Below are 61,737 nucleotides of genomic sequence, written 5' to 3'. Positions count from 1 at the left end.
AAGTTTATTGAAAAGTTTTAGGCAGGAATGAAAGAAAGTCAAGTACATTTGGAAGAGGGCCAAGTGGGCGACGTGAGAGAGTCAAACACCATGCCCTGTTAGACCTTTGGCCTGGGGTCTTACACAATGACACGCTTCCAGAGGGTTGCGTCCTTCTCCCTGATTCTTCCCTTGGAGTGGGCTGTCCGCATGCACAATGGCCTGCCAGCACTAGCGAGGGACTGCATGCACTGACATTGTGTTTACTAACATTGTGCCCAGCTCATTTGAAGCATTTTTCCCTTACCAGTCGAGGGTTTGAACTCCACCATTTTGCCTCTTAATGTGCATGCTTGAGCCCACCCACCCAACTTCTGAGATCTCACCTGGAAGCAGCTAGTCACTAGTTTCAGGTGTTTCCTATCTATTGGGAGACTGCCTTTCCCTGGCACTGGCTAATAAACGATTATTTAGAGAGAAAGTTATCAACTGCATGACCATCATCTGATGGGCACCTGATGTTCCTGGTTGGGTGGTGGGTAGGGAGGCCTCTCGTGCCCTGCTCATATCTGCCTACCTATAGCAACACTATCGCCCCTATCGTTCGGGAAACTCCAAGGGTTTTGGAAGTTCCGTGTCAGGAACTGGGGACAAAGATCAAATACATATTTCTTATTTATCACAGGTAGAAAAAGAAAAGAAGCCTAGGAATTACTTGCAAAAGGAGGCTGTCTCAGTCTTTCTGTTTTCTAAAGACCTTGTTGCATTTCCCCAAAATTATTTAAGAAGGGGCCTTTAATTGCAAATATGCTAATTATAAACTGAAAGTTAGTATTTATTGTGTAGCATGGTGCATTTGAGCTTTATTAAGTTTTAGATTAAATCTAAATACACAGTGTCTTAATTTAATTTAAATTAAATTAAGATTTAAATTAATTTAAATCTGCTTCCCCAAGAAGCAGATTTTGAAACAAGAATTCAAGTGCGAATTTATTTGGGATGTACAAGGAAACCATCTGGGAAGTGAAGAAATGCGACAAGGAAGTAAAGGCAACTAACAGAGGGTGTGTCCTCAAGCCTAGCTACCACTGGCTTGGTGTGATATAAAACCATGAGTCTCAGAATTATCCCTACAGGAGCTGTGATATTCATCCACCAACTCCCATCACCCATTGGTGGAGGGCTGCTCCTAGGGGTGGTAATTTCTGAGCATTTCCTTTGGTGCCTGCAGGATTCAAAAGACCTTAGGCACAAAAATGCAGATATTGGCAGGTGGAAGTCTTGGAAGCCAAGGGGAAGGGAGTGTACAGTGTCAAAGATAACAGAAAATCAAAATCAGAAAGAACAATTGTCTTTAGTTTTCTCAAATAGAATGTAGTTTTTCTGTTGCCTTTCATGCAAAACCTCCTCAAAATTTTTCCATCTTCTCTGTCTCTGATCCTTCTCCTCTCATTGTGTCTTCAACACACTCTAATCAAGCTCTGTACCCACCACTCCACCAGAATTGTTCTTGTCAAGGTCACCAGTGATCCACAAGATGCTAAATTCAATGGTCAATTCTTAGTCCTCATCTTACTGGTCCTATTACTAGCATTGATTGATTGATTGATTGAAACAGAGTCTCACTCTGTTGCCAAAGCTGGACTGCAGTGGCACACTCATGGCTCACTGCAGCTTCAACCCATCCTCCCACCTCATCCTCCCAGGTAGCTGGTACCACAGGCATAGAGATGGGGTCTCCCTATGTTGCTCAGGGACAATAAATTGGTCTCAAACTCCTAGACTCAAATGATCCTCTTGCCTTAGCCTCCCAAAGTACTGGGATTACAGGGATGGGCCACCACACCTGGCTCTATTTAACTCCGTTGTTTGCTTCCTCCTCCTCTGAGCACTTTCCTTAATTGGCTTTCATGACATCATAGATTCTGGTTTTTTTGTTTCCCTTCTGTCTCACGGGCTGCTGCTTTTTCAGACTCTCTCCTAATTTTGGGGGCTTCTTAAAATTGGAGTACCCAGGACTCAGAACCTATATACACTTCTCTATCTCAGCCATTCCCTTTATGATGTCATCTAGTCACATGACTTTTAACTGTGATCTATATGTTTACTTGCAAATGTTTATCTCCAACCCTGACCTCTCTACTGATCTCCTGACATATATTTAACTGTATACTAGACATTTTCACTTAAATGTCCAAAAGACCTTTCAAACTTAGTTTGCCCCAAAACAACTTTCTGATCTTTCCTCTAAAACTTGGTCCTCATGCAATCTTGCTCATCTCAGTTGATGACAACTCTACCTTTTTGGTGGCTTAGGCCAAAAACCTTAGATTTATCCTTGACTCCCCTCTTCATTCTATACCACATCTAATTTATAGCAATCCTCTGTTACCTCTATCTTCAAAATATATTCGGAACTGGAACAGTTCTCCAGCAAGTGCCATATCCAAGCCGCCATCATCTCTGAATAATTGCAAGAATCTCCTAGCTGGCTTCCCTCGGAGGAGCCAGAGGGATCTCTTTAGAATGCTAAATAAGGTCATATCACTTCTTGGCTCAAAAACTCTTTAATAATACCCCAAATCATTTGGAGTGAAATCATTCAGAATAAAAGCCAAAATCTATTGTTGTTGTGTTTTCTTGAGACAGAGTCTCACTCTGTCACCCAGGCTGAAGTGCAGTGGTGCAATCTCAGCTCACTGCAACCTCTGCCTCCTAGGTTCAAGCGATTCTCTTGCCTTGGCCTCCCAAGTAGTTGGCATTACAGGCATGTGTTTTTAGTAGAGACGGGGTTTCACCATGTTGGCCAGGCTGGTCTCAAATTCTTGACCTCAAGAGATCCACCTGCCTCGGCCTCCCAAAGTGCTGGGATTACAGGCGTGAGCCACCACACCAGGCCAAAAGCCAAAATCTTTAGAATGGCACGTAAGGCTCTAAGTAACATAGTCCCCCGTTACCTCTCCAATCCCATCTCTTATCACTGTACCCCATATTCCTACTGACTCCAGCGATATTGATCTTTGCAGTTCCTTGGACATTCCAGACACTTCCATACGAGGGTTCTTACCCTTGCTGTTCCCTCTGCCAAGGGCTCACTAACTCACCTTCTTTGCTCAGACGTCATCTTCACAGTGAGACCTTCCTTGACCACTCTCCTTTTTTTTCCCAGTCCTGTGTGTTTCAGACGACCAGCCTTTCAAGATCTAACCCCACACTCCCTTCCAGCACTCTCCATCTCTCTTCCTTGATTGGTTTTTCTCCATAGCACTTATTATTTTCTAACATGCTGGAAATTTTACTTATTATTTTGTTCATTGTCTCGTCACTAGATTACAAATTCCACTCAGCGAGAGTTTCTGCCAATTTTGTCACTGCTCAAAGCCTAGAACAGTACCTGGCACATAGTGGTTACCCCGCAAATATTTTACCTTGTTAACTAAATGGTTTAATTAATTAAACTTATTGACCTCATCAACTAGTTAACTAACAGCAAATGATGAAGTAGTTTGAGAAGTGACTAGAAGGTGAGGAATATGAGGCTGATCATATTCCTTTTTTCTTTTTTTCTGAGACAGGATCTTACTGTCACTGCATTCGGGCAGGAGTGCAGTGGCACAATCATAGCTTGCTGCAGTCTCAACCTCCCAGGCTTAAGTGATCCTCCCACCTCAATCTCCCAAACGGCTGGGACTACAGGCATGCACCACCACAGCTAACTAATTTTAACATTTTATTTGTAGAGATGAGTCTCATTATGTTGCCCAGGCTGGTCTCAAACTCCTAGGCTCAAGGAATCCTCTCACCTTGGCCTCTGTTAAGTGCTGGGATTACAGGTGTGAACCACCACATCCAGCCAAAAACAACACTTTTAAGAAGCTTGGGGGTCGGTGTGGTGGCTTACACCTGTAATTCTAGCACTTTGGGAGGCAAGGCAGAAGGATCTCCTAAGGTCAGGAGTTCAAGAGCAGCCTGGCCAAAATGATGAAACCCTGTCTCTACTAAAAATACAAAAATTGGGCGGGTATGGTTGCACACACATGTAATCCCAGCTATTTGGGAGGCTGAGGCAGGAGAATTGCTTGAACCCAGGAGGTGGAGGTTGCAGTGAGCCAAGATCATGCTACTGCTCTCCAGCTTGGGCAATAGGGTAAGAAAACGTCTTTAAAAAAAAAAAAAAAGAAAGAAAGAAAAGAAAGAAGAGTCTGTTATGGTCGCTGCTGCCCTGAGGAGGATGAGGAAGCCCGCACAAGCAAAACTGCTGCCCGGGTCGGCCATCCAAGCCCTTGCGGGGCTGGTGCAGCCGCTGGTCCTGGCGCTCCTGCTCCTGTCTGCCACTCTATCCAGTGTTGTATCATGGACTGATTCACTGAGCCAAACTGTACTCAACTCAGTTATTTCTACCCCAAATGTGAATGCTTTAACACATGAAAAACAAACCAAACCTTCTATTTCCCAAGTCAGTACCACCCTCCCTCCCACAACGAGTACTGAGAAAAGTGGAGGAGCATCTGTGGCTCCTCGTCCCTCGCCTACACCTCTGTCTCAAGAGGAAGCTGATAACAATGAAGATCCTAGCATAGAGAAGGGGGATCTTCTCATGCTGAACAGTTCTCCATCCACAGCCAAAGACACTCTGGACAGTGGCGATTACGGAGAACCAGACTATGGCTGGACCACGGACCCCAGGGACAACGACGAGTCTGATGACACCTTGGAAGTAAACAGGGATTACATGGAAATTGAACAGTCAGTGAAATCTTTTAAGATGCCATCCTCAAATATAAAAGAGGAAGACAGCCATTTCTTTTTTCATCTTATTAATTTTGCTTTTTGCATTGCTATTGTCTACATTACATATCACAACAAAAGGAAGATTTTTCTTCTGGTTCAAAGCAGGAAATGGCGTGATGGCCTTTGTTTCAAAACAGTGGAATACCATTGCCTAGATCACAATGTTAATGAGGCAATGTCTTCTTTGAAGATTACCAATAATTATATTTTTTAAAGTCCTGTGATTTGAGTTTGCTTATTATGTAATTTTATTTGCTTGACTTTTTATATGATATTGTGCAGACGTTTGACATAGGCAATTGGTACTTAAATGAGAGGTGGGTCTCTGTTTTGCCTTGGTGCTTTGGAAATTAAATGTCACAAACAAGAAGTATATAATGTTTTATCTGTACTTTTAGAGCTGAGTTTAATCAGGTGTCCAAAATGCGAGTTAAGCATTACCTTATATTTACACTGTTAGTTTTTATTGTTTTAGATTTATTGTGCTTCTTCTGGAAGTATTAGTGATGCTACTTTTAAAAGTTCCCAAACTTGTAACTAAATTGTAACATATCTATTACTGACTCATATTCATTCTCTGCCATTCAAATACTATTTTTTAACCACACATTTTTTTTGTGGTCCCAAACTGTAATGTACAAGGATATGTGTGATAATGCTTTGCATTTGAGTAATATTTTTTTTTCCTTCCAAGAAAACTGCTTTGGATATTTTTAGATAATTTAAACATAATTTAGGATAACGATATTGCTCAGTCTGACCACAATTTTAGGTAAAACATTAAATGTGTCAAGAAATCTTGCAACATAGATTCTGCAGTTTGCAGTGGACATAGATAAAATGTTACAGAGATACTTTTTTTTTGGTTTGAATTACTATATTAAATTTAGAGGTGGAAACTGTGGTAAAATATTACATACATGTACAGTTGTCTTTAGTTAGCAATTGATTGTAGCATGGGTACCTCTAAGGTTTCAAGCATTGAGCAGAGTTTAAAATTATATCACATTTGTTTACTTCATTTATTATTTTATAGTAAATTTGAATAAATCTTAGGGGCCATTATCACTTAAATAATACTATATCTAGGTATTGCAAATTAAAATTATACCTGAATGAAGTTGTTTGTGTACATAAAGTATATTTGTGTACAATGACCTTTTTTCCTCCACACTTGTTTTCCTTTGTTTTTGTTTTTTATGGCAATTGGAAATTATTTACTATATTTCATTTGTGTCTATCTATCATAAAGAACTGATCAATATGTAAATATGTGATGTGAACCATGGTTGACTTACAAGTGTCACTACAACTCTTTAGAAAACATAATATATGTTAAGCAGGGCCCAGGTGAGCCAGTGGGCTTGTGCTTTGTGTAGAGCTGGAAGAACGCCGTCCATCCTGTCTCTCAGGTGGACAGTGTACTTTCCTAATAAGGAAGGGAAGTGCAATGGAAATATCTCCGAATTGTTTTATTGCAGTAATTTTTTTATATCTGAAACTGTATTATTTTAGTATTTTGAATAAGATTTTTAAAAATAAATGGCAAAGATATGTATATATACAAAAAGAAGTTTGGATGAGAAGAGAAAATAAAAGAGCAGGGTCATGAGAGTGTTGAAGAACCAAGAGAATGTTTTGTTTTGTTTTAAGTCTGATATCTTTGAGCACACTGGAAGATTGAGGGAAAGCAGCATGAGCCACCATGCCTGGCTGCTAAGGCAATACTTAACCAAATGAGTATAATTGTCTTCCTATAACATTTTTCTCTTACAAAAAAAATGTGGCAGGCCCACAGAGGATAGTCTGCTAATTCCAACTCTTAAGATTACAAGGGACTAGGTACGAATGAGCATAAATGTAAATGAGTTTGTGAATTGGATGGTCAGGTGGTAGAAATGGTATACTTGCCTAATTCTATTTTCTCTATGAATTAGCATCGAAATCATTTTCTAAGAAGGAGTAGGACAAGGTAGGGGATTTGTGGAGCACAGTGAGTATTTGAAATATCTACAGAAAAAAAGGGGGGAACAAAAATATCACCTAACTGAGATTAGAAACGGGTCCACACAGTTGTGGTCTGGGGAACAAATAATGTCAACTACCTGAAAGAGAATACCCAAAGCTAGGTCTTGTGTTGGCTGCCTCCCTAGGATGCATGCTCCTATTCTTTCTCCAATAGCACCCTAAATTTTCCTTTGAAACATTCACTCCTCAACCACATGGTTGTGGTCATATTAACCTCACTCATCCACCTCAGCTCTAGTGGTGGGCCCTGGATGGCTTGGCCAATCAGCATTGTCCACCCCTGACACTGGTCACAATGACTGAGGTGGGAATGAAGAAGGGACACAGTTCGACCCAAAGAGAGAGAGAATGAATCCCAAACTCTGTGCCAGGGATCAACTTCAAAATCACTGTTCTTTTCTGATGGATGGTGTGGGGAGCAAAGGTAACATCTAGAATTGTAGCTGCCATTTTGCCACCAAGTCGAATCCAAGGATAAATCTAGCCCATGAAAGGTGGAGCGGAGAGAGGGATAGAAATAGGATTTGGTTACATCCCTGGGTCAACCGATACATGATGGAAGAACTACACCTGCAATTTTTTATTTTGTGAACCACAAGATTCTCCTTTTCTATGGGCCCATTTGAGTTTTATTGTCTATAACTAGCTACCTAAGAGTCCTAAGGGACACACTTTATTGTGTTAAACATGTGACCTGAGGATTATTTGCATAATTACGTCTGAGGGAGAATACAGTATTCCTCATTTGTTAACATACAATCCAGATAAATCTTTTGCATGTCGCCTTTAAAAATTTGCTAACATATAAGTATTCCAGGGGGCTTTGGAGGCTGGAAATTCAAATTTTAATTAATTCATTAATTGAACAAATATATACCGAGCACCTTCTTTGTACCATGCCCTGTTCTTGATGCTGTAAATATAGCGGTAAATAAAACATATACAAAAAAATTTCTGCCTTAAGCAGTTTGTATTTCAGGTCAGGGAGAGAGAAAGAGGGAGGGAAGAATGGTAAACAAAGAATATACCAGATAGTGATAAGGACTGTGAGAAAAATAAAACTGGGTTCAAGGATACAGGGCAAGGCGGTGCCATTTTACACAGGGTAGTCAGGGGAATCTTTCTGCTAAAGTATTATTTCGGCAAAGACCTGCAGGAAACAAAGGAATGGGCTGTGCAGATATATGGGGAAACATTTTTCCAGGTATAGGAAACATCAGGTGCTAGTGATGTGAGCGTTCTTAGGGGAGTCAAGGAAGATCAGGGTAGATGGAGGCTTTGGTAAGTCTTTAGATTTTAATGGTGTCTAGGCCTATAGAACAAAATCCACATTCCTTATCAGAAATTTGAGGCCCTTGGCCATCTGTACCTCACCACCTTGCAAGCCTGTCTTTGACCATGTTCAGTGTGATGCCAGTCCTCTTCCACACACTGTAGCTCTTCCCTGGACATATCATGCCCTTTACAAGTTAACACTTCCCAGGCCATAGCTTTGAGAATGTCTAGAATGCCTAGAATGCGCTTTCCACGATCTCTACCTGCTAAAATTCTCTTAGTCAAGAACCAGCTCACACGCTACTTTTGTCACACGTAATCACTTCCTCTTCTGTGTTCCCACAGAGTTTTAGCTGTACCTCTCTTGGGGAGTGCTCATGATACTAATGTCTGCAATACAGCATCTCAGCCCACAAGTGCCATCCCCACTAGACTATGCAACGCTTATTCTTCTTTAAACTTCCCCAATATACAGTGCCTTGGATGTATTAAATCATTGCCAGATTTGTTACATAAAAATGCGAGGCATACCTGGGGTACAATGAGTAATCCAGTGTGACTGGAGAAAAGTATGAAAGAAAAGAAGTTTGGGATTTTCAAACCAGAAAAACAGGCCAGGCGCAGTCACTCACACCTGTAATCCCAGCACTTTGGGAAGCCGAGGCGGGTGGATCACTTGAGTTTAGGAGTTTGAGACCAGCCTGGGCAACATGGTAAAACACTATTTCTATCAAAAATACAAAAATTAGCCAGGCGTCGTGGCCTGGCTATAGTCCCAGCTACTTGAGGAGCTGACATGGGAGGATCACTTGAGCCCGGAAGGCCGAGGTTCCAGTGAGCCAAGACCACCTCACTCCACTCCAGCCTGGGTGACACAGTGAGACCTTGTCTCAAAAAACAACCACACACACACACACACACACACACACACACACACACACACAAATAATGCAGAGTTTATACCATTGTGCTGAGGCATTTGGAGTGTTACAACGCAAACCTGTGCCTCCAGATTCCCTGATCTTCCATTTGTGGCAAATAAAACTAATAATCTTTTTACTTTTTTTTTTTCTTTTTGAGACAAGGTCAAGAACTTGATAACTGCTGACCTGCATTTAAATTCCAGTTAAGCTACTTTCTTATCAGCTGTGTGACTCAATCCAACCTGTATTATTTTAATGTAAACTTCACTTTTCCCCTCCATATATTGGGTATAAATAAAAGAGCTGGCTGGGCATGGCGGCTCATGCCAGTAATCCCAGCACTTTGGGCAGCAGTGGCAGGCAGATCACCTGAGGTCAGGAGTTCAAGACCAGCCTGGCCAACATGGCGAAACCTCATCTCTACTAAAAATACAAAAATTAGCTCAGCACGGTGGCACATGCCTGCTATCCCAGGTACTTGGGAGGTTGAGGCAGGAGAATCACTTGAACCTGGAAAGTGGAGGTTTCAGTGAGCCAAGATTGCACCACTGCACTCCAGGCTGGGCAACAGAGTGAGACCCTATTTCTAAATAAATAAATAAATAAGATATTACAAAGATGAATGGAGAGATTACAATTTAAGGCAGCCAGTACTGAGCTTAGCACATTGCAATCAGTAAGAGGTAGCTGCTACTATCACAACATTATCATTCAGATTGGACTATAAGTACTTCTAGTGTGAAGCAGGGTTTGCAGGCCGTAGCATAAAACATTTCTGGAAGCAGGGTGAATAACGGTGGATCCTCTGAAAGCCTTTCTGAAGATTCTAAAACATAAAGCTAAGCTACTGATCTAAACTATTGACCAGCCATGAATTTTTGAGATAGCTAACCTCTCTGTGACCTCTAAAGGACAAGAGAGACAAAACAAACAAATAGAAACCCCACCAGACAACCATCTACCACTCCAGGAATTCAGATAAGTTACTAATGAAAGTGTCTGTGAGACTTATTAAACTGTATGAGAGAAAGATGACATATCAGTTTTGATAACAAGCAGGAAAAAGGATGCTTACTCCCAAAAATATTTTTACCTGTCAACCTCCCTTATTATCAATTAGATGATAATAGAAGAAGGAAGGAAGGAAGGAAGGAAGGAAGGAAGGAAGGAAGGAAGGAAGGAAGGAAGGAAGGAAGGAAGGAAGGAAGGAAGGAAGGAAGGAAGGAAGGAAGGAAGGAAGGAAAAGAAAGTCAACATCCTTAACATTTAACCCACTAGAAACTGTTATTGGCCCTGCATACAAAGGCATTTTCCACTCACGGTCAGCCAAACAGATATGAATTCCAGGTAAGTTACTCTTACTTATTTGTTTTTTTGAAATAGGGTCTCCCTCCGTTGCTCAGGCTGGAGTGCAGTGGTGCAATCATGGGTCACTGCAGCCTCAATTTCCTGGGCTCAAGCAAGTCTCCCACCTCAGTCTGCTGAGTAGCTAGGACTATAGGAACACACTACCATGCATGGCTAATTTGTGTGTGTGTGTGTGTGTGTGTGTGTGTGTAGACAGGGTTTTGCTATGTTGCCCAAGCTGGTCTTGAACTCCTGGGTTCAACCAATCCTCCTGCCTCAGCCTCCCAAAGTGCTAGGATTACAGGTGTGAGCCACTACACCAGCCTATAAGTTACTCTTTCTGAAAACAAAACAGCCAGATCTATGGGCACATACATATGTATTTGTCAGAGCAAGTCATTTCAGAAAATTACTGGGACCAGAACAACACCCACTTCCCACTAACCTGTGATTGGTGAGGCCCATACTTCTTCATAAGGATATCCACCTGGGCTATAAGGACCCCACATATTCTGAGTTACCTTTTCATTCTTCTGGGTGGCACAAGCCTGTTGTACTCAGGTGAGAAGGACAGAAGAATTCCACCCTATCACATGGGCAGACATGGTGTTCAGTTACCCTCTATCAATTAGATTATAGGGTTCAGGAACTAGATCAAATGACAGCTGAGGAGTGTTCAGACATTGTAATGCAAGTAAAGGTATGGATGACAGTGGGCTACTGCTTTGCCTTCAGAAAACCCCAAATTTGGTGAAAAGTGTAATCCAACCTTTTTTTTTTTTTTTTTTTTTTTTAACAGAAACTGCCTGGAAGTTCTTAGAAAAGCAGAAGTGTAAAGTAATGAAAAGTAAAGCCAAAATAATAAAGTGTAAAATAATGAAAGCTGAATACATCAGAGCCTATTAGCTTGCTTCTGCTGTTTGTAGTACTATGGTTTATTCTGCATCAACACAACCGTAGCTGAATTAGATATGACTAACAGTGTTGGTTGATTCTGTTTAATTGAGTCAGATTAATTTGTCAGCTGCACAATCATGTGGGAAAACCATTACTCATATAAACTAGACGTTGATGTTTTAAAATGTGAAATCATTTTTTCCCAAATTTGTGTTGATTTCCGTATCATTATGTCAACCTGTCTTTCCCCTCGGGCTTCCAACAGATGCCTATAACCAATAGAGGATCACTAAAGCAATTTCTAATGAGCTAAGGAACAGCTGAAGGGAGAGCCTAGCGTCCGAGTTAGAGAAGTTAGACAAACGGTGGTGGTAAAGAGTGAGGAGTCAGACTTCCTGGGTTCAACTCCCTGCTCTGGTATTTACCATCAATGAGGTCTTGGGCAAGTTTCTTAATCCCACTACACCTGTTTGCCCATCTCTAAAATAGAGTGAATAATAACATCCACCTTATTCGGTTTTGATGATTAAATTAGGTGATCAATTTAAAGTGTTTACCATAACACTTGGCCTATAGTAAGTGATTTATTAATGCCAACTATTAAAAATAAAATAATAATAATAGATATCAACCTAAAGGCAGTTTTCCTGATAGTTGCTTTCTCAGAAACATTCAGATTAACATATACACCAATATATATGTATATATGCATTAGCCAGAGATTCTCAATCCTAATACTACTGATATTTTGGACTCTATACATCCAAAATATCATAATAAAGAATTATTATTCTTCATTATGGGGGACTCTCCTGTGCATTGTAGGATGTTTAGCAGCATCCCTGACTTCTAACCACTATATAGAACTTTCACAGTTGTGAATCCAAAAATGTCTCCAGATATTGCTGAATATCTCATGGAGCAGCAAAATCCCCAGTTTGAGAACAACTGTGGAGACCCATTAATAGCTGCTGTTAAGGACACACCATCTTCGTCATGTCGCTCTTGCCTAAAGGTCCGGTCAACGGTGTTCACTGTGTGACTAAATGGTAAATAAATCACACCCAAAAATAGCCACCTTAAAATTATTTCTTCCTTTGATATTAATTCAACTTTTGTGAAGAGAGTGTTTGTCATGTTTACCTCTGCATTCTTACTGCCGGGCACACAATGGGCAATGAATGAATGAGGAATGATTGAATGACTGAATACACCTTTAAGTTTTTTTTGTTGTTGTTAAACAACTCTGGGCTGGCACAGTGGCTTAGGCCTGTAATGACAGCACTTTGGGAGGCCAATGTAGAAGAATTGCTTGAGCTCAGGAGTTCGAGACCAGCCTGGGCAGTATCGGGAGCCCCTGTCCCTATAAACTAAATAAATAAATAAATAAATAAGCCAGGTGTGATGGAACAAGCTAGCTGCAGAGGCGAGAGGATTGCTTAAGCCTAGGAGGTCAAGGTTGCAGTGAGCTTCAATCATGCCACCATCCTCTAGCCTGGACAACAGAGTGAGACCCTATCTCAAAATAAATAAATAAACAACTCTGAGTAGCATTTCAGTTTCCTCCCTCTTAGACGCCAGCCAACACACAAAGGAGATAAAGAATGCTCACACTCCCACACACTCACATACTGTGAGGAACCATGGTCAAATAGGCCAAGCTGAGTCAAGCTCTCGGGAGCAAGGGAAGGCAGGAGCACCCCCGTTCCACAAAGCTTCGGGGTGTGGAGCCAAAAGCTGACCACGGATTATCTCCAGGATACAGTGCCAAGGACCTAGCTGGAAAAGTAGGTCCAAATAGGTCAGTAAGAAAGAATGCCTGCAGTTAATCCTGATATGAGAGGGGCAGATCCAGGGGAGTCATAGAGCAGGCAAAGAACAGAGGCTTAGAACAGAAAGTGGCCCAGCAAAATCCCACAGACAGGCTGGATTGTAGCATGTTTCAGATCCTCTGTGATGTGTTCATTTACAGGGTCCAAGATAGAATGAGACCCAGAGTCTGTCATTTATTGTTTGAATTAACCCTGCTAACTTCATGTTTGTTACCGTTTTAACCAATATACATACTCTCTCTTCATCCAAGTTCATAATAAACATTCTGAACAAAACTTTTCCTTAGAAACTACTATTATTTCCTCAGTGGCCCATTAAATGAAGATATTTAGTTATGTAGAGAGCAGAGCAATTTAAAGCCACTATGAAATAATACGTGAATCACAAAGTTCAGCAAACAGAATTACCAAGTGAACATCATTTCAACTATTTTCATATGAACCAAAAAATGATGCAATTTTACTAGGTGATTGCATGATATTTCCAAAGCACACAAACGAGGATTCTTAAATCCCTAGTTATTTGCTACTGAGATATAAATTGCTAAACAAATACACAGCTCTCTTTAGTCTTGTCATTTACACTCACTGTTTCCTATATACTCAGTGCACAAGTTAACCATTAGCTCAATTTTGATTCAACTACACCTTTTTTTTTTTTTTTTGGCTTTGTGCCCTTTATTATGCAAAGATAGGTGGAATTAGTGATGATAATAAAAGCTTATAGCGCCATGTGAGAAGTGTTTCTAGGGTGTTGTGTTAGGAAAAGCTATATACTCCACTAAGGAAATAGAGGGCTTGGGGAGGGGAGGGTTTGGGAGGTATTGGAAGGGAAGTCAAGGCGAGAATAACTAGTAACATATCATGTCTCTCTTTTCACTTTCACTAGGAATCCTAGGCCAAACTTGAAACTCAATTCTAGGGGTTCATTTGCATACTTTTATGCCTGGTCATGATTTCTACTCTAGTTTTTATTTCTCTGGGCCTGATTTTTAATTCCTTATTTGTAGTTTACCATTTTATGGTCCGTGTTTATTTTAAGTCACCATAAATATGTTACAAAATGAAGAATGATATAATAAAAATTAAGTGGAACAATAATCATAACTGCATATTATATAAATGACTTTGTAAAACAAGAGGCAGGATCAGCATTAGTAATTAGTCAAATAGCATAATGTAAAAGACATAAGCATTAGAAAGCTTACAATTAGGCCGGGCATGGTGACTCACGCCTGTAATCCCAGCACTTTGGGAGGCCGAGGCAGGCAGATCACAAGGTTAGGAGATAGAGACCATCCTGGCTAACATGGTGAAACCCCATCTCTACTAAAAAAATACAAAAAATTAGCCGGGTGTGGTGGCGGGCACCTGTAGTCCCAGCTACTCAGGAGGCTGAGGCAGAAGAATGGCGTGAACCTGGGAGGCGGAGCTTGTAGTGGGCCTAGATTGCGACATTGCACTCCAGCCTGGGAGAAAGAGCGAGACTCCCTCTAAAAAAAAAAGAAAGTTCACAATTAGAGTCTTTTTTTTTTTTTTTTTTTTTTTAGTTTTGAGAGCTTTCTGATTTTTAGGATTCCTGATGAAAACACAGAATCCCTAAGGTGGGAGGATCGCTTGAGGGGCCAGGAGTTCAAGGCCAGGAGTTGCAGCCTGGGCAACATAGCTAGACTCCTATCTCTTAAACATATACTCACACTCTCTCTCTCTCTCACACACACACACACACACACACACACACAGAATCCCTTTGGAGGGTTAATAATTTAAGGCTTTATCACTTTGCAGCTAGTTGAGGACTAGCTCACGTGTGTAGGATTATGTACAGCAGAGGATGCTGGTAAGAAAAGACACAAAAAGGGCATGAAGGAGTGTCAAAGATCAACCACACTTTACAATTTTAAAATGGGGCTGCTGCAGCCACTAGGATCAGCCAGGGAGTAGTTTATGGTTTCTTTGTGCTGTTATATCAAACATGTCAATCATGGTCATTGCCCACTTACCGCCCTACTGAAGGGGAAGCCTAGCAGCCATGTTTTACCTCAGTGGGAGTCAGTCCTTGACCAGAGGGCAGTCGACTCTCACTTCCATCCTAGCCTAGGATAAACACAAAAGATTCGTGTGTTAGTTCATTCTTGCATTGAGACTAGTTTATTTATAAAGAAAACAAATTTAGTTGGCTCATAGTTATGCAGGTTATGCAAGAAGCATGGCACCCACATCTGCCTCTGGTAAGGGCCTCAGGAAGCTTCCAGTCACAGCAGAAGGCAAAGGGGGAGCAGGCATGTCAAATGGGGAGAATGGGAGCAAGAGCTGGGGGAGACGCCACACTTGTAAACAACCAGATCTCTCATGAACTGGGCGACAACTCTCTCGTTATTGTGGGGACAGCACCAAGCCCTTCATAAGGGATCTGCCCCCATGACTCAAACACCTCCCACCGGGTCCCTCCTCCAATGTTGTGGATTACATTTCAACATGATATTTAAAGGGGACAAATATCCAAACTATGTCATTCCACCCATGGCCTCTCAAATCCCTTGTCCTTCTCACATTGCAAAATACCATCACCCTTCCTCATAGTCCCCCAGTCTTAATACATTCCAGCATCAACTAAATCAAAAGTCCAAAGTTCAAAGTCTCATCAAGTCAAATTCCTTCTACCTAGAAGCTTGTAGAATCCAAAGCAATTTCTTTACTTCCAAGACACAATGGGGGTACAAGCATTGGGTAGACATTCTCAATCCAAAGGGGAGAAACCAGCTAAAAGGAAGGGGCTGCAGGCCCCACACGTCTGAAATGCAGCAGGACAGACATCAAACCTTAAAGTTCCAACATAATCTCCTTTGACTCCCTGTCCCACATCCAGGGCACACTGGTGCAAGGGATGGGCTCCCAAGGCTTTGGGAAGCTAGCTCCACCCCTGCGACTTTGCAGGGTACAGTCCCCAAGGCTACTCTCAGAGGTTGAAGTTGAGTGCCTGTGGTTTTTCCAGGTTCAGGATGCAAGTCAGTGGCTATACCATTCTGGGGTCTAGAGGGCAGTAGCCCTCTTCCCACAACCCCACTAGTCAGTGCTCCAGTGAACACTCTATGTGGGGACTCTAATTAATTTCCTCTTAGCACTGCCTTAGTAGAGTATCTATGTGTGGGGGCTCACCCCCATGGTAGCCTTCCACCTGGGCACCCGGGTTTTTCTATACACCCTTTGAGATCCAGGTGGAAGCTGCCAAATGTCCTTCACTCCTGCATTCTGTGCACCTGCAGGCTTAACACCGTGTGGAAGCTACCAAGGCTTACAGCTTGTGCCCCCTGGAGCAGTGGCCTGAGCTGTACCTCGTGCCCTTTGAGCTGCAGCTGGAGCTGAAGCAGCTGGGATGTGGGAGCAGTGCTCTGATGCTGAACAGGGCAGCGAGGCCCTGGGTCTGGCCCCTGAAATCAGTCCTTCCTCCTTAGGCCTCTGGGCCTGTGATGGGAGGAGCTGCCTAGAAGATCTCTGAAATGCCTTTAAGCCCTTTTCCCATTGTCTTGGATATCAGCACTTGGCACCCTTTTAGTCACACAAATCTCTCTAGCAAGTGGTCATTCCACAGCATGCTTGGATTCTTTCTCTAGCACAGGTCCAGGTTGCAAATTTTCTAAACTTTTACACCCTGCTTTCCTTTTAAATGTAAGTTCCAGCTTTAAGTAATTCCTTTGCTTCCACATTTGATTACATGCAGTTAGAATCAGCCAGGCCACATCTTGAACACTTTGCTGCTTAAAAATTTCTTCTTCCAGATACCCCAAGTCATCACTCCTAAGTTCAAACTTCCTTAGGACATAAACACAGTACAGCCAAGTTCTTTGCTAGGGTGTAACACAGGTGACCTTTACTCCAATTCTCAATAACTTCTTCATTTCCATCTGAGACCTTATCAACCTGCTTCACTGTCCATATTTCTATCAGCATTTTGGTCACAACGATTTAACCAGTCTCTAAGAAGTTCCAAACTTTCCCTGATCTTCCTGTCTTCCAAGATGTCCAAACTCTCACAACCTCTACCCATTATCCAGTTTTAAAGCTGCTTCTACATTTTCAGGTATCTTTATAGCAATGCCCCACTTCTTGATATCAATTTTCTCTGTTACTCTATTGTTGCATTGCTATAAAGGAATACCTGAGACTGGGTAATCTATAAACAAAAGAAATTTAATTAGCTCATGGTTCTGCAGGTTGTACATGAAACATAGTGCTGGCATCTGCTTCTGGTGAGGCCTCAAGAAGCTTCCAATCATGGCTGAAGGCAAAGGGGGAACAGGCAAATCACATGGCAAGAGTAGCAGCAAGAGAGGGAGGGGGCAGCACACTCTCTTAACCAGATTTCATATGAACTCAGAGCGAGAACTCACTCATTACCATGAGGACAGCACCAAGCCATCATGAGGAATCCACCCCCATCACCCAAACATCTCCCACCAGGCCTCACCTCCAACACTGGGAATTACTTTTTTTTTTTTTCTCAAGACAGAGTCTCACTCTGTCACCCAGGCTTGAGGTCAGTGGCACGATCTCGGCTCACCACAACCTCTGCCTCCTGGATTCAAGCCATTCTCCTGCCTCAGCCTCCTGAGTAGCTAGGATTACAGGTGTGCACCACCATGCCTGGCGAATTTTTGTATTTTTAGTAGAGATAGGGTTTCATCATGTTGGCCAGGCTAGTCTTGAACCCCTGACCTCGTGATCCACCTGCCTTGGTCTCCCAAAGTGCTGAGATTACAGGCATGAGCCACCAGGCCTGGCTGGGAATTATACTTCAACATGATATTCGGAGAGGGCAAACACCCAAATGATATCAAACATGCTATTTAGCCTAATTCAGCATCAGATTCTGAAAACATGAGTGGACTCATTGCTGTAATAATATTGCTACTACAAAACTTTTCTATTATATCAGAACAGGCAAATCTGAGTTACATACAAATCTTATTTTTCTATTTTCTTGTTTTTTTCGTTTCTTGGATAGATAATGCATGAACATAGTTCAGAATTCAAAAGGGACAGTGAAAAGCATGCTTCCCTCTCTCACCTATCTAGACCTTGTATCAGTGATCCACTGAAGGCATCGCTGTTTCTAGTGTCTAGTTAGCTTTCCAGAATTTTTCTATGAATTATAAAAATGTATAGTCTTACAAGCTTGAAAATTAAATAATCTTTTTTTTCTTTTTCTTTAACCTGCTGCATCCAGTTAATTCAAAAGTCCTAAATTCTATTTCAAAAGATGTGTGCATTTTATCAATACTGTGTCAGCATCTTTACATGTCTCCCTGACTCTGTTAAAGAGGAGAGACGCTTTCCATGAAGCTACCAGAGCAATTTTTTTCCATGTTGTGAAATACATTATAAAATATTAATATTATATAAAGACATATGTATAATATAAGATATATATATATACATACACACATACAGCATACATGCTCTCTTAATCTGTTCTGGTTGCTACAACAAAATATCTTCAACCAGTATATTTATAAACAACATGAATTTGTAATTCATAAACAACATAAATTTACTGTTTGCAGTTCTGGAGGCTGGGAAGTTCAAGATAAAGGTGCCAGTAAATTCAGTACCTGATGAAGGTTCCTTTCCACCATAGAAGATGGTGTCTTCTATGTGTCCTCAAATGATGGAAGGAGCAAAACAAGTTCTCTTTTCTCAAGGCTCTTTTATATGGGCACTAGTCCCATTCATAAGAGCAGATCCCCTCATGACCTAATCACTTTCTAAATGTCTCACCTCTTAATACTATCATATTGGGTATTAGGTTCCAACACAGGAATTTGGGGGAATAACACCATTCAAACCATAGCACACACAAAATGGTATATATGATTTACAGGCATATTTTATATAAGACAACGTTTCATATACCTATCGGCTAGCTTACATCATAAAACATTACTAGCACTTGAGAAACCTACTTTATGCCCTTTTTTGGCTCACGTGTTTTGCTGCTCTGTTTTTAGGCACATACACATTAAGGATTATTTCTTCTTAAAGAATTGACTCCTTTATAATTATGTAATGCCACTCTTTATCCCTGATAACTTTCCTTGCTTTGAATTCTCCTCTATCTGAAATTGATATAGTGATTCCTGCTTTCTTCTTATTAGTGTCAGCATGGTATATCTTTCTTATCATTTACTTTTAATACATGTGTCTTTATATTTAAAGTGGGTTTCTTGTGGACAAAATATAATTCAAAATTGTTTCTTATCCTTTCTGACACTCTTTGTCCTTTAATTGGTGCATTTAGACCATTGATATTCAAAATGATTCTTGATATTGTTAAATTAATATCTACCTCTTTTGTTACTGTTTTCTATTTTTTGCCCTTGTTCCTTATTCCTATTGTGTCTTTTACTCTTTTACTTTTTTTGTATTTGTCTTTTACTCTTTTTCTGCCTTTTGTGGTTTTAATTGTGCATATTCTATGAATTTATTTTGCCACACTTCTTCTTGTGCCCTTTTTTGACAGCTTGCTTTTCACTCCTTCTACCCCAGAGTGATTGCTTTTCTAGATATTGAATTCTCCCATAGTCTTAGAATCAATTTATTGTACCCCATTAAAATAAACATATAGTTTTGCATGCTTTTGAAATTTTCATGAAGGGAATTACACTGATTGTGTGTTTTGTGGCTTAACTTCTCAGTTCAAATTTGCTTTGATATTTGCCCATGTAGCAGTAAGACATTGATTATTCCTTTTCACTGCTGTATAATATTCCATTATGTGACAACACCTACCTTTCTTTAGCCATTCTTCTATCAATACACATTTCAATTGCTTGCAATTTTTAGGCTATTTCTAATAATATTCTTGTAAATATTCTTGTAAATATATTCTGATGCATGCATACAAGAATTCATAGTTTATATATGAAGGAAAGGAATTTTAGGTTATGGACATGTACATCTTCAAATTTCCTGAGTAATATCAACCTTTGTTCCAAAGTGATAGACTAGCTTACACTTCCACCAACAGCACACAAGGGTTCCTATTGTTCCACATTCTTGCAAACACTACAGATTTTAAAACACTACAGATTTTAAACTTGGCCAGGCACAATAGCTTAGGTCTGTAATCCCAGCACATTGGGAAGTCAAGGTGGGAGGATCACTTGAGCCCAGGAGTTTAAGACCAGCCTGAGTACCTTGTCTCTTACAAAAAAATTAGCCAGGTGTGGTGGTGTGCATCTGTAATCCCAGCTACTTGGGAGGTGGAGGCAGAGATAGTAGCAGGAGGCAGACAAATTCCTAGGCAGACAGGGGTTGGTCTCTAGTGAAACCCAACCTTCAAACCAAAGACAGCCGGAAGGCTGAAAACTGGGCTGCTAGTTCTGCATAGAGTCCATAACCTGGAGTGAGAACTTCCTCGATGCCTTTTAGCCAATCAAATGGTGTTTTTTCCAGGCCCACTCATGGACAAATCAGGACGTACTCCCCAACTCTGAGCCCATAAAAACCCCAGACTCAGCCACACATTGGGATTACCCTGCCTTCAGATAGGGGCTACCCACTTTTGGTCCTCTCTTCTGTTGAGAGTTGGTCTGTTGCTCAATAAAACTCTTCTCCACCTTGCTTACCCTCTGGTTGTTCATATAACCTCATTCTTCTTGGATGTGGGACAAGAACCTGGGACCCACCAAACACTGGGTGCAAAAGGAGCTCTAACACCGTAGCCCTCAGTGCTCTGCTGGCACTGGGCAGCCACCCCACCTGATAAGAAGCAGTGGCAGGGCCAGGCCAGCCCAGGAGCCTCAGGCCAGAGTAAGGTGGTGGGACCGAATGAGCTGTAACATGAATGAGCTGAAGCATGTTCCTGGCCAGCCCACTGAATGGCAGGCAGTGACATGCTCCCATTTGCCGGACCACAGGGGAAGAGCTGCAATCCTTCTCAGGGCCCAGACCTTGGGACTCCCTGAGCCAGAGTTATGACACACTAACATCCCTTGCAGTCACAAATGAAATTCAGTCAGAGGAGCTGCCAGCCACAGAGTTTTCCAGGTGGCAAAGTGGCACTGAAAGAATCCTATGTCAGCAAGAGGACTACTTGAGCCCAGGAATTCAGAACCATGATGGTCAACATAGAGAGACTCCATCTCTACAAAAAAAATAAAAATAAAAATTAGCAGGGCATGATGCTGTACACCTGTAATCCCAAGCTACCTGGGAAGTTGAGGTGAGAGGATCACCTGAGCCCACTAGTTTGAGGCTGCAGTGAGCCATGATCATATCACTGCACTCCAGTCTGAGCCACAGAGTGAAACCTTGTCTCCTAAAAGAAAAAAACTTTTGCCAGCTTCTAATAAGTGCAATATGGTATCTCATTGGGATTTTCATTTTCATTTCCATGATGATAATGTGATCAAGCCATCTTTTCATGTCTCTCTTAAGTAGTGTTCTGGCTGCCTCCCACAAGTGTTTACTTATGCAGTCTTTATTATCATTCAGTTATAAGTATTTTCTAATTTCTATTGTGATTTTCTCTTTAATCCATGGATTAATTTCTGAATGTATAGCATTTTAAAGGTATCTTTTTGTTACTGATTTCTAACTTAAATGCATTAATGTCACTAAACGTGTTCTATTTAGTATTCATTCTTTGAAAACTTTTAAGAATTTGTTATATGAATAAGTATATGGTCAATTTTCATATATGTCCATGTTTACTTAAAAAGAATGTGTATTCCCTAGTAATTGCATGACATCAGTTGAATAAACATATTTTGAGTTTCTACCAACTTCTAGGTTTTTTCTAGAGTTGATCACATGGCTTTTAAGAGCTCTTTGAACCTCAGAAACACAAAGATGAGGGTTGCACCTAACCTCATCATTTTGGCTGATATCTACCTTAAAGTAAAATCCTTGGGGAAGAACCTTATAATTAACTTCTGAAAAAGAAGAGAAATTAGGATTAAGTAGAATTCAACTTCCAATAAAGGGGAAGTGAGAAGAGGAAGAAAATTAAACTTCTCTTAGCTCATAAGAGAAGGGGCAAAAATCAAACTTTACAATGGAAGTCTCAAACTTGATATTATCCATATTGTAGCCAAATTCCTTCAAAGTATGTCTGAAAATCCTCTTTTTCAACAGAAAATTGCTTGAAAAATAATAGTATAAGGATTACAAAGGAAGAAACAAAACCACCATTCCCTCACATCTGTATGGTATGATATGATATGACATGATATGATATGATTGCCTAAATAGAAGATACAGAAGAATCTACAAATGATGAGAATTAGTAACAGTATGGCAAATGTGTTGATTATAAGATTAATATACAAAATTGATACACAACAGCAACAAAAAGTTAGAAATTTGACATTTTAAAAAGACATATCCAGCCACTACATATCTTTTAGAATGGCCAAAATCCAAAACACCTACAATATCAAATAATGACAAGGATGTGCAACAATGGGAACTCCAGACATGACTGGTGGGAATGCAAATGGCACAGCCACTTTGGAAAACAATTTGGCAGTTTCTTACAAAACTAAACATACTCTTACCACATGATTCAGTAATCACATTCTTGATATCTACCCAAAGGAGTTGAAAACTTCTGTTCACACAAAACCCTGTACATGGGTATTTATAGCATCTCTATTAATAATTGCCAAAGCTTGGAAACAAGCAAAAACAAGCAAAACGTCCTTCAGTAGGTAAATGGATAAATAAAACTTCGGTACATCCAGAAACTTAAATGCATTTCAGTAAGTGAAAGAAGCCAGTTGGAAAAAGCTATACTGTATTGGAATTATACAGTATAGCTTTTGAAAAAGACATTCTGAAAAAGGAAAAACTATGGAGACAAGAAAATGATCAGTGGTGACCAGAGACTGGGGTTGGGTGAAGGAGGGAGAGATGAATGGGTGGAGCACAGAGGAATTTTAGGGCAGTGAAACTCTTCTGTATGATACCATTGTGGAGTCCTGAGGAGTAAGCAACAAAAGGCAAGAACCCCAGGTGAGGAAGAACAATGAACAATTGTTCTGAGAGATGACTAATCACAACAACATGAGGACACAACAATCCTCCTCGCACAGTGACCTCAACTACTGGCACAATGATTGGTTCTGCATGTAGCCCCATTCAGCACTATAAAACTTCCCAATAAAACTTCCTTCTAGCACCTGCCTCTTTGCAGACAGCCCCTTCTCTGCTGCGGTGCCCATTGCATCCTTGCAACATATTTTCATACCCTCTCTAACAAATATGCCTTTCTTTACCTATGACTGTCTTGGTAAACACCTTTACCACCTGTGACACTGACCCTAACTAGTCACTACCTGCAAAAACCATCATAGTGGACACATGTTTTATACATTGTCAAAACCCATGAAATGTACAATACCAAGAATGAATCTTAACATAAACAACGGACTTAGGATGCTAATAATGTATAACTGTAGGTTCATTAATTGTAACAAATGTGTCACTCTGCTGCAGGATGCTGCTATGGGGAGTGTACCAGTCAGAGTTCTCGAGAGGAATAGAATCAATGGGATATACATATATATACACCTACATATATATATGTAACCCATTGATTCTATGTATATCCCATTAATTCTATTCCTCTAGAAAAACCCTCATAGGCCGGGCGCTGTGGCTCACGCCTGTAATCCCAGCACTTTGAGAGGCCGAGGCGGGCGGATCACGAGGTCAGGACATCCAGACCATTCTGGCGAACACGGTGAAACCCCGTTTCTACTAAAAACACAAAAAAATTAGCGGGGCGCGGTGGCGGGCGCCTGTAGTCCCAGCTACATTCTCCTGAGGCAGGAGAATGGCGTGAACCCGGGAGGCGGAGCTTGCAGTGAGCAGAGATCGCGCCACTGCACTCCAGCCCGGGCGACAGACTCCGTCTCAAAAATAAACAAAAACAAAAACAAAAAAACCCCTCGTATATATATGAGAATATTTACTATGGGACTCACTCATTCAATGACCTGAAGGCAAGAAGTCTCATGGTATGCTGTCTGCAAACTGGAGAATTAGAAAAGTTGAAAAGCTCAAGGGGAGAGAGAAATAATTTGCCGTTCCTTTGTCATTTTGTTCCATTTGGGCCCTCAATGGGTTGGCTCATACCCACCCACATTAGCCAATCTGATATTCTTTGCTTAATGATTCAAATGTTAATCTCTTCCAGAAACTCCCTCACTGATACACCCAGAAATAATATTTTACCAGCTATCTGGTCATCCCTTGGCCTAGTCAAGTTGACATATAAAATTAGCCATCACACAGAGATGACTGCGTATATGTGGGAGTGAGGAGTATACAGAAAATCTCCGCACCTTCCATGAAATTTTGCTGGGAACCTAAGACTAAGACTAAAACTAAAATAAAATCTATTTTTTTTAAAACTATTTTTTTGCTTGAAATCCCAGCACTTTGGGAGGTCGAGGTGGGAGGATCACTTGAGCCCAGGAGTCTGAGATCAGCCCTGGCAACATAGCAAGAATCTGTCTCTACAAAACATTTTAAAATTAGCCAGGCATAGTGGCATGTGCCTGTGGTCCCAGCTACTTGGAAGGCTGAAGCGGGAGGATCACTTGAGCCCAGGAAGTCAAGGCTGCAGTGAGCCATGGTCACATTGCACTCCAGCCTGGGTGACAGAGTGAGACCCTGTCTCAAAAATAAATAAAAAGACATTTTTAGTAGTAACAAAAATATAAAGTAACTAGGAATAGCAAAAGAAGTATAAGTCCTTTATGGAAAAAATAATAATACTTTATTAGAAGACTTTAAAGAAGACATAAGTAAACAGAGAGACATACCATGTTTATGAATAGGGAGATTCCAAATGGATCTATAGATTTAACACAATCCCATTCAAAATCCCAACAGGTTTTTCATAGAACCGATATCAGTCAAAGCACAATTACAGAAGCAGAACCAATTATACTACTTTACAGTATAAGAAACTTACTATAGTATACTATCATTTCTCTCTTCCCAGACTTTGTGCTACAGTTGTCATGCAGTTCACATCTATATAAACTCTACACTACACTTTATTTTTGTTTCAACAGTCCATTCTCTTTTATTTCGTTATTTTTAATTTGTTTGTTTGTTTGTTTGTTTCTGAGACAGAGTCTCGCTCTGTCACCCAGGCTGGAGTGCGGTGGTGTGATCTCAGTTCACTGCAACCTCTGCCTCCTGAGTTCAAGCAATTCTCGTGCCTCAGCCTCCTGAATAGCTGGAATTACAGATGTGTGCCAACACATCCAGCTCATTTTTGTATTATGCCATGTTGGCCAGGCTGGTCTTGAATTCCTGACCACAGGTGATCCGCCTACCTCGGCCTCCCAAAGTGTTGGGAATACAGGTGTAAGCCACTGTGCCCAACCTCAATAGTTCATTCTCTTTTAAAGGGCTCTAAGTAATAAGAAGAAGCAAGTATGTATTTACCAACAGAGTTAGCATTTCTGTTGTTCTTCCCTTGTGTAGTTCCAGGTTTCCTTGTTATAATTTTCCTTCCGCATGAGGGACCTCCTTTAAGATTTCTTGTAGTACAGGTCTATTGGCGGTTAGTTCTTTCAGCTTTTGTAAGTCTAAAAAAGTGTTTTACCTCCATTTTTAGAAAATATTCTTATTTGTAATTTTATTTATAATTTTTTTCTTTCAGTACTGTAAAGATGTTTTCTCCAGTCTTCTTGCTTGCATTGTTTCTGAGAGAAATATGCTGTCCTCCTTATCTTTGTTTTTCTGTATGTAGCACGTCTTCTTTTTCTGGCTGCTTTTAAGATTTTCTTTTTGTCACTGGTTTTGGGCAGTTTATAGTTGCCCAAACTGGTATAGTTTTCTTTCTGCTTCTTGTACATGGGATTTATTGAAATTTCTTAGAACTGTGGGTTTATATTTTGTACCAAATTTAGAAATACATTGTCATTATTTCCTCAAATACTTTTCTATCCCCCTTCCTTTAGGGTCCCCAATCACATATACAACTTCTCCTCAACTCAAGATGGGATTATGTCCCAATAAACCCATTATAAGTTGAAAATCTCATGTCAAAAATGCACTCAATACACCTAACCTACCAAACATCATGGCTTGGCCTAGCCTGTCTTAGACAGGCTCAGAACACTTACATTAGCCTGCAGTTCAGCAAAATCATCTAATATTTTATTATTTTTCTATAATAAAGTGTTGAACATCTCATGTAATTTGTTAGGTACTCTACTGAAAGTAAAATACAGAATGGTTGTGTGGGTACTCAAAGTACAGTTTCTACTGAATAAGTATCACTTTTGCACCATTGTAAAGTTAAAAAATTGTAAGTCAGGGACTGTCTGTATAGTAAACCAGTTAAAGTTGCCCCACAGTTTATGATATTCTGTTTACTTTTTAAAATTTATTTTTTTCTATGTTTTTCATTTTGGATTATTTCTATTGCTATGTCTACAAGTTTACTAATGTTCTCTTCCACAGTGTCTAATTTGTCTTTAATCCCATCAGTGTATTTTCCATCTCAAGTATTATAGTTTTCATCTCTAAAATCTATTTGGATCCTTTTTATATCTTCTATGTCTCTAATTAACATGTTCAATCTTTCCATTAACTTTTTGAACATATGGAATACAGGCATAATGACTATTTTAATGCCATTAGATAATTTTTGCATCTTTGTCAATTCTGGATGAGTTTCTATTGATTTATTTTTCTTATAATTATGGGCCATATTTTCCTGCATCATTTGATTGCCCAGTAATTTTTGATTGGATGCCAGACATTGTGTTTTTTACCTTGTGGGGATTAATTTTTTTATTCTATAAATATCATTGAAGTTGGTTCTGGGCCAAAGTTAAATTACTATGAAATAGTTTGGCCTTTTTAAATCTGTCTGTTGAATTTGTTAGCTAAGCCCAGATCAGCAGTTATTCTAGAGCTAATTATTCCCCACTTCTGGGGCATGGCTATACTGAGTACTCTACACAATTCCCCATGAATTATGGGGCTTTCTAACCTGGCTGGGGGATGAGAGTGGTCAGCGGAGAGGCACATTTCTAGCCCTGGGCAAGCACCATTATTCCCTCTAATCCTCTTGGGTGCTCCAGCACTAGTGAGGTTTAAAAAAGAAGTTCTCTTGAGTGATTCTTTCAGAGCCTCAGGTAGTTTCCTCATGTGCATGCATTCTTCACTAATCTGCTAAATATTTGAGGGAAACCCTCTGAAGGTCTCTGGACTTCTCTGTGTAAGAATTTTAGCCACCTAGGTTTCCTCAAGGTTTCAGTCAACATCCTTAACTCAAGGAGTTTACCAGGCTCTGACTTGAGTGTCCCCTCCCTGTGCCATGGGAGGGGAAACTCAAGTTTATCCTTACAATCAGAGCAGGGATATGTGTTTGCTTCCCATATCTCAGGGAACACTACCCCTCATTGCTTGATGTCTAATATCTTGAAAAGTGTTGTTCCATATATTTTGCTCACTTTTTAAGTTGTCCCAAACAGGAGGGTACCACTAAATCCTGTTAATCCATCTTGGCTGGAAGCAGAAGCCTGACAAATTGCTTTTATTATAATGTCATAGAAATATCTACAAATAGAAAACACTTAAATTCCTGATGTATATAACTCATACAATGAACAAGCATTTAAAATTTTTGTAAATTAATTGTAATAAATCCATAAAATAAATAAAATTCAAATTAATTACTTTAACGTCACTGATCTGTGATTTGGTTTAAACTAAACAATACTGATTGGTCTGGTACATTCATTTAGTTTGGCAAATTTTTACTGTTTGTGCTGTGTTGACTCACTTCCCCCATTAGTTCTCTATATTTGAATCACTGAAAAACATTCATCTGTATAATACACTGTGATGTCATTCAGCCTCCACTTAGTTCAAATCCATCAGTTACATATCAAGTCTACCCCCTGTTTTCGTTGATGTTTCTACAATTACATGTGCAACTTGGAATACTGAAATTTTGTGACAGTACTTGGCTATAAAATGGGCACTCAGATGGTCCTAAATATACTTATATTAATTTTATTAATTTTCAAAATAATCATTGAGTTAGAAAAAATGAAATTTTAAAACTTCTTTTACAGCCTGGGCAACACAGTGAGACTCCATCTCTACAAAAAAGAATTTTGTTTTAATTAACTGGCATGGTGGTTTTGATGGTTAGTATTGAGTATCAATCTGATTGGATTGAAGGATGCAAAGTATTGTTCCTGGGTGTGTCTGTGAGGGTGTTGCCAAAGGAGACTAATATTTGAGTCAGTGGGCTGGGAGAGGCAGACCCACCTTCAATCTGAGTGGACAATCATCTAATCAGCTGCCAGTGCATCTAGAATAAAGTAGGCAGAAGAAGGTGGAAGGAGCCGACTTGCTGAGTCTTCTGATCTTCATCTTTCTCCTGTGCTGGACACTTCCTGTCCTCAAACATCGGACTCCAAGTTCCTGGCTTTTGTACTCTTGGGCTTACACTAATGGTTTGCCAGGGGCTCCCAGGCCTTCAGCCACAGACTGAAGGCGGCACTGTCGGCTTCCCTACCTGTGAGGTTTTGGAACTTGGTTTTGGGACTGATCCATCACTGGCTTCCTTGCTCCTCAACCTGCAGACGGCCTATCGTGGGACTTTACCTTATGGCCGTGTGAGTCAATTCTCCTTAATAAACTCCCTTTCGTATATACATATATCCTATTAGCTCTGTCCCGCTAGAGAACCCTAACTAATACAGTGGTGTACACCTGTAGTACTACCTACTCAGGAGGCTGAGGTGGAAGGACTGTTTGAGCCCAGGAAGTCAAGGCTGCAATGAGCCATGTTCATGTCACTGCACTCCAGCCTGGGTGGCAGCAAGATTCTATTGCAAAAAAAAAAAAAAAATTGTAGAGAACATGCAGTTTGAAATATACCGTTCCAATGCAAGACAATAAAATGTTTCTCAAATTGGATGGTCGTCATGTTGAAAAGACTATAGACGTATTTGAGCGAAGAGAATTGCTGAGGATCTCTACTTTGTCCAAAAGGACTGATAATGAGAGAGAAACAAGGAATGAAGTTGTGATGAGCTACAGAAAAATGCCTGCAAGAGAAAATAGGGGGAAACTTTAAGAGAATAACCAAAATAAGATGGCACGGTGGCTCATGCCTGTAATCCCAGCACTTTGGGAGCCTGAGGCAGGAGGATTGCTTGAGCCCAGCAGTTCAAGACCAGCCTGGGCAACATAGTAAGACCCTCTCTCTACCAAAAATATTTTGTATCTGCAAAAGAGGCTGAAGTGGAAGAATTGCTTTAGCTTGACAGGTGGAGCTACAGTGAACCATGGGTTCACCTCTGCACTCCAGCCTAGGTGATACAGTGAGATCCTGTCTCAAGAAAAAAGAAAGAATAGCCAAAATAGCTGCACAGTGTAAAAATGTAAGCATGACAACAGCTCAGTTACAAAGGAGCTTAACTAGGAAAACATTGCCTGACAGAAAGAACAAAAATAAGGATACAGGGGAAAATAGACTATCCCGGATCTTTATGGGTAATGCAGGAATGAAAGAAAAGGCAGTATCTCCAGGAAAGGAAAAGAAGATACATCAGCCAAACTAAAGAGGAAATATCAGTGCAGCTTTTGCCAATAGTCAGCGTATAGATCTGAATCATAACAGGATAGAATCATGTTCTCTCATAGAAGGCAAGGTGAGTTTTCAGGCCTTGCATTGGACCAGCCTGTGTGGGTAAGTCAGTCATTGGGGTCCCTCACACAAGAAGAATTCAGCAAGACAGAGAAAAGAGAACACTACGCCTTTCTATGGGAGACCTGGGCTTGGTTTCAAGGTCTTCCTGTCTGTGATGCTCTGTGTCTGCCCCTGGCTTCCTGAGTGCTCTCCTAGTTTAACCTGTAACTGCTCTATGAGTTCTGACCTTTGTGAACTTTTTCCTACCATGTGACTTGAGGGTAGATCTTCCATTTTCTTTTGGTCTTCATTCTCGGCCTTTTCGTTGACTTTTTTTGGATCAGGTTTACTTACTCTGTTTCTTCTCTATTCAGTGATGTTGTCTGTCTGTCACTTATCAGGGTAAGGAAAACAGTCCTCCAAGGAACAGAAAGTTCCCCAGTATAGAAGCGAGGGAAGGGCCATTTGGAGTAACTATAACCCCAACGGCAAGGTCCTTATTATAGGACTGCATTAGTCTGTTCTCACGCTGCTATAAAGAAATGCCTGATACTGGGTAATTTACAAAGGGGTTTAATTGGCTCACAGTTCCACAGGCTGTACAGTAAGCATGATGCTGGCATCTGCTAGGCTTCTGGGGAGGCCTCAGGAAAGTTAGAATCATAGCAGAAGACAAAGGGGTAGCGAGCACTTGACACGGCCAGAGCAGGAGGAATAGAGAGAGAGGAGGGAGGTGGTACACACTTTTCAACAACTAGATCTTACGAGAACTCACTGTCATGAAGACGGTGCCACCGTGAGGGTGCAAAACCAATCATGAAGGATCCACCCTCATGATCCAATCACCTCCCACCAGGCCCCACCTCCAACATTGGGGATTAAGATTCCAGATGAGATTTGGGTGGGGACACAGATCCAAACCATATCAGAGACCTAAGAGCTAAACGGAATGCCGAGAAGAGTCTATGTAGTACTTTAAACCTACAAGTTCTTTCAGTGAGTGTGCATAACTTGGGGCTTTAATAACTATGTGAAGCCAACTGAATAATCTGAAGTTCACCTGAGGGGAAAAAAAAAAATCTCAAATGTTTGTACTTCAGAATACCCACTCTGCGACAAAGGTCAGTTTTCTACATAAACCTAAACAATGTGTTGGAGTGGACAAAGTGAGTGCCAGAAAGAGAGAGAGAAGGTGGGAAAAGGCAGGAATCCAGGCTCCCGGTCTTTGATAGGAAAATCTTTCCCCTTTATATTCTCTCATGGTGACAGAGAAGAGGGAAATCTGAGACACATCAGATGTGAGATGAGATGTCATGCCCTATTTCGGCTCAAAGGCTCCTTAGGAATTTAGCATCATTCACACTCTTCACATACCCCACTTCGGGGGCCGTTAACTTCAGGGTCACAGTGTGACAGAACTCCAGTTTCTCATCACTGGACATGATTTTTCCAAGACAGAAAGTCCACTGAGGACACTCACTAATCTGCCTGATCAGGCAGCTCTTAGGGGCAGGTCCAAAGATTGCCCTTAGTTTGGGAGACCCTACAGCTTCCTGTGTAGACTCATTTTGCCTGAAGTAATTACTGTCTTATCAGACATTATTTAATTTAGAAATATACTAAGTATTATATTTTTTTCCGATAAAGCAGTTATTTTAATGGCTTTTTTCTCAACATTGTGATTGTATGTTTTCTGAAAATATCTGAGTGTTTTTTCTTGAGAAATAGGATCCTCCTATCATATATGAAAAATTTTAGAGCTGGAAAGGACTGCAGTCCTCTTTATTTCAAGAAGGAACTGGCCGGGCGCGGTGGCTCAAGCCTGTAATCCTAGCACTTTGGGAGGCCGAGACGGGCGGATCACGAGGTCAGAAGATCGAGACCATCCTGGCTAACACGGTGAAACCCCGTCTCTACTAAAAAATACAAAAAACTAGCCGGGCAAGGTGGCGGGCGCCTGTAGTCCCAGCTACTCGGGAGGCTGAGGCAGGAGAATGGCGTAGACCCGGGAGGCGGAGCTTGCAGTGAGCTGAGATCCGGCCACTGCACTCCAGCCCGGGCGACAGAGCCAGACTCCGCCTCAAAAAAAAAAAAAAAAAAAAAAAAAGAAGGAACTGAAGTCTAAAATAAGTATACTGTAGGCTCAGATTATCTTAGTAAAACAAGATAAAATAAAATGATTAACTAATTCGACTCAGGTCATACTTCTGTAATAGCTAACTGTTATTCTCATGAAAAACCCACCTAAAGTCAAAACCTAAAAAGTGGTGAAGCTGGTATTCAAACTCAGATCTATTTGTCTCCGCTGGCTTTAGAGGCAGCTGTGATATGCTACTGAAAGAGTAATCTGATACCAGCACCCATTATGTTATGCGGTTTTTCTCATGCAGACAGAGAGCTGCTCTGCCTACCTAGATTGGTAATGTGAGTCCAGTGACGTGCTACAATTTGAATCAATGCTAATCAAAGGCAAAAAGGACTTGGGGTTGTCCTTCTACTTGTGTTTCTGGAATCTGATTCTATTGACAACAGAACAACTAGCACCCGTTTCTTTCCAAGCCTTACTTGAATTCTTCAATTTTTCCCAGCTGTGGAGCCGCCTGTAAATCTAGAGCAGTGTTCCTTAAAGGGTCTCTGTGGACCGCCTAAACCAGAGGCACTCACTTGGAGGTCTTTTTATATATATACAGATTCCTACGCAGGTCCCACCCATAATTTCCCACTCAGAATTTCCTGGGGGAGAGGAGGAAACAGAGATTTTTATATCTCCCTGAAGATGCTTATTACACTGAAGTTTGAGGATCACTGAGATTATAGAGCAATATCCCTATCCTTATGGGTGAGGCTGCAATAGCCTTTGCCTGAGTGGTTTGAAAATAATAGAATTGAAATCGTAATTAAAATCAGTTGGGTGTTGTGAGGCACGCCTGTAATCCCAGCCCTTTGGGAGGCCGAGGCGGAAGGATAGTTTGAGGCCTGGAGTTCAAGACTAACCTGGGCAACATAGCAAGATTCCATCCGTACAAAAAAAATTTTTTTTTAATTAGTGCAGTGGTGGCATGCACCTGTAATACCAGCTACTTGGGAGGCTGAGATGCAAGGTTCACTTGAGGCTAGGAGTTTGAGGCTGCAGTGAGCTATGATTATGCAATTGTACTCCAGCCTGAGCAACACAGCAAGACTCCATCTCTGAAATAAATAAGTAAATATCAGAGTAGCCTCAAGCAATCTTTTCTTTTTTTTGATATGGAGTCTTGCTCTTTCACCCAGGTTGGAGTGCAACAGTGTAATCTCAGCTCACTGCAACCTCTGCCTCCTGGGTTCAAGCAATCCTCCCATCTCAGCCTCCCAAATAGTTGGGATTACAAGTGTGCGCCACCATGCCCAACTAATTTTTGTATTTTCAGTAGAGACAGGGTATCACTATGTTGGCCAGGCTAGTCTTGAACTCCTGACCTCAAATGATCTGCCTGCCTCAGCCTCCCAAAGTGTTGGAATTATAGGCGTGAGCCTCTACACCCAGCCAAGCAATCTTTTCTTAGAGAAACTGAACTAAGTTTCCCAGGGGTGCAGTTTTAAAACTATCTTGAATTGCCTTTGTATTTTATTTTTCCAGGCACACGATAATTTGCAAAATAAAAAAGTAAAATACTTATATTACTCTGATGCCCATTTGACAACTACTTTTAACATGTTGATATATTATCTTCCTTTTTTTTTTTTTTTAGAGATCTGCTTTGTCCTTACATAAGGACGACTTAAAAATGAGCTCCTTGGTCAGACGCAATATTGTATAAAAACACCCATTAGTATCCAGATAGTCACATTGGCAGAAGCATTGTGGTCAGGGAAGACAAATCTATATCCTGATTAAAGCTATTCAGAGAGGACAAACGGCTACCTCCTCCATTGTGGTCAACCTGCCAAGAGGTAGTCGTCTCCTCTTTCCCGGGGAAAAATCCTGTGTACAGGGCTCCATCTCAGTCTCTGCTGTTGACAAGGTAGACACTTAGCAATGGGCATAGCCACACCAAGCTTGGTGAGGGAAGTACATGTTGAGACCATGCATAATCTTGATCCCTTCCACTGGGCCACTGAGCAAGCATTAAGGTAACTGCAGAAAGAGGCTGACACATCCACAGAGCAGGTCATTCTATCCACCTGATTACTGAAATTCTCTTCTATAGTGGATCCCCTTTGCTGAGTATTCATGTGGGACATTTTTTTTTTCCACTCTATACTCTATCCTGAAAGTGTCGTCTACCTATCTCTTCCTCTAACCTTTGGTGACCTTTGTCACCAATCTACCAAAAACCTTTTTTCTGAGTTCCCAACATTTCAACCAAACTCTCAGTCCCTGTCCATGAATCAGAATATGTGTACTTCTGACCATCTCTTAATCTACACAGAGTGGACAACTAAATGTATTGCTCAGAGTTCTGCCCACTGGGAGAATTTTCCATCACCACTCTTTTACTAGGCCATCCCTGAATGCGGTTATAATGCTACAGCCATCTGCATCCAGTTGATGCCAGATATATTGGACAAAACCATCTGTAAACCAGGCCTTAGCTTTTTCTTCCTCAGTCAGCTGGTGACTGGGAACTCCCCACAATGAGTTAGTAGAGAGATGGCACTGTAGCAGGAATAGGTGCTGTAGGAAACCATGCCACCTCTCATGCAACACACTTACCTCTTCAGGACTTCAGGATCTGTTTGCACTGAATCTCCTTCATATCATTTTCACTTGATGTTGAATTGCTGATGTCTTCAACCAATGTTCTATCTTGGTGGTTCAGAAAATGTCCAGTTCATCATGGGTAGTTCAGGATGTGGTCTCCAGATGTCCCATGACCAGAAGTTTAGTCTCTACCAGGGCCCAGTAGAAAACCAAGATCTGTTGCTGAAAAGAATTATCAATTCCAAAACCCCAGTGGTCTGTGCTTCTTCCAGTATAACTGTTGTAGGCAGGCTCTAAAATGGCCCCCAGGGATCTCCACCTCCTGCTATTCATGCCTTTAAGTAATCCCATCCCCTTAGGTACGAGTTGGACTAGTGGCTTGCTTCTAATTATTAGAATATGGTGGATGTGATGGAATATCACTTTTGAGATTAGGTTTAAAAAGACTTTGGGGCTGGGCATGGTGGCTCACACCTGTAATCCCAGCACTTTGGGAGGTCAAGGCAGGCGGATCACAAGGTCAGGAGATTGAGACCATCCTGCCAACATGGTGAAACACCATCTGCACTAAAAATACAAAAATTAGCTGGGCATGGTGGTGCGCCTGTAATCCCAGCTACTCGGGAGGCTGAGGCAGCAGAATCGCTTGAACCCGGGAGGTGGAGGCTGCAGTGAGCCAAGATCATGCCACTACACTCCAGCCTGACAACAGAGCGAGACTCCATCTCAAAAAAAAAAAAAGACTTTGGTTTCCATTTTGGTCTCTCTTTCTCTCTCATCACTTATACTAGAGGAAGCAAGCTGCCTTTTTGGTCTTCTCTCTCTCTCTATCACTTGTACTAGAGGAAGCAAGCTGCCTTGTTGTGAGAAGGCCTTTTTGGTCTCTCTCTCTCTCTATCACTTGTACTAGAGGAAGCAAGCTGCCATGTTGTGAGAAGGCCTATGGAAAGACCCATGTGCATTCAAGAAAGTGAAGCTCTCAATTCATTAACCTTTGAGGAACTGAAGCCTGCCAATGACCATGTGAGTGAAGTTAGAAGCGGATCCTTCAACGCCATTCGAGTAATTGAGAGGACTGCAGCAGCTCTGCCCAGTGGCTTAGTTGCAACTTCATGAGATACCATGAGCTAAAACCACCTAGCTATGTTGCTCCTGGATTGATCAACAGAAACTGTGAAATAATAATTTTATTTTATTTTTGAGACAAAGTTTTGTTCTTGTTGCCCAGGCTGGAGTGCACCGGTGCAGTCTTGTCTCACTGCAACCTCTGCCTCCCAGGTTCAAGCAATTATCCTGCCTCAGCCTTTCAAGCAGCTGGGATTACAGGGGTCTGCCACCATGACCAGCTAATTTTTTTGTGTGTTTTTAGTAGAGATGGGTTTTCACCATGTTGGCCAGGTTAGTTTCAAACTCCTGACCTCAAGTGATCCACTGCCTCGGCCTCCTGAAGTGCTGGGATTACAGGTGTGAGCCACCGCGCCCGGCCTAATTATTGTTTTACGCTACTAAATTTGGTGGTAATTTGTTATGTACCAACACTTGAATATAATGATGATCTATGGGCTTATGGGTGTTCTACACAATACTGTTTGTGATTAAGAAACTCATTTCTCAGCTAAAGAAGTTTACCAATGAGCTCATGCCCACAGTTCATTGGTCTTGCCATGCATGACATCTCTCAGAAGCAGCAGGGCTGATAAAACAGCTTACTGAAGTTTCTGTTACAGTACCAGTTGAGAGAGAACACTCTGAAAGGTTAGGGCTTTATCCTATAGGATGTAGGGAATTCTTGGAAACAGAGATTAAATAATATAGGGTACTCTTTCTTCCACAGCCAGAATACAGGGATCAAGGAGTGGAAGTGGGAGTGGCTCCTCCACGATTACCATTAACTACCAACCAGCAAAATTTTCTTTTCCTTTCCGCAACTTTGATTGCTGCTGGTTTGGAAGTTTTAGCTCTCAAAGGAGGAATGCTTTCATCAGAGGTCACAACAATGGCTCCACTGAATTGGAAGATGAGACTTCCATGCTATTGAAATAACGAACAAAAGAGGGATCATTGTTTTTGCCAGGGCAATTGCTCCCAATTACTAGGGATAAATTGAGTGGCTGCTACAGTAATGGAGATACGGCAGACTATGTTTAGAGCCCAAGACATTCTCTAAGGTGCTTCTGGGTACTATCAAATTCAGTAACAAAAGTTAAGGCAAAACCATAGCAACACATAAACAGACACTAAGATTTAGACCCTTTGGAAGTGAAGTTCTGGATCAGCTCCACCAGAAAAGAATTCTGACTGGCTGTGGGGCCACCTGATGGCAAAGGAAACAGACTATACAGCAGATATGACTACACAGGACTGTAATAATTATGTAATTTTCTTCCTTGCTTACTATGCATATATTGACATGTATTTACTTTCCCCCTCCTCTTCACTGTCCCCCTTTATTTTACACCAGGACTGTTATCTACAATTTAGTCTGTTAGAATATTTAGGTGAGATTACATAAAACAGACATCACCCAGGTGTGGACATAGTGACTCCTGGAACTTTGGGCCCTCTTTTTTAAGAGGATGGAAATGTCTGTAAAAAAGACAGTTGTATCTTGCTAAGCAAAAGCAGTAAGATACTATCGTTATCGTAAGATAGAAACACAAATTGATGCTGAGTGACCAAAAGGCTAGATTCTGTTGGCTATTTACTGTCTCTCAGCTTCAAGCACACCTTTCAAAACTGGTTCATGTTTGGGTGGGCAAAGTGTAATTTCCAGACTCCCTTGCCACTTGGTTTCTGGTTAGGTTCTGCAAAAAGAAAACCCTGAGTGGAGCTTTGAAAGAGAGAGGAAGAGAGGGAGAAAGGACTTTCCCTGCTTCCAGTTCTTGTCAGGATTGCTTCCACAGTAGCAGCAGCAGCAAATTGTGGCACTGAGCTTCTTTTAGCACCATTTCGGCCCTGGCAACACCCTTGCTGTGCTCCCTTGACAGCAGAAATACTAGCCCCACTGTGCTCCCTCACCAACTGGGTCATGCCACCTAAACCACATGGGCACCTGCCAGGTTGCACTCTGATAACACTACTCTTATCTTTTATTTCCCCAGCCCTGAGGGCGTTAACTGCTTGCACTTACTACTCTTTGGTTATCTCAGTGTCTTCTCATTCCTCTTTCAGCCTTCCAACAACTACATAACAGTTTCCCACGTAGGATCTCACCTTTGTTTGCAATAACAGATGTGGTTTCTGTTTTTTTTTTTTTTGTGAGACGGAGTCTCGCTCTGTCGCCCAGGCTGGAGTGCAGTGGCCGGATCTCAGCTCACTGCAAGCTCCGCTTCCCAGGTTTACGCCATTCTCCTGCCTCAGCCTCCCGAGTAGCTGGGACTACAGGTGCCCGCCACCTCGCCCGGCTAGTTTTTTTGTATTTTTTAGTAGAGACGGGGTTTCACCATGTTAGCCAGGATGGTCTCAATCTCCTGACCTCGTGATCCGCCCGTCTCGGCCTCCCAAAGTGCTGGGATTACAGGTTTGAGCCACCGCACCCAGCCGGTTTCTGTTTTCTTGACTGAACCATGACTGATTCATGGGCATACAACCAGTGAAATATCAAAATCAGGATTTTGGTCATGACTGACTTTGGGGACCAATGAAACACATAGCAGAAAACTCAAAATAAGCCCCATGAATGATTTGGTAGGACAGACCCACCTATGCCTCAGAAATTGTTGCCCCAGTGGTTCCACTTCCTGAACTCCAATTTCTCTAAACGCTTACAGGCCAGTGTGTGTGCTTTGCATGTATTTGGCCACCAATGGCTTTAAGTCACTGAGCTTTACAAGGTGGTCCAGAAGGTTCTGTCCTCTCAGAGACATCCTACACAGCTGTTGTATACTGCATGACCTTTGGATATACACGCAGTCCCTAACTTACAATTTTTTACTTCACAGTGGTGCAAAAGCGATATATATTCAATGGAAAGCACACTTCAGATTTTGAATTTTTACCTTTTCCTCCAGCTAGTGATATATGGTCCAATATCTCTCATGATGCTGGGCAGCAGCAACAAGCCACAGCTCTGTCAGTTACACAATCACAAGGGCAAACAACCAACATACCATTCTGTTTTTCACTTTTAGTACGGTATTCAATAAATTACATGAGGCTATTCAACGCTATTATAAAGTAGCTGATTTTGCCAAACTGTAAGCTGATGTAAGTGTTCTGAGTATGTTTAAGGTAGGCTAGGCTAAGCTATGATGTTCAATAGGTTAGGTATATTAAATGCATTTTTGACTTATTTTCAACTTACGATGCGTTTATTGCGACATAACCCCATCTAAGTTGAGGAGCATCTGTATTAAATGGAAGGTAGCACATTGCTGCCAAGAGAAGACATTGGCTAGGGTCAGGATAGGAAAGAAAAAGGTGGTACTACTGGTAAAAGAGAAAACGGTCATTTGAAATCTCCACCAGGTGATGGGATACCTGCCCGGCCCTACCCAATTAACATCCACAAAGACCAAATCTTTCCCTTTCACTACTGCTTTTAATGTTCATTTTAATCTGACTTTACTTGGAGTTTTTATTAACTTTGTAGTAAGGAGCCCCTGAGTGTTTTTCCCCCTCCCCTTCTCTCCTTTAGGAAATGCCTCTGTGCCCAGAGGAATCACTGAAAAAACACATCATGCACACCTACTGATCAGCTCCATCTCAGAGCTGCGGAAGCAGCACACATTAAAATCCAGACAAAAACCAAATGTCACACTAATTTTCTACTGTGAAGGAAAGAGCAAACCAAAAGAAACCACCAACCATCACCACCCCCATCAACACCACCACTACAAGAGTCTGATTATTTTAATGATCACCAAAACAATGTTTTCACAATTATTCTTCCTAAAAAGACACTTTATGTTTTATACTAGCAGTAAAATCGCCTCCTTTCTTCTAGGTTCTAATCAATAAAGAATAGATACAAGGAGGGCCGGGCATGGTGGCTTCATGCCTGTAATCCCAGCACTTTGGGAGGCCGAGGCAGGTGCATCACTGAGGTACGGAGTTCGAGACCAGCCTGGCCAACATTGTGAAAACCCGTCTCTACCAAAAATACAAAAATTAGCCAGGCATGGTGGTGCATGCCTGTAATCCCAGTTAGGAGGCTGAGGTAGGGGAATTGCTTGAACCCAGGAGGCAGAGGTTGCAGTGAGCCGAGATCATGCCACTGCACTCCAGCCTGGGTGACAGAGTAAGACTCCATAAAAAAAAAAAAAAAAGAAGAAAGAACAGATACAAGGAACAAATAACTTTGAAAATAGAGGCTCTCTGGTAAAGCTAGATTGGGAAACGAGAGAGCTAGGACCTGAAGTCAAAGTAGAGCCACCTACTGCCTCCCCTTAAATTTAGGCTTAGCCCCAGTCAGTGGAGATTTTCAAGGCAGATCCTGAGTAAACTTGCCCTGCCACCGCCTAAAGGATCACAGGTCTGTCTAAAAAATTCCATGTACAAGTGTCTTTTCATGAAGGAGCATGGGGGAAAGGTGGGTGGGAGACCTAGCCTTCTTACTGTCCTTGCTGCAGGAAGTGCAGCAGTTGCAGGGAGTGAAGGGGGCTGTCTCCTGATGGAAGTCAGGCTTTCACCAACCAGATTATGGACTCCTCTCCCTCCTTTGAAGAACAAGTAGCCCAAAAGAGATACTGGAAGAGTTCACTACAATTCTGCTTTCTCCTGTGGAGTAGGGCATAGGTCTCATCAATGTGGAAATGACTAAATGCCAAACATCTACTCCAAATGATTTTCCTGAAAGATTCCTTCTCAGTACCTATTACAGAGAGATGATGGTATAGAAGAAGATATAAAATTCAAAAATTGTTCATTGCATCACTCTTCACAATAGCAAAGACATGGAATCAACCTAAATGCCCATCAATGGCAGACTGGATAAAGAAAATGTGCTACATATATACCATGGAATACTATGCAGCCATAAAAAAGAACAAATCATGTTCTTTGTGGACCTGGAGGCCATTATTCTTAGCAAACTAATATAGGAAGAGAAAACCAAATACTGCATATTCTCACTTATAAGTGAGAGCTAAATGATGAGAACACTGGGACACAAAGAGGGGAACAACACACACTGGGGCCTACTTGAAGGTGGAGGTTGAGAGGAGGGAGAGGATCAGAAAAAATAACTATTGAGTAATACTAGGCTTAGTACCTGGGCAATGAAATAACCTGTGCAACAAATCCCTATGACCTGAGTTTACCTATAACAAACCTGCACATGTACCCTTGAACCTATAAGTTTAAAAAATACAAGTAAAAAATAATAAAGACAAAGATCTATAATAATTTCTAGATCTGCACTGTTGAGTACAATAGCCACTAGATACACATGGCTATTTAAATTACAATTAAATAAAATTAGAATTCATTCTCTCAGTTACACTAGCCACTTTTTTTTTTTTTTTTTTTTTGAGATGGAGTCTTGCTCTGTTGCCCAGGCTGGAGTGCAATGGTGTGATCTCAGCTCACTGCAACCTCTGCCTCCCGGGTTCAAGCCATTCTCCTGTCTCAGCCTCCTGAGTAACTGGGATTACAGGTGCCGCCACCATGCCCAGCTAATTTTTTGTATTTTTAGTAGAGATGGGGTTTCACTATGTTGGCCAGGCTGGTCTCGAACCCCTGACCTCGTGATCCACCCGACTTGGCCTCCCAAAGTGCTGGGACTATAGGCGTGAGCCACTGTGCCCGGCCTACACTAGCCACTTTTCAAGGTTCAAGAGCCACATATGGCTAGTGGGTTCCTTATTGGACAGTGAAGATAGAGCACATTTCCATCACTGTAGAGATTCTACTGAACAGCATTGTATTTGTAGAAAAACAGGGTATTGAATTAACAACTCTACTTTTCTCATCATAATTGAATGCAGTTCTCATCAAATATTATGGTCATAAACCTCCTAAAAAGAATTTTAAAACACTATTATCCTTATACATTTTTAAGTTGACATAAATTTTTCATCATAAGTTTCAACAGCTATAGCAAATGATCTAATTTCCATGTTATATTTCCATTTTTAAATAAAATCAGGCAGGGCACAGTGGCTCATGCCTGTAATCCTAGCACTCTGAGAGGCCAACATGGGTGGCTTGAACACGGGAGTTGGAAACCAGCTTGGTGAACATTGTGAAACCCCGTCTCTACAAAAAAATACAAGAAGTTAGCTGGGCATGGTGGCATGTGCCTGTAGTCCCAGCTACTCAGGAGGCTGAGGTGGGAGAATCACCTGAGCCCCAGAGGTCGAGGCTGCAGTGAGCCTTGAACTCATGCCATGCACTCACTCTGGGCAACAAAGCAAAATACTGTCTCAAAATATTTAAAAAAATAAATAATGACACCACTCTCAAATGTATTTACTGGAGTGGCTGTTTGATGTCTATCATCTCAAATTAAAAAAACAAAATTCCACCTCTCCCACAAAGGTATCGTTTTTTAAAATTTTAGTCAACTAGCTAATTTTTTTCCCCACGGTTATATTAGTATATCTTTATGTATTAATCTGCATTATTTAAAATTTTTCAGTGAAGTTTTTTTGAGATGGAGTCTTGCTCTGTTGCCCAGGATGGAGTGGTGTGATCTCAGCTCACTGCAACCTCTGCCTCCTGGGTTCAAGCGATTCTCCTGCCTCAGCCTCCTAAGTAGCTGGGATTATAGGCACCAGCCACCATGCCCAGCTATTTTTTGCATTTTTAGTAGAGACAGTAGAGACGGGGTTTCCCCACGTTAGCCAGGCTGGTCTCAAATTCCTGACTTCAGGTTATCCACCCGCCTCAGCCTTCCAAAGTGCTGGGATTACAGGCGTAAACCACCCTGCCTGGACTTTTTTTTTTTTTCCTCCAAGTCTTGCTCTGTCACCCAGGCTGGAGTGCAGTGGCATGATCTCGGCTCACTGCAATCTCTGCATCCCTGATTAAAGCAATTCTCCCTGCTTCAGTCTCCCAAGTAGCTGGGATTACAGGCACGTGTCACCATGCCCGGCTAATTTTTGTATTTTTAGTAGAGATGGGGTTTCACCATGTTGGCCAGGCTGGTCTCGAACTCCTGCCCTCAGGTGATCTGCCTGACTCAACCTCCCAAAGTGCTGGGATTATAGGCTTGAGCCACCATGCCCAGTCGAAGATTCTTAAAAATTAAAGGATTTCTTCTGACAGTTACAATATTATACAATTGAGTATAACAAATACACATCTTGAAATATTAAACACTAAAAATAAAAATTTATTGAAAATATTTTGAGATTAATGCTTTTAAAAATTAACTATATATCATGTACAAATATTGTTAATTGCGGGGATGACACAGAGTTCAATGGAAAAATACAGCAAAAAGTTTATCAAGCCAAGTGTAGGACTTAAAAAGTATGTATTAAGGCCAGGCACGGTGGCTCACACCTGTAATCCCAGCACTTTGGGAGGCAGAGGCAGGCAGATCATGAAGTCAAGAGATAGAGACTATCCTGGCCAACAAGGTGAAACCCTGTCTCTACTAAAAATACAAAAAAATTAGCTGGGCGTGGTTGTGCGCACCTGTAATCCCAGCTACTCGGGAGGCTGAGGCAGGAGAATCGCTTGAACCTGGGAGGCGGAGGTTGCAGTGAGCCGAGATTGCACCACTGCACTCCACCCTGGCAACAGAGCAAGACTCTGTGTCAAAAAACAAAACAAAACAAAACAAAAAACACCATCTATGTATGTATTAATAATTGTGTAAACTATACAATAATATAAGATAGATCATAGAAGCTACAGCACATTGCACATGGTAGGGATGAATAGAGAGCAATGAAGTAACAACTTTTACTAAGCAGTAAACTCCCAAAGTTTAGAAGAAAAAGATTTAAACATTCTAATAGCCTTTTGGCAATTAAAAAAAATGGTTCTCCTAGTAATCAGAAAAAATTTTATTTAGAGATGTAATGTTTATCTATTGAAACACTGAATAAATAAATATTCATATCAATGAAGCTTTCTCCTCCTTATTTAAACTCATACAAAATACACAAATAAGATGCAGGTTCATATCTTAGTTTGAGTGGGCTTTTCAGAGACTAGTATTTCAAAATGCCCCTTTATGTGGTACCCTGGAGATTCTCTTATAACTCTGGGAAAATGCACTAAGACTGGTAAAAAATAAACTTCTTATGTAAAAAGGAAGAATGGCAATTGTGAAAAAGATGCTAAAAAGAAACTTCAAAGACCTACCTTGACTTTAAGCAACTCAATTTTAGGAGAAAGTACATATTTAAGTAGCAAAATTTGGAAACCAATTCTCTAAAAACTACTGATATCTGCAAAATCTGAATCTCATGGAAAAGCTTTGTAAAACTCAAGTGGTAGGAATACCCCTGTTTGAAGGCCACTGGTTTAAAGAATATTCTTAAAAGACTGTTCTACAGAGTGTCAAATCAACAGAACTACTTGCATTTGGTAGTTTAAAACAAACAAACATACTGAAATGGAATTTTAGATAAAGAACAGACGTAGAATAGAAGTTTTTGGGAAAATAGAAATTCAAGTCACTTGTAGGACTTATTGCTGAGACTCAATAAGGACACATCCAAGCCAAGATTAATCATAAACTCACCATGTACCCTGTTGAACTTAAATCTCTCACTCCCAGAGGCAAAATCTCTGCACTCCACCCTACCTCCTTAACACTGCTGGCACACCTCATCAGAAGCACAGAAATCATTTCAGTCTGAAGACCCCCAAATTTATCACAATCCCTCGAACAAGTGTAGTATTTCTCTAAAAAACCTTTACTCTAACATAGAAAGATATCTCATAGCTCAACTATTACAGAAATGAATAACTTAGAAAACTTACCCACTGTGTGAAAACATAAACAGCAAGTAACACTATCATCATCATGAAAGCAAATTGAACCCAACTGTCCAAGGTCAGAGCTATCACAGACAATGGTAAGAATAATGACTATGTACGTGGAGCAACTTGTTTCATTTTACTGTTCTGTACAGACTAATTCAGGACTTTCTGAATGTATTATAGAGCTTCCTCTGATCTACATCTTGGATTGTGTTTTAATCACCATGAGAAAAGGTCCAAGATAGACCCAAGTTTTAATGAATTATGCACTATATTGTAGTACAACACATTGAGCTGACATACCAAACTGGTTTCGAGTCACAACCTCAACTGCTGCCGGGAACAGGAAAACATCTAAATGTGGAAGCATGTTGGGTGTAAGGTAACAGAGAATGATGAAAGCACATTCCATTCGAAAGACACTCAGTTATTTGTTAATACCACAAGCCAAACAAAAACATATCTGGGAATGAATCTGTGAAACCTACTAAGGTTAAAATTTTACTTGTTTGGCTTCCAAAACATATTCAACAGATTCAAATTCAATAAATATTTACAGCCAGGCTCTGTGGCTTACGCCTGTAATCCCAGCACTTTGGGAGGCCGAGGTGGGTGGATCACAAGGTCAAGACATCGAGACCATCCTGCCCAACATGGTGAAACCCTGTCTCTACTAAAAATACAAAAATTATCTGGGCATGGTGGTACGTGCCTGTAGTCCCAGCTACTCAGGAGGCTGAGGCAGGAGAATCGTTCGAACCCAGAAGGCAGAGGTTGCAGTAAGCCGAGATCGCGCCACTGCATTCCAGCCTGGCGACAGAGTGAGACTTTGTCTCAAAATAAATAAATAAATAAATAAAAGATAAATATGTACAAAGTGCCCGCTAGGTAGAAGGTATATATCATTAGAATGAAACAATGCCTATTAAATGTTATTGTTGCTGGGTGCGCCGGCTCATGCCTGTAATCCCACCACTTTGGGAGGCCAAGGCGGGCAGATCACGAGGTCAGGAGTTCAAAACCAGCCTGACCAACATGGTGAAACCCTGTCTCTACTAAAAATACAAAAATTAGCCAGGCATGGTGGTGTGTGCCTGTAATCCTAGCTACTCAGGAGGCTGAGGCAGTAGAATCGCTTGAACCTGGGAGGCGGAGGTTGCAGTGAGTGGAGATCGCGCCACAGCACCCCATCCTGGGCGACAGAGCGAGACTCCGTCTCAAAACAAAAAAAGGAAAAAATGTTATTGTTGTCACAGCAAGTACATTTGCATAAAGTTGCCTCATTATTTTAGATGTGATTTCAGCGGAGATTAGAATTTATACCCAAATTACAGATCAAATATATATCCCTGATTTAATTTATTACATAAAAAAGAAAAACATATTTACTTCAGGTGTAAAGAATATTTTATTTCAATACTTCAATATTGAAATCAGCTATCACACATATCCACCACCTGATTGATACTTCATTGTCCATCTCTCAGGAGATATTCAAAGTGAGATTAGTTTGATGAAGCATTCTCAGCAAACCAGAACACTGTACTTCATCTTCAAATTTAAGTCAGATCCTTTAATAAGTTACTTCCTAGTCATTATTTTATAGTATTTATGAAATAGTGCAATACATCAGTGAGGTATCATTTAAGAGGCAAATACTCTATAGATTTGGATTTGTCATCCCAATTCCTTGGCATTCAATAATATAAGTATCTTTAGAGGCATCTTCTTCATCTTCTGACTTCTTCACAGTAAATTTAGCCTGAAATCAAAAGAGGAGTATATAAGTAATACAAAGAGAGATGGAGAAAGAGCCCACAACTCCAACTTACGTAGGCAGAGAGTTAATGTCAAGCCCCTTTTATTGAAAAAACCTACAGAGACACAAAGATCAAATGATTCATGAGAAATTCAATAGCCTAAAGATAACACATTTCATTGTACAACCAGGGTTCTTATTCAGAGGTATACATACCCGTGAGTTTTGTCCAAATATATATGCCTGGGCCCCTTCCATACACACTGCATCAGACAGCTCAGATGTGCAGCTTAGGTAAATATCAACTTTGAAACCTCAACTGGTAATTACAATGCATCTGTATTCCCTACACCCTAAAATTTTTCTAAAACATTTCTACTTTTATCTTGTCAAGTAACAAATTACCCTTTAATTTCTTTACATCTTTTCTTGCTAATTTACTTCCCTAATATATCATTCAAAAGATCCAATTCAGAGAAGGTATGTGGGGAGGAGGGGCGGTGGTGGTGATTAACATCTTCCTTCATCTCTAATGTAAGGGGCTTAACATCACATTTTTCACTTGGTAACTAAAGTTGGCTTTGAAATATTTTATCTGTATCATTGTATTTTTTGTATGTTTGTTTTTTGTTTATGAGACAGAGTCTTGCTCTGTCACCTAGGCTGCAGTGCAGTGGCATGAACACGGCTCACTGCAGCCTCAACTTCCTGAATTCAAAGGATCCTCCTGCCTCAGCCTCCAGTGTAGCTGGCACCACAGGCACATGCCACCATGCCTGGCTAATTTTTAATTTTGTTGTAGAGACAGGGTCTCACTTTGTTGCCAGGCTGGTCTCAAATTCCTAGGTTGAAGTAATCCACCTGCGTCAGCTTCCTCAAGTGCTGGGATTACAGGCATGACCCATTGTGCCTGGCCCATATCACTGCATTTTGAAAACATCATTATTTTTAAAGCAAATATGATTCATTTTAACAAAACTAAATTCAGAACCAAAATAACTAGCCAGGTGCAGTGGTGCACACCTATAATCCCAGCTATTCTGAGGTGGAAGGACACTTGAGCTCAGTTCAGGAGGCCAGCCTGGGCAACACAGTAAGACTCCCCACAACTCCCATCAACGTCTTAAAAAAAAAAAAATCAAAACAATTAAATAGGTTAAGTTTGTGGCAAAAGGATTTCAAATATGCCTAAAATCTTAGGATTCTTGGAAGTACAATTTGGAAACCATCACTCTGGGGCCTTACTGAATGAATAGTAATGTTCAAAAATTCTTTCACTTTCAGCATTTTGTGGTAATGTACTGACACAGAGTGGACATTTGAAGTTACTGTTGAATGAATAAAGGCTGAATTCTGAGCTAGAGAACCAAATTATTTAATTAGTAATATACATGTATGCATTTATATATTTTTCTAATTACAAACATTATGTAAATATGAAACACAAGTAGCAGCTATGAAAATCATTTCTAGCCTATACACAAACCTACTTAAAACTACAAATATGTAGACCTGAAAGGAGCATAGCGGGCCTATCTAGCTTAAGTCTGATTTTACAGATAACTATTTGCATTGAGTCAAAGAAAGATAAGAAACTTGCCCCAAGTCACCCAGTTATACACAAAAAAGCTGAGCAAGATACGAGCTATACACAGGTCCATAGCACTTTCCGTTATGTATACATTTCAAATAACAACTAAGTGTCTACTACATGTAAAGTATTGTAAAAAGTAAAGAATGTAATGAATAAAACCTGATCTCTGCTATTAAGGAGATCAATCTATAAGGAGAGACAGACAAGTAACAGTTATAAATACAGCATAAGTAGAATAAAAATAGAGTTCACACTCTTGACATCAAATACAATTTGCCTTTAATTCCCATTAGTCTTTCCTACCATTCAGCAAACACTTACCTATGTAATAACAATTAAAAGTATATATAATTAAGAATCAAACTGGGCGCAGCAGCTCACAGCAGTAATCACGGCACTTTGGGAAGCTGAGGTGGAAGGATCACTTGAGCCCAGGAGTTCAGGACCAGCCTGGGCAACACAGGGAGATCTGTCTCCAAAAAAAAAAAAAAAAAGCAGGGTGTGGTGGTGCACATCTGCAGTCCTAGCTACTTGATAGGCTGAGATGAAAGGATCACTTGAGCCCAGGAGTTCAGGGCTGCAGTGAGCTATGATACTGCCACTGCAATCCAGCCTGGGCAACAGAGTAAGACCCTGTCTCTCAAAAGAAAAAAAAAGAGTCCAGGCGCAGTGGCTCACACTTGTAATCCCTGCACTTAGAGAGGCTGAGGCAGGCAGATCGCTTGAGGCCACGAGTTGGAGACCAGCTTAGCCAACATAGTGAAACCCTGTCTCTGCTAAAAAGTACAAAAATTAGCTGGACGTGGTGGCACGTGCCTGTAATCCCAGCTAGTCTGGAGGCTGAGGCATGAGAACCACTTGAACCTGGGAGGCAGAGGTTGCCGTGAGCCAAAATCGTGCCACTGCACTCCAACCTGGGCTAACAGAGCAAGACTCTATCTTAAGAAAAAAAAAAAAAAGAGAAAAGAAAAAGGATCATCATACTAATAGGAGTAGGGCAGCAACAGTGGTTTTGTGTTTGGGACACTTCTGTAATGACTAATTTTTAAAATTAGTATGTTACTTTTGTCATTTTAAAAAATGCTTAAGTCTAGGGCTGGGTATGCTGGCTCACACCTGTAATCCTAGTACTTTGGGAGATCAAGGTTGGAGGATTGCTTGAGCCCAGGAGTTCAAGACCAGCCTGGGCAATGTGGCAAGACCCCATCTCTACAAAACATCGAAAAATTAGCCAGGTATGGTGGCATGCTCCTGTAGCCCCAGCTACATGGGAGGCTGAGGTGGGAGGATCATTCGAGAGCCCAGGAGGTTTGTGCCACTGCAATCCAGCCTGGGGAACAGTGTGAGACTCTGTCTCAAAAATAATAATAAAAATGCTTAAGATTAGCACCTTCCCTCATAAAATTGTTATAAATTTTATATTTCATTATAAAATTACATTATAAAGAATAAGCAAAATGGGAAATATGCTACATGTTACTGAAAGAAGCAAGAAATGAAGCTGTATGCATTAACTGCAAAAAATACAAAGGGAAACAATTTCGGAGAAGAAGAAAACACCCAAATGTCAACAGTGGTTTTACCGGCAAGGGGAAATGATGAGAAGGCTTTTCCCCTCTGTTTCCTATAAAGAAATTACATTAGTTTCATGATGAAATATACCTATTGTTTCTTTCAATTAACAATCCAGGCCAAGTACGGTGGCTCACACCTGTAATCCCAGCACTTTGGGAGGCCAAGGCAGGCGGATCACCTGGAGCTACGAAGTTTGAGACCAGCCTGAGCAACATGGTGAAACCTTGTCTCTACAAAAAATACAAAAATTAGCTGGATATGGTGGCATGTGCCTGTAATCCCAGCTACTTGGAAGGCTGAGACAGGAGAATCACTTGAGCCTGGGAGGCAGAGGTTGCAGTGAGCCGAGATCATGCCATTGCACTCCAGCCTGGGCAACAGAGCGAGACCCTGTCTCAAAAAACAAAAAAAAAAAAGAAAAAAGAAAAAGAAAAAAAAAGAATCCTCTAAGAAAGGTATGAATATGAGCTCATACAATGATAAATCCTTCTTCATTAAAAACTGTATGTCAACTCTACTAGATTTCAGAGGACAGTGAATATTAGAGTTTCCACAAATATTCTAGTCTACCAATAGAATCAAGAAAATAAAATGTCTAAAATTTTATATAAATTTTTTATAGCCAACTATGAATCCCTTGTGATTTGATATCATAGTTCACAACAAAACATCTTTACTTACCCTGTACGGCAGTACCACACAGTGATTATAACATGGGCTTTGAAGTACGCTTTCCCAGGTTTGCTCAAAGCTCAGCTCTGCCATTAAAAATCCATGTGGCCTTGAACAGTGTAATGAATCTCTCTGCCTCACTTTACTCATATTTATAATGGGAATAATAATAATAAATAGCCACCTAAAATAAATAGGTATGCTGAGGAAGACAGGTGAGATAAACTGCTAAATTAGCTCAGTGCCTGTCAAACAGGAAACAGGGATAGCAATTATGATTACTATTAAGTTTCCTATTTATTAAAATTTAACCCAAAATTGGCTAGAATAAAAATCAAAATATCAATTTCCCTTTGTGATAGAATACTCACCTTTGCTATTTGTTCAGCAAAATGTATAGCGGTTTGTGTATGGAGTGTAACTGGTCCTGTTTTTATTCTGGAAACTCCATTGGCTAATGCCATGAAAACAATCAGCTATTTAAAAAAGAACAAACAAAAATCTCACATATTTATTAATATTTGGAGTTATAATTCCACTGCTGCCCATAATAAAAATACTACTAGAAATAAAAATTGCTAGAAAATAATTTCTATTTCTTTAGGTTTCCAGAAGTACTCAGAAGATGACAGAAAACCTATGTTACCCTAAGTCTGTGAGTGGTACAAAAAGGCTTGGTAGCAGCTCTCAACATTGAATTTTTAAAATTAATATTTACAAGTAAAATATAGAACATTAATATATATACTTAGACCAACTATTTCTGCAAGTTGGTATATATAATACTATGTTTATTCTACTCTCTAAAATTACATTTTAACAGCTGAATAGACAGACTAATACTGGGAGTTTATTGGGAGTTTAAAGTAGACCTGAGCAAGAAGGAAGAGATTAGAAATAACAGAAACTGTCTTAAGAAACAGGTCAAGAAATCTCGAGGAATATATTTCTAAACGTGGACACTACTGATTTGGGATTAAGGAGACAAGAGTATGGTAGAAAGGAAAATCTATAAAGATAAAAGACCATAAAAAAGATATTTGGAAATATTCAATATAATTTCTCACTGTGAGTGAACGTGCTACGTTTGAGAGGTCTGCGACACGTCCAAGTGGAGGTGTTGACAGGCATAAGGGATATTATGAGTAAGGAGTTAAGAAGAAAGGCCTGGGCTTCAGATATAAAATTGAGAGTTGTCAGCATAAAGACGGTACTTAAACCATGAGACCGGACAAACTAAGAGAGGGAACAACTACAGAAAAAGAAAACAAGTATAAGCCGAAGTCCAGGGGCTCATCAAAATTTAGAAGTTGGCCGGGCACAGTGGCTCATGGCTCTTAATCTCAAAACTCTGGGAGGCTAAAGTGGGAGGATCACTTGGGCACCAGAGTTTAAGATTAGCCTGGTCAACATACTGAGACCTCGTTTCTATAAAAATTAAAACAAAAAAAAGTTTTAAATTAGCTAGGCATAACAGCATGTGCCTGTAGACCTAGCTACTCAGGAGGCTGAGGCAGGAGGATCACTTGAGACCAGGAGTTTGAGACCAGCCTGGGCAACATAGCAAGACTCTGTCTTCACCAAAAAAAAAAAAAAAAAAAAGTGTTGAGAAGATGAAAACAACAATAAACTAGCAAAGGAAACTAGAATGTATGGCCAGTGAGGGAGGAAGATAACATTTCAGAAACCAAGGGAAGAAAATACTTCAAGAAGGAAGGAGTGATCAATTGTGCAAAACACTGCAGATAGGCAAAGGTAAAGTAAAATGAGGGCTGAAATTTGAGGGCTACAAATCCCAGAATATTTTTTAAAATTACTAAAGTAGGACTTGCTAATTAGTGTCTGAAAGTCAATTATTTAAACTGATATTCAATCTAATTACCACATATTCAAATCTAGCAGGTTAGAGGGTTTTTAACCTAAATGTGTCATTACCTGGTCTTGCAGATACTCGTCCACAGTACCACCATGTCTAAGATTTGCTAATAGCATTTCAGCAGCTTCAATTCCAACTTTGTCTGCATTTACACCTAAAGGTAAGCACAACATTAAAACAAAACAAAACAAAACAAAAAAAAACCACTAAATTAACTACTAAGAGACAAAAAGTTTGACATATCCCAGTTAGCACTGGTATACAATTTTTAGGCCTCAAAAACCCACTCAGTGCACCTTTTAGAATAAGATCTTTAGTTATTTAATATTCTCAGTGTTTGGGATACGCAAACACTGAAAATATTTATACCTTTAAATGTACTAGTGGAGGAAAATATTGGCTGCATTGGTCCTATTTAAAATGTACTACTTTATAAAGCCAGTTACAAATAAGTTATGACCCTATAATGCTATGCCTCAATTTCAAAGTTTAAAACTTGCAGCCAGGCATGGTGGCTCATGCCTGTAATCCCAGGACTTTAGAAGCTAAGGTGGGAGGATCACTTGAGGCCAGGAGTTCAAGGCTGGCCTGGGCAACGTAGCAAGATGCCATCTACCAAACAAACAAACAGACAAACTCTCCTCCCAAATCCCAGAAAAGCGTGCGTGTTACAATTAGTCTACAGGTTAATTCCATCAGAATTAAATAATTTGGCCCAGTGTGGTGGCTCATGCCTGTAATCCCAGTGCTTTGGGAAGCCGAGGTGGGTGGACCACTTGAGGTCAGGAGTTTGAGACCAGCCTGGCCAAAATGGCAAAATCCTGTCTCTACTAAAAATGCAAGATTTAGCCAGGTGTGGTGGTGCATGCCTGTAATCCCAGCTGCTTGGGAGGCTAAGGCAAGGGAATCACTTGAACGTGGGAGGTGGAGGTTGCAGTAAGCCGAGATTACGCCACTGCACTTCAGACTGGGTGACACAGCGAGGCTCCATCAAAGAATTTTTTAAAAGTCAGGAAATTATACTTTATGTAAAAAAGAGCATATAACATTATCAGATCAAATATTTTAGAGTTTTATTTCCTCTAAGATTTGAACAGGTATTAGCTTATTTTAAATATAAGTCAGAATATTTACCCTCTTGCCCTACTTCCTATCTCTCCATACATATCCCAAATCTTTGGTACAACACTGAATACAAAATAAGTCTGTCAGAAGTAGTAGAATTCCACGTTATTATTTTAAGGTATTTACTCTAAATGAAAAAATTCTTGGCTGCAAATGAAAACGTCTTATAAAAAATGAAAATGTGGTTAGTTTTGTTTCTATTTTATATTTGCAAATTTACTGGATTATATATAACATTTTCCCCAAAGTGGAAATTGTAGAATTTTAACTTTATTTTTCTTTGTTTTTCTTGTTTTCTTTATCTTTTTTATTGTTTAGAGACTAGGTTCCACGACATTGCCCAGACTGGTCTTGAACTCCTGAACTCAAGTGATCCTCCCGCTTCAGCCTCCCAAAGTGCTAGAATTCCAGGAATGCGCCGCCATGCCCAGCAACTCTATTTTTCTTTATAGTAGTCATATTAATAAATTACCTTCTTTATATTATCAATTGGGCAAGTATTTACATGACTGAATGAAATAGTTTGAAATATGTGCTATGAATCTTGACTTATTAGCCACTGCCATTTCCTCTTCTAGAAGATGGAGATGATAATAACTATGTTGCAAAGTTGTTACAGAAATTAGAGATAATATTTATAAAGCATCTTTTACCCAGATTAGTACATAAAAAGCTATTAATAACAACACAGGTTGAGTAACCCTTTTCCAAAATGCTTGGGACTAGAAGGTTTCAGATTTTGGATTTGGTTTTCTTTTTGTTTTTTTTTTGTTTTGTTTTTGAGATGGAGTCTCGCTCTGTCGCCCAGGCTGGAGTGCAGTGGCCGGATCTCAGCTCATTGCAAGCTCCGCCTCACGCGTTCACGCCATTCTCCTGCCTCAGCCTCCCGAATAGCTGGGACTACAGGCTCCCGCCACTTCACCCAGCTAGTTTTTTGTATTTTTCAGTAGAGACGGGGTTTCACCGTGTTAGCCAGGATGGTCTCGATCTCCTGACCTCGTGATCCGCCCGTCTTGGCCTCCCAAAGTGCTGGGATTACAGGCTTGAGCCACCGCGCCCGGTCGCCAGATTTTGGATTTTTAAAAAATTTTAGAATATTTGGGCCAGGCGCGGTGGCTCACGCCTATAATCCCAGCACTTTGGGAGGTCGAGGCGGGCAGATCACTTGAGACCAGGAATTCGAGACCAGCCTGGCCAACAAGCTGAAACCCCATCTCTAGTAAAAATACAAAAATTAGCCAGGCATGGTTGCATGCGATTATAGTTTTAGCTACTTGGGAGTCTGAGGGATGAGAATCACTTGAACCTGGGAGGCGGAGGTTGTGGTGAGCCAAGATCATGCCACTGCACTCCAGCCTGGGCGACAAAGCAAGATTCCATCTCAAAAAAACAAAAAACAAAAAAACAAACAGAGAGATGCCCTGAATTACCACATACAATGAGGGAAGGAAGGAAGGTGCTTGCTGTGAGGCAATTTCTATACAAAGGAAATAGAGATTGATTAACCAGAGGCACAATTCATTTTAGCAGATTATTTCACTCCCATAGTAAAGAATATAACTGTGTAAGACAAGAGTAATGAAAGATCACACAGATACTCAGCAATGGAAAGACAAAACACATTCTGTCTATAATGCAATCACTTACAGTTGGAAGGGATCCTTAAACATAGATCATGATCATGGTTCAGTATCATTTTTCAGATAAGGAAAGCCCAGAGTCACTATGCATGATAATGACAGGACATGGGACTAAAATTTAGGTCTTCTCACTCTCAGTTTAGTGCTCTCTATCATAACACACTGCCTCAGTCTAAAACAGTGAGATTTTCTCAGACAAAACAAAACCTCATCTTTTTCAAATAAAATTGAACAATGTTATCGTTAGAAGGATTCTGGAGATTCTCCAGGTTAATCTTCTTGCTCAACAAATAAGCAAACTAAGATCAAAATGGTTTTAGTAACTGAGACAATGATAAAGGCATCACTAGTTACAACTTCCTACCTCTAACACCTATGGTGGTATTGACAAGCATCCAATGTTCCTTCTGGTAATAACCCTAAGAAATTAGGATTCAAGGTCTGGTAGTTTTGTTTTGTTTTTTGAGACAGGATCTTGCTCTGTCACCCAGGCTGGAGTGCTGTGGCGTGATCGCGGCTCACTGCAACCTACACCTCCTGGGCTCGAGTGATCCTCCCGCCTCCTGCCTCAGCCTTTGGAGTAGCTGGGACTACAAGCACATGCCACCATGCTCAGGTAATTTTTGTACTCTTTGTAGAGAGAGGGTTTTGCCATGTTGCCCAGATTGGTCTTGAGTGCTCGGGCTCAAGTGATCTGCTCACCTTGGCCTCCCAAAATGCTGGGATTACAGGCATGAGCTACCACGCCCAGCCCCTAAATCCAGTAGTTTTCTAGTTAATTTAAATCAGAAACGAAATGGGATCTGGATAAAGGAGGTCATGATATTCTCTCTGAGATCCTTAATATACAGACAAGCTAGATTGAGAGGACCACAAGTTACTTTTGTATTCGCTAACAACATCTCATTTGACTGATGTCCATGACAGGAAACAAGGAAGGATACCAGGAGGAGTCAGTCAATCTCAGCAGGCATGTTGCTCTCTCCTTTATTCTCTCCTAACACCCTAAGTCTAAAAATAAGTACTGTGAACTCTACAAGTGTTTTATCCAAAGACAACTTCAAAGTACAAGTTGTTTCATGTGACAAAGTGAGAAAAAAATGCTGACAGAATATTAGAAAATTCTTTTCAGGCCTGGTAAAAAATCCCATGTATTACTGATAAAGTAATGATCCCTTCATGATCAATCTCAGTGCAGCACATTTAAAATTATCATCCACCCTGGCAAACTAACTCTACCCCCTATATTCCTATATTCACAAGAGGTAAAGATATCCAGTTACCTCAGCCAGACATCTGGAAGATCATACTTTACACTGCCTTCCTCACTTCCCATATCCAACTGGCCACCAAATACTGTCCATTCATTTTTGCAAATACTCACCTCCCTAGCCCAGCATTCCTTCGCGCAGGCCCTTACCATTCTGACCTGAATTGTAATAAACTCTTATCTTCCCACCTCCAGTATGGCTTTCTTCTACTTCTCTGAATTATCTTTCAAAAACTCTCATATCACATCCCTCCTTAAACGCTTTATATTTCAGGATTAAATGTAAACTCCTAGATATAACGTATAGCCTTTCAGAATCTGGCCTGTCGACCTTTCTGTTGTCATCTCTCTCCGTTCCCCTACCCAGGCCTATTATCCACTTGCAGTTGCTCACTCAAACACAGAACACTATTTTTTTTGGTGACAGGGTCTCACTCTGTTACCCAGGCTGGAATGCAGTGGTGCAATCATAGCTCATTGCAACCTTGAACTTCTTAGGATCAAGCAATCCTCCCGCTTCAGCCTCCTGAGCAGCTGGGACTATAGGTGTGAGCCACCATGTGGGGCTAATTTAAAAAAAAAAAAAGTTTTTAAGAGATGGGATCTTGCCATGTTGGCCAGGCTGTTGTCAAACTCCTGGCTCAAGCAATCATCCTGCTTCAGCCTCCCGAGCAGCCTGGACTACAGCTGCATGCCACCTCACCCAGAATACTTTTGTATGTCAAATTTCTTTGTCCTTCCTCCTTAGCTCTCACTTTTCTATCCAGACAACTTCTATTTACCCACAGAACCCACTGGAGGACCATTAAATGGCAGAAGCCAGATTTGGGGTCAAGCAGTCCCCAGAAGGATTCACTTTTCTTATCCTGTGTTCCTAGGGTACCCTGGGGATACCACTATCATAGAACTGGTCTGTTTCCTCTGTCAGAATAAGCCAGGAGGCAGGAATCATAGCTATCACTTCTGAATCCCTAGTACACAGTACCTGGCACATTTGGTAACCAGTGATACAAACAAACTCACACTTCTCCCAATGCCTGCTAAGTACTTATTGCTTGTAATATGTCTGCTCCTAGTCTCCGTTTTATATTTGTATTCTGTTTGCTTCTAAAGACTGTTGTAGATAGTGCATGGAGTGGCTCAGTATCCACACTGATTCCTCACTGCACCTAATACGTAATTAGTATATGCCAAATACATATTTTAGATCACTATTTCTCAAACTTCAGTACACATTAAAAGTACCTGGAAAGTTCGTTAAAATGGATTCCTTGGCCCCACTCCCACAGATTCCAATTCAATACATCAGGTAGGCCCCAAAATCTGTATTTCTAACAAACTGCCAGTTGATGCTGACAAGTTTGCCTGTCTGCCAACCACAATTTGAATAGTACAGTTTTAGACAGAATTCATTTATGTATGAGTTCAACTGGAAATGGTGATTTTGTTTATTCTCTTTATCAGATTTGATGTCCAACTAGTTCTAGATTTACCAACTGAGCAAACTGAGGAATTCCTAATTTTTTTTGCATATAGTACTAATAATGTGGCTAAACAGCATAGCTAGGGTAAACATTTTTATTTGTTTATTTATTTTGCAAAGACAAGGTCTCACTATGTTGCCCAGGATCGTCTTGAACTTCTGGTCTCAGTGATCCTCCCACCTCAGTCTCCCAAAGTGCTAGGATTACAGGTGTGTGTAATCCACTGTGCCCAGCTTGGTAAGCATTTTTAAAGATGCTACAAAGTAGGAATAAAGCAATCAATGACCACGCAATCAACTAGAAGTTCACCTAAAAGTTGCCTGGTTGGTAAAAGTTTAAATATTAACAAACACATGGATGTATGTATCTTCTCTCTCTAATATGCCAAACCTTAAACAAATTTCCCTTTCACAAAAATATTCGAAATTTTGAAATCACCAATGTAATAACTGATGCAGAGAAGAATCATCAATAGATGTTAAAACCACTGGATGAAAGCTGTTATGGAAGCAAGGTAATCAGATGGCCTCAAAGTATTGTCTTGGATCACTAGTTAATTATAAAGGTAAAAGGAACCTTCATAGCAGACAGATCTGCAGGACACACCTCCTTAACCAAGTGATCACACTCAACCTCACCAATAAAGGAGAAACTGACATCATGTGCCCCCTGCCGTGATACAGTGGAATGTACACAAAATCACCTATGTAGTATTCTTAATAAAAATGTTTAATCTGAATATATCGTGAGACAATCAGACAAATTTAAATTGTGGGAAACTCTGTGAGAAAGTGGCCTGGACTCTTAAAAATGTCAGCATCATGAAATGAGAAAAAAAAAAAAGGTAATGGGAGGATTCTATATTAAAAGAGGGACTAAAGAGACTTGAGAAACAAATGCTGTGTTCAAAAAAAAAAAAAAATCCCACATCGCTCTAAATAATATTTTGGAAACAATTCATTATGTATGAAGCTATCAGGTGTGTCAGAATAAAACAGACAAATCCTTCAGGTGTAAAAATGGTATTATAATTGTGTACTTATTGTTCTTTGGACACATATGCTGCAGTATTCAGGGGTGAGACATGGCACCTGCAACTTACATTGAAATGGCTCAGAAATATACACAACAAACTAAATGTTCATAACTAGTGAATCTAAGAGAAGGCTGTATGGATGACTAGTTGAATGAGTCATTCAACTTTTCCATAAGTTTGAAATTTTTCAAAGTATAAAGGTGGGAGAAAGACTGAAAGTCTGAAAGTGTAATTGACTCTAAAAGAGAATCAATTAACTACATCCTTTTAAACTTGTCATTCATCATTCTATAACATTCCAACCCTGAGAGATTAAAGAATTTTCCAGTAGCATTGGGAACTATGGACCCCCTTCATTTATCTTACCTCGTTTACCAAGCGATGATCCAGCAAACAAACAGCCAGTGGAGGTCTCAGCAATAATTCTGTGCAAGAAAAGAAGTTATTACTACCTTTACTATAAATATTCTAAATTTATGCAAATACAACACAGGAGAACAATGGCTATTAAATAGGCAGAACAAAATCTGGGCAGCAAATTGCAAAAGTAAAAATTCTTCATATAGGGTGGCATGATTAGCATTGTCTATCTTAATCAGACCACTAGTATCCTTTACCACTTGACCAGAAGTCACACCAGATTCTAATTCACAGGTTAAGAAATGTCTACCATGCCCCCCAACAAGTTACCATGTCATTAGCGCTAAGCAGTACCATTTCACAGGCACACAGTATTATAAAGTGTTTCAGAATTATCTTAAATAAAAAGGTCATTATGCAGAGACTTTGGTATTGTTCTATGGTTTTTAGATAGTATTATCATAGGTAGAGCAAGCATTTACTTTAAACCTTTTAATGGAAATTCTGAATGAGAGGATTTGAAACTTAAATATCCAAAAATGGTACTTTTATACTTCAAAAAATCAGTTAAAGAATTTGTACTAATACTTAAATCTACAACTCCTAACTGAATTAACATAATAGTTCTAGTCTGTTTTTGTTTTTTCTGAGACAGAGTCTTGCTTTGTCGCCAGGCTGGAGTGCAGGGGCGTGATCTCAGCTCGCTGCAACATCCGCCTCCCAGGTCTAAGCGATTCTCCTGCCTCAGCCTCCCAAGTAGCTAGGACTACAGGTGTGCACCACCACGCCCAGCTAATTTTTATATTTTTAGTAGAGACAGGGTTTCACCATGTTGGCCAGGTTGGTCTTGATATCTTGACCTTGTGATCTGCCCGCCTCAGCCTCCCAAAGTGCTGGGACTACAGGCATAAGCCATGGTGCCTGGCCTCTAGTCTGTTTTTAAAAAGCTCTTTGCTATATTTATTTGTGAATTGATTTCACATTTAAAGTATTTCATGCAACTGGAAATATTCTTACAGGACTAGCTTTAAAGCCTAACTTCTGATTAAACATTTAAGTTTAATGTAACAACGTAACAAAAGGCAAGTCATCCTCAGAACAAATTCAGAATAATTGTCTTAATTTATGATACTGGTGTTTTAGGTAGGAATGTCCTTAAAAATACAAATTGAGGCCGGGCGCAGTGGCTCATGCCTGTAATCCCAGCACTTTGGGAGGCGGAGACAGGCGGATCATGAGGTTAGGAGATCAAGACCATCCTGACTAACACAGTGAAACCCCGTCTCTACCAAAAATACAAAAACAGCCAGGCGTGTTGGTGGGCGCCTGTAGTCCCAGCTACTTGGGAGGTTGAAGCAGAAGAATGGCGTGAACCCAGAAGGCAGAGCTAGAAGTGAGCCGAGATCGTGCCACTGCACTCCGGCCTGGGCGACAGAGCGAGATTCTGCCTCGAAAATAAATAAATAAATACATACATACATACATAAATTGAAACTTCTTAAAACTATAAACTTAAGCAGGAAACCCTACAAATCTTTAATTTAATTAGAATTATTTTGGGGCTCTCAACTAATGTGTAGGAAAAAGTATTGTCTCACATTATTCCATTTCCATTGCCAAATGCTTGGTCTTTAGGTTCTTGAACAGGCTGGATGTTAACATACAAATCCCGGATCTCCTTTCTGATGCATCTAACTGCTGCCGCCGCCATATCTTTTGCTACCTATTTTAGCAAGACAGAAAAATACAATAAAACAATTACTGATTATTTGGAAAATTGTTTTCAAGACTTCAAAGACATATAAAATAATTGGTTGCTTTTACATGCATTATTTAATAACTTGATTTTCAAGAGAGCACTGAATTTTTAAAAACGCTTAAGCAAATTAACTTTATTTTTGTTAATGTATCCATTAATATATATGTTTCATCTTTTAGGTTCAGGAGGTACATGTGCAGGTTTGTTACATGGGTAAATTACATGTCGCTGAGATCTGGTATGTTAATGATCCCATCACCTAGGTAGTGAACACAGTACCTGACAGTGTTTCAACCCTCACTCCCCTTCTACCCTCCTCCCATTAGCAGTCTCCAGTGTTCCCATCTTTACGTCCATGTGTATTCAATGCATAGCTTCCACTTATGAGAACATGTGGTATTTGGTTTTCTGTTCCTACATTAATTTGCTTAGGATAATGGCCTCCAGCTGCAGTCATATTGCCACAAAGGACATGATTTCTTTCTTTAAAAAAATGTTAAGTTCTCTCAATAATTTCAAAATTTAATTGACATAATACTTATCAAGACACACATACATTTTATTTCTGAGAACATCTAGACAACTTACTTTAAATGGCAAAACACCAGCAACGAAAGCTCTTCCATATATCTTAGTCACACAGCCACGGTCAGTTAAATTTATAGGGTTCAACTGTTTAACTGGTGACATTCGAACGATCACTTCACCACCCCCTTTTGGGTAATATCCCCTATGAAAAGTATAACAAATGCCCACATAAACTGATTGTATGACAAAAACAAAACTCAGTATTACAATAAAATGACATGTCAATGATATCCAAACATGTAATCCATGGAAAGGTCTAAATATTTTAGGTCTGTATTTTGTAAAATTTTACACATTAAAAAACAAAATTTTGTCTGTACAATATGGTAGCCTTGAGATATGTGAAACTATTAAAATTAAATAAAATTTAAAAATCAGCTCCCCAGCAGCATTAGCCACATTTTAAGTGCTCAATAGTCACATGTGGCTAGTGACTACCATGTTGGACAGCACAGATATGGGACATTTCCCTCAAAGCAGAAAGTTCTATTTGGCAGTGCTGTTGTAGAATATAAGCTCCTTGAGGGCTAGACTTACCTATATCATTCCCGCTGTTTTCCTGTGCCTTAAACAATGTCTGGCACATGGTAGGTACTCAAATAAATATATGATGAATATTTAGGTAGCAAAACACTTTAAAAGTTTTAATTCAATTAATTGGTGTCATCTGTTCTACAGCA

The 61,737-nt window shown here is 40.5% G+C and overlaps 1 protein-coding gene and 1 pseudogene across 4 annotated transcripts in view; one reads left to right on the top strand and one right to left on the bottom strand.

The window, feature by feature from the left end:
• Positions 1 to 4,146: 4,146 nt before the first annotated feature.
• Positions 4,147 to 8,726, top strand: LOC101007600 (annotated as a pseudogene). The gene has a single exon (XR_002515244.2). The product of XR_002515244.2 is annotated as a keratinocyte-associated transmembrane protein 2 pseudogene (transcript).
• A 36,977-nt stretch (positions 8,727 to 45,703) lies between these two features.
• The window catches only part of RTCA (RNA 3'-terminal phosphate cyclase), a 24,287-nt gene continuing 8,253 nt past the window's right edge, over positions 45,704 to 61,737 (bottom strand). For all 3 annotated transcript variants that reach the window (XM_003892265.3, XM_009213628.1, XM_009213632.2), the window contains exons 6-11: positions 61,058 to 61,199; positions 60,309 to 60,433; positions 58,717 to 58,775; positions 51,855 to 51,949; positions 50,291 to 50,395; positions 45,704 to 46,081 (exon numbers count right to left, since the gene is read on the bottom strand). In XM_003892265.3, the coding sequence (XP_003892314.1) occupies positions 45,980 to 46,081; positions 50,291 to 50,395; positions 51,855 to 51,949; positions 58,717 to 58,775; positions 60,309 to 60,433; positions 61,058 to 61,199 (628 nt within the window). In that variant the 3' untranslated portion in view covers positions 45,704 to 45,979. The remainder of the gene's footprint in view (positions 46,082 to 50,290; positions 50,396 to 51,854; positions 51,950 to 58,716; positions 58,776 to 60,308; positions 60,434 to 61,057; positions 61,200 to 61,737) is intronic.

The sequence above is a fragment of the Papio anubis genome, chromosome 1 (assembly GCF_008728515.1).
Source record: "Papio anubis isolate 15944 chromosome 1, Panubis1.0, whole genome shotgun sequence".
Taxonomy (NCBI): Eukaryota; Metazoa; Chordata; class Mammalia; order Primates; family Cercopithecidae; genus Papio; species Papio anubis.
Note: the sequence above shows the minus strand (reverse complement) of the source record. Positions and strands in the feature narration are given on the sequence as shown.